This window comes from Cornus florida, unplaced genomic scaffold (assembly GCF_030987335.1).
Source record: "Cornus florida cultivar Cherokee Brave unplaced genomic scaffold, ASM3098733v1 CherokeeBrave_3.0.0_Hap2_Chr06, whole genome shotgun sequence".
In the NCBI taxonomy this organism is placed as follows: domain Eukaryota; kingdom Viridiplantae; phylum Streptophyta; class Magnoliopsida; order Cornales; family Cornaceae; genus Cornus; species Cornus florida.
The window spans coordinates 104,432,669-104,504,371 of NW_026775576.1; the positions used below are offsets into that span (position 1 = coordinate 104,432,669).

The 71,703-nt window shown below is 35.4% G+C and overlaps 5 protein-coding genes and 1 pseudogene across 8 annotated transcripts; 4 read left to right on the forward strand and 2 right to left on the reverse strand.

Moving 5' to 3' along the window:
- Positions 1-6,626: 6,626 nt before the first annotated feature.
- Positions 6,627-9,622, forward strand: LOC132315095 (xylan glycosyltransferase MUCI21-like). Its single transcript, XM_059813852.1, has 3 exons — positions 6,627-7,333; positions 7,423-7,500; positions 8,142-9,622. Exons 1-3 carry the CDS (start codon positions 7,111-7,113, stop codon positions 9,461-9,463), a joined length of 1,623 nt encoding a protein of 540 aa, XP_059669835.1. The 5' UTR covers positions 6,627-7,110; the 3' UTR covers positions 9,464-9,622.
- A 5,216-nt stretch (positions 9,623-14,838) lies between these two features.
- On the forward strand, positions 14,839-17,816 carry LOC132314748 (agamous-like MADS-box protein AGL18). The gene is made up of 9 exons (XM_059813571.1): positions 14,839-15,260; positions 15,998-16,070; positions 16,202-16,277; positions 16,436-16,500; positions 16,849-16,948; positions 17,031-17,072; positions 17,248-17,289; positions 17,398-17,546; positions 17,671-17,816. Exons 1-9 carry the CDS (start codon positions 14,918-14,920, stop codon positions 17,756-17,758), a joined length of 978 nt encoding a protein of 325 aa, XP_059669554.1. The 5' UTR covers positions 14,839-14,917; the 3' UTR covers positions 17,759-17,816.
- Positions 17,817-23,282: 5,466 nt separating this feature from the next.
- Positions 23,283-31,008, forward strand: LOC132313582 (short integuments 2, mitochondrial). Of its 2 annotated transcripts, none has more exons than XM_059812415.1 (8): positions 23,283-23,480; positions 23,561-23,665; positions 23,849-23,926; positions 25,251-25,392; positions 25,515-25,585; positions 26,822-26,918; positions 29,472-29,689; positions 30,641-31,008. In XM_059812415.1, the coding sequence occupies exons 1-8, from the start codon at positions 23,316-23,318 to the stop codon at positions 30,893-30,895; spliced, it is 1,131 nt and encodes a 376-aa protein (XP_059668398.1). In that variant the 5' UTR covers positions 23,283-23,315; the 3' UTR covers positions 30,896-31,008. The 2 variants fall into 2 exon arrangements, with proteins under 2 accessions (XP_059668398.1, XP_059668399.1); XM_059812416.1 differs by having other exon boundaries at positions 29,472-29,667; positions 30,641-30,877.
- A 1,540-nt stretch (positions 31,009-32,548) lies between these two features.
- Positions 32,549-49,054, reverse strand: LOC132313584 (disease resistance protein RUN1-like). 3 transcript variants are annotated; one of them, XM_059812419.1, is made up of 7 exons: positions 48,992-49,054; positions 48,527-48,793; positions 36,427-36,663; positions 35,034-36,138; positions 34,660-34,935; positions 33,633-34,553; positions 32,549-33,566 (listed from the first exon to the last, which is right to left on the reverse strand). In XM_059812419.1, the coding sequence occupies exons 2-7, from the start codon at positions 48,766-48,768 to the stop codon at positions 32,889-32,891; spliced, it is 3,459 nt and encodes a 1,152-aa protein (XP_059668402.1). In that variant the 5' UTR covers positions 48,769-48,793; positions 48,992-49,054; the 3' UTR covers positions 32,549-32,888. The 3 variants fall into 3 exon arrangements, with proteins under 3 accessions (XP_059668402.1, XP_059668401.1, XP_059668403.1); XM_059812418.1 differs by lacking the exon at positions 48,992-49,054 and having other exon boundaries at positions 48,527-48,985; XM_059812420.1 differs by lacking the exons at positions 48,527-48,793; positions 48,992-49,054 and having other exon boundaries at positions 36,404-36,494.
- A 1,307-nt stretch (positions 49,055-50,361) lies between these two features.
- On the forward strand, positions 50,362-58,869 carry LOC132313585 (pentatricopeptide repeat-containing protein At2g41720-like; annotated as a pseudogene).
- A 1,204-nt stretch (positions 58,870-60,073) lies between these two features.
- Positions 60,074-65,158, reverse strand: LOC132313583 (disease resistance protein RUN1-like). Its single transcript, XM_059812417.1, has 6 exons — positions 64,603-65,158; positions 63,970-64,206; positions 62,553-63,657; positions 62,181-62,456; positions 61,154-62,074; positions 60,074-61,079 (listed from the first exon to the last, which is right to left on the reverse strand). The coding sequence occupies exons 1-6, from the start codon at positions 64,884-64,886 to the stop codon at positions 60,396-60,398; spliced, it is 3,507 nt and encodes a 1,168-aa protein (XP_059668400.1). The 5' UTR covers positions 64,887-65,158; the 3' UTR covers positions 60,074-60,395.
- Positions 65,159-71,703: the final 6,545 nt, after the last annotated feature.

Below are 71,703 nucleotides of genomic sequence, written 5' to 3' on the forward strand. Positions count from 1 at the left end.
CACTGTCCGTCCACATGAGGTTGAGGATTTTAATATTCCCCACAAATGCATTACTGTTTTGTATATTTATTTATTTATTTATTATAAATAAATAAAAGCTGAAATTTCATCTAATTCAAATCTGGTTGCACCACGATTTCATCGAATTTATTATATTGTTCTAGCAGTTATTATAAACCAAATGAGTTTGAAAAGGTTCATCGGACAAACTTGAAACTCGTACCGTTTATGAATATATTAGTCATTTTTAATTACTATTAACCTCTTTGGATTCGTAGATAAGGTTTTGTACCCAAAATATATATATATATATATAGTCAAAAAGGGTTTATTAATGTTAATCACTGTAAGGCAAGGAAGTATTTTATTTTATTTTTTTTAATGCAATTTGCACTTATATATTTATCTGTGAACAATTTTAGAGTAATAATTGTATGTCATGTTATATACATTATTGACAAGGTAGTATAAAATGATACTTGAAAAATGAAAAGTTATAGATACGTGTAAAATGTATGAAATGCGTATTGACAAATATCCAAAGCGTATGTACGAAGACCTCAATTCACAGGGAGATTTTGACGTTCTTCCTTGTAACGGTCAAATTTTGAAGCTGATGGGAGGTTTGGCAGTACGCAGGTCGTTCATGGATAAAAGTAAATGATATTCCATTCACATTAATCACATATATGTCAGAACTAACTTGAAAACAGCATCTGCATTGGCAGCTTTTATGCCAGTAACTGCGCTGCTGCATCATTCACCATGAAATTGACAACTCAACCTATCTGTTTGAGCATTCTTTTATATTACCTCTTATCTAAAAAAAAAAAAAAAATGTCATGCTTGAAAAATTTTAAAAATTGCGTTTCTCAAACAGAACATTTAATCTGGAATGGGGATGATACTGTCCAATAAGATATCTTTTTTGAGATGAGAGTGTGTGTGTATATATAAATATTACTAACTCTAATTCAATTTGATTGTCATCTTCTGTTTTTTTTTTTTTTTTGAGATATTTCAATATATTTATTCACTTATTAAATTTAAATAAATACTCTTACAATTTTAAGAATTTTAAAAGAACATCTAATATGGGTCGGATATGTCTTTAACGTTTATGTAAACATAAATTCACAGTTTCATTTTTATTTTTCTGAAAAAAGAAATGATACCATGTGAATGTCTATTGATTGTATTTAGCAAATTTCCAAAGGAGCATCCCAAGTATATATTCCCAACCATGCATGCATGCATGATTTGTAAGGTCAATTCTCAAAGATAAAGTCAGTGCCTTTCTTTCATTTTCCCTTTCTCTCAGTGTTGGACCTTTTTAGTGTATCTGCACACATTTTGGTTGGTTTAGCTCTGCCACTGCCATCCCCCAGCTCTCTATATCTCTGATACTGCCAGCAAAACGTAGAAAACCTCGCTTTTACATGTGCTTGCCTTTACAATAAGCACGTGACTGGCATGTGCTTGGATTCTTTTTTTTTTTTTTCTTTTTTTCCATGTGCTTGGATCCAAAGCTTATTCTTCTTTTATTTATTACTCTTATTATTTTTACATTAAGCCTCATGTTTTCAAGATGGACAATTATTTTAAAATAAAGGGGTAATATAAGGTTTAATACAAAAATAATAAGTGTGAGTCACAATTCTCAAAATGGATAATTATTTTAGAACGGAAATAGTAATTCATATAATTTATGATGTAAGATTCTCAAAATGGACAACACTAGCCTACTCACTGACCGCCAATGTGTCCTAATCACAAATATACAAATAAACTGTAATTGCAAAATTAAAAAAGTTATAAATAAAAACAATAATTTTGTTTGGAATAAAATTCAATCACATTCCCTTATTTTTTTATTTATCAATTTATTAATTTTATAATTATAAAATATGTGTATATTTGTAATTAGATTATATCAACGATTAGTAACAATAACCCTGCTTATCAATAAGTAAAAGTATTATTCTTTATGACGTTAGATTCTAGTATGCCCAATGAAAGGTAGAGATTCTCTCTTTTACATAGGACGCATGTGGTTTGATGTGGTCCATTTTAACTTTAGGAAAAAATCTAAACAACCAATTAACGGTCAAATATGTTGGCGACTCAGCGAGGCTAGATTTTTTTATCAGTCTATAAATTTCACACCCTTTGTCACTTCAAATAAAGGATTTAAATTTTAATATGTACTACAGTTTGATAATGATAAGCATACGTGTCACCATGAAATCTAAATACTTTGACCATTATACCTCAATTATTTTATTAACTAGGACTTTTATTTCAACAGTGATGATCGTTACTAATACTAATACTAACAGAGGTGAGTGCCTAAGATATGACGAGTCTCAATGAAAATAGGTATTAATGTTGGAGCATTCATATTCCTCTTCAACAATAAATTGTGGTGTTAATGATATACATTTTCAAAACTGGGTGCTTAATTTCTTGATTTTATATTTGACTACGATATTATCAAATTAAGAGATTCAAAGGATGCATTATCAATCTAATGACTAAACGAGGCCAGTTGATATGCAGAATAATGTCATTGATGGACTTTTATTTCTTATTATTTTTGTTTTTAAATTAATTATTATATATATATATATATACACACATACAAGCAAACTGATATTGAGAATATTAAAACTTACTTAGTTTATAATTCTGATATTGACATGTCTTTATCTTTGTCCGAAATAATTTTTGAATAGCGATAGTTGAATCAAATTCATTGGGATGTGTTCTCATACCCAATACTACGTAATTGATTTTAAGAGAGAAAAATTAGAGGCACGCTAAAGAATCAAGCAACTTGTGATATTGATTTTAATTTATATCCTCAGTTGTTGCGTCTTGGATAGTCTTCTAATGAAATCACTATTAAAAGAAACTTCCCCTCCTGGGTTGTTGCCTGTTGGAGTAGTCTTCTTCTGAAATCACCATAAAAAATAATAATTATTGTTAAAAAAATTAATATTTCTAAAGTATTGATTAGTTCATTAAGGTTATCTTTGTTTTTATGAAGTGTTTAGCATTTTCTTAACAAAATTTAAGTTGTAGCAGTGTAACGGGTACATTATGAGGCCGCCGCCAGCGTTGGCTCGATGCCTTGATTAGCACGCTATTACTTACTTCTCATTATTTTAACAAATTATTGCTTTCCAACAGACATTGTTTACTAAGAGATATGCCAAGTGTGGAACAATATCTATTTTGATTTGAAATGGAATTTTTTTATGCGGTATAACTTCGGTGGAATAATCAAAATTCAATATAAATTTAAGCTGGTATTTTAAGAATAAGACTATTTGTCCTAAAAATTTCAACCTTAACATTAAAATCGTGCTAAGGTACTAGATTATCCGAGTCAAACTAAACCCAACTTGAATTTAGTAACTTGCATTTAAACTCGAATACTAAATCGACCTTATATGCGTGCCTATATTTTAAAAACTTTGTAATTATTTGCTCTTTAGCTAGTCATGCTAAATGTTTAATTATTCAATATATATATTTTTATTGTGAATACTTTTTTGTATGAAGGTTAGGTATTAATCATGATCTTGAACCTAACAAAAATACAACTAAAGCCAAACATCATCTTGAGTTGGTATCAATATGTTTACATAGGATCAAACCGAGTAAAGCACCTGGCATCCATGGAGCATTAGACAGCATATATTGGTTTCATGTGTTTTTAATGGGTATTAGTGTTATTGGATTGAGCTAAATCCACTTTTTTAATTTCCACTTTCTCTTTCCTGTTGATCCACTTGCTTGAAAAACTCGTCTCTAGACGACGTAACTTAGACTAAAACCAAAATTTTATTAATATATTATTTACTCGTACAATTTTTTTTTTTCGACTTTCTAGAGTTTTGGCCTGTTCTGTCGTTCAAGTCTTATTAGAAACCTCAATGCTGACAACCTCATCTCTCGCGTCATCTCACGCACTACTTCAAGTGCGCGTGGGTCTAGCATCTTTTTCAACCTTTGCAAAACAAACTCAATTAGAGAAAATTAGGATAAACTTGCCTTGTCATTCGCTATTTATTTATTATTTATCATTATTTTTATTTGTTTTTTTTAACAAAGAATCAATTCATCCACTAATTATTTTGGATCCTTGAATGATTTGTAAATGCAGGTGCCTAGTCGTTATGACTTTTCAAAATCTTAGACTATCATGTATTGCTCAACTGCATCTACTAATCTCACAAATTATGTACATGTAAGTTCAAATATTTCTGCATTTCCTAAAAATTGAACTTATGGGGTTTGTTTGTTTGTTTTTTTTTTTTCTAAGAAGAATAAAAAAAACCTAAAATGACAATATATATATTTTTTCTTGACCATTGTGTCGGCTTTCTTAGAACGCCACATAATTCACCACTGATCATATATAGCCTTTGATTGCATAATTATTGATAAAATTTCTTTAGTTAACCTCAATGAGAATTGAGACTCTTGATCTCAACATTGTGAGACAAGAGTGTGTGTTTTTTGGTTTTTTGCCATTAAACTATTTCCATGGAGTTCTTTTATAACCAAGACTCTTTCTAGCTGAAGTAAAAACATAAAGAAGGAGAATCAAGACTAGTTCCAATATTCTCCATCCCCCAACTACGATTGGATTTAGGAAATGGTTCTTTTGACTTCAACAGGATTGATGACAAAAAAATTCTGCTATACATTATTACTCGGTTGAAAATGACGTACTATATAATTTTTAATGCCTTGTTTCCTTGCTCATAAGTAGCTTTTGCAATTGGATTACCCACATGACCACAAATGAATTGTACAGTGTTCATGAAAAGTATGGGCTTCATTTTATTCATTTGTCAAATAAATGAGTTCATGATTTGAACTTGTTCGGCAACCAAGTCAAATTTGAACAAACACCCATAAATCAAATGGTTTGATTCATAAAAATGACCAAGTATTTGTAAACGTCTATTGTAAAAATCGGCTTGAATACTCTTAATTGGACTCAATTTTAGCTCAAAACTCTGACTTAGCATAAGGGTAAATTTGTCATTTTGATTTATTTATTTTTAATTACTCCTTCCCTCTCATTTTAACTTTTAAGTCTCCCTTTTTTAAACCTAATTTTTTTAAGATTGGACTTTTAATATACTATATTTTATTGCATTAATAGTGAATGAATAACTAAATCTACCAATGGTACGTCTATAGTGATGTGATGATGTTTTATATTTAATCATTTTATTATGAGTTTAATGCAAGAAGGGAAAATCCGACTATAAAATTTAGTAAATTGACTTATGAATTGAGACAATTATTTTGGGACAGCTAATTATGAGAATGTGAATATTTATTTTGGGATGTAAAGAGTATATTTATTAGTCATTTCAATCTTCAACTACCACTAAATTAAAGAATTGTCCTCAATTGCGAAAATTAAAACAAGCAAGCGGTTTTATGCACAATAAGAGAATATTTGCAAATTCTATATATAGTGATTGATTTTTTTATTTTTATTTTTATAATTAACTCTTTTATTATTATTTTTTATCATGACAAAAAATTCACACACTCACGTTATTCATAATTACGAGAATTTAAAACCAATAACATTTTAATTAGTATTTTAATTCATCCTGTTAAGTTTGAATGGTCAAATGCTCCACTCTATTCCAAAGCATAGTTTTTTCTTTTCTTCAATGGGCAATCAATGTGTTGAATTTCTTATAATATACCTTATTTCATATAATAAAAGCAAATGTTTTTTTTTTAAATGAAAAACAGCTAGAAAGACGAATCAGAAATAAGAAATCCAATAAATTAGATAAGCTTAAGATGGTATTATGTGGTAACAATATGGATGCATCTAAGTAGCATCACTTATAGTGGCTCCTTCCATTTCAATTTAAGTATCGTTTACGGGGAGTAATAATTTTTAAGGGAACATGTGGAACATGCATTATTTGTCTGAAAAATTACTAACTTGTCCTTTTAAATTTTGAACAAATGACATATATTGTTTGAGAAAGAAAAGTGAACTATTATTTTTGGACAACAAAAAAAGAAAGCATGACACTTATTTTGGGACAGAAGGAGTAAAATGGATAAGGAGAATTTGATGCAACTTCTATTATTTTGATAAAACTATTCCTTTATGTTTGCAATTTTTTTATTATTTTAAATCATGTATATCTGTCCCATATCACATACACCATTCAAGTAAGAAGTGCAATTAGAAAGCTAGACCTCAAGACTTATTTATCCGATCTCTGCCAATACCACTGTGTCTATGAAGACCTTTATGCTCGCATATAATTGGTTGTTGGAATTAAAAAATTTCATGCACCTTCAAGTTTGGAACTTTGAATTCAAGTTATTCAACCAAATACAAAATGAAAGAAAATATAAAAATAAGAAGACATTTACAAAGACAAAATGCAATTTATCCAAGATATATACGTAGTGTGCGTGTGTGTGTGTATATATATAGTACAGTAATACTTAAAATAAAAGAAGGTCTATACGGAATTCGAAGGAGCGTGAGACACACCCAATCAAGCCAGAAGGAAGCCAGATATAGCCAGCCAACACAGTAGTGTACTACCAGGTATGTTCTCTCTGTGTAGCTCTGTTGCTACACGCATTTGACTGTCAAAATTAAAACCCCTCCTCTCCTCTGTAAGCCTCCGATTTGGTCTTCATTGTCACCTCCATTCCTCTCTCTCTCTCAAGAACCACAATATAACACCCCAGAAGCGCCTTCCCTCTAAGAACCGTATATACCCACCTGTCCAATACTTCTCTGTTTCATATAAATCTCTCTCTCTCCCCGTCTCTGTTCATCCATATATCTCTCTTCATATAGATTTTGGCCTCCTTTCACACCACCCGACCTCTCTCTCTCTCTCTCTGAAACAAATCTCACATACCCACTTGTCCAACTCTTCTGTTTCATATAAATCCCTCTCTCTCTCTCTCTCTCAAGAAAAAAAACAGAGCAAAAACAGAGCAACCCCTTATACCCACTTGTCCAACTTTTCTGTTTCATATAGATCTGTCTCTCTCTCTCTCTCTCTCTCTCTCTAGCTTGTTGCAGAAGAGATGGTGCGCTATCAGAGATACCATCAGCTGAGAAAAGGTGAAGTGGCTGTTTTCGAAGAAGATGAGGAGTCACAAGCCTTAGTTTTTGTCTTTGGAAACTCTGCTTACAACAACAAGAGAGCAAGGCCTAAACTTATCTCTCTCCTCTTTCTCTCTCTTCTCTCCTGCAGCTTGATTCTAGCCCCTCAACTCTTCAACTTTCCCCCTAACTTTTCCCTCTTGTGTAAGTCTTTACTTTTTATGGTCTCCCTCTATTTTCATTCATTTCTTCTCATTTCCGTCTCTTGATTATTTTCTCTTCTGGGTTTGCAGATTCATTTGGACTTGAAGATCAAAACCTTGTCAATGGGATGGATGTCAATGCTTCCCTATGCTCTTCAATTTCTAGTGGTAAGTGCTTACTACTTTTATTTTTCTGTTTACATTTTCCTTTTTCTAAATATTTTCGGGTATTATTTATGATATACACAACCTTGTTGAGATGGATGTCGAATATTTACTTTCCTCATCAGTCTCTTTTAAATTGTTTTAAAAATAAAAAATAACATTTTGTTCTTTGATGAATTCTTTTGGCTTAATCTTTGATCATAGAGGGATGAATAAGCCCTCTGTTATTCAATCTCTAGAGATATATTATAAATATCATATTTGTTTGTGTGTGTATAGTGTTTAATCTAGGTTAGACGCATAAAATATTTCCATTTTGTTCCCTCAATCTCTGATGATATATGTATATATTTGTGATTTCCTTTTTCATCATGGTGATATAGATGTAATACCCTTTGTTCCTAAGTCATTTTTTGTCTTTATTGTTTAATCATGCAGAATGAATTTATAAATACTGCCTTTTCTTTTTTCATTTTATACCAATATTTTCTCATCTCCCCTCTCCCTCTCTCTCTCTACCTAGGAATTTTAAAACTGTATGGTCTATTGAATTCCTCTGTGTGTGTGTGTGTTTTTTAGCTTCTTTTTTAGAATTTTGTTTAGTTGTTTTCAGTCTAATGAGAAGATATTTGGTTTAAATACAGGAACCATATGTTGTGATAGAAGCAGCATTCGCTCAGATATATGTATGATGAAGGGGGATGTGAGAACACACTCTGTTTCCTCTTCAATCTACCTTTACAGCTCAAAAAACACAAGTGACTTCACTGATCATTTATCCGGTATGGCCAAAATTGGCAAAGATGAGCAAGAAGTGGAGCTCCAACATGAAAAGGTCAAGCCATATACCAGAAAATGGGAGACAAGTGTTATGGGCACCATTGACGAATTAGACCTTATCTCAAAGAAACAAAAATTGGGTGCTCAACATGTGTGTGATGTCCGGCATGATGTGCCTGCAGTGTTCTTCTCGACAGGGGGCTATACCGGTAACGTTTATCATGAATTCAATGATGGAATTTTGCCTCTTTACATTACTTCTCAGCAATTCAACAAGAAAGTTGTGTTTGTTATTCTCGAGTATCATAATTGGTGGATTACCAAGTATGGAGAAATTCTTTCACTTCTCTCAGATTATCCCCCAATAGATTTTAGTGGTGATAAGAGAATCCATTGCTTCCCAGAAGCCATTGTTGGTCTAAGAATCCATGATGAGTTGACTGTGGATTCTTCATTGATGGAAGGGAGAAAGACAATCAGAGATTTTCGAGACCTTCTAAACCGAGCTTATGAGCCCCGAGTTAGAGGTCTAATTCAAGAGAATGAACAGAGAGCCCAGTTGAATTCGAATGAGAAACTTCCTGGTGTGCCTTCATCAAAGAAATCATTAGAAATGGTACAGGAAAAGCGAGAATTGAAAAAACCAAAACTGGTCATATTATCTAGAAATGGATCAAGAGCGATAACTAATGAAGATTCATTGGTGAAAATGGCTGAAAATATTGGGTTTCAAGTGAAAGTTTTAAGGCCTAATCCGACCACAGAATTGGCAAAGATGTATAGGGCACTTAATTCAAGCGATGTTATGGTTGGTGTCCATGGTGCTGCCATGACCCATTTTCTCTTTTTAAGGCCTGGCTCCGTGTTTATCCAATTGGTGCCCCTCGGAACAGAATGGGCTGCAGAGACTTATTATGGGGAACCTGCAAGGAAGCTCGGTTTGAAGTATATTGGGTACAAAATCGTGCCCAGAGAGAGCTCATTGTACGACGATTATGACAAGAGCGATCCTGTTCTGATGGACCCTAACAGTGTGGCCCAAAAGGGATGGGAATTCACTAAGAAGATCTATCTTGATCACCAAAATGTGAGGTTGAATCTTGGAAGATTCAGGAAGAGGTTGGTTCGCGCCTATGATCACTCCTTTGCTAAGATGAACAAGCATGCACACCTTCAACCACAGTAATTTTTCAAATTTCACTCATTTTTTTGTTTGAATATCTTTTAACATTTGTATATTAGTTAGCACCAGAAGAAGATTAGGAAGATGTTTTTGTAAAGATTAGTGATCATTTCAAAAAAGTTGTAAAAGTTTACTCTTGGTATATATTGTTACAAAGATTCTATATATTCTTTAATCTTTCATGTAAAAGTTTGCTCATTTCAAAAAAGTTGAATATGGTTTTAACAAGAAGAATCTACACAGCTTATATGAAATACTACCAAACTGTATTTTTTATCATGTTGGTCTTAATTTCAAGAGTTCTACGTCTTGATGATTTATTGAGTTGAATCTCAATTCTACTATGATTTTATGGGGTGTTTTCTCAATTGGCTTAATGAAATGTCGTGCTAAATTCCAGTCTATTGATGTTATGATGTATTGGGGATGAATTTGTTGACACTGCTCTTCATTATCTTCAGTGTTTGCCTGTTTTAGTTGTGTATTAGTGGTATAGGCGCTAGAAATGATTTGGAAAAGCATAAATATATACATCAAGATTATGGAACGTGGAAGATCAGAATGTTCATGTAGTCGGAGCTTAATGACTTTGTTCTCAACTGCTAACCATAGACCACAGCTGCTCAACTTCAAGCAGACCTCTTACTGGTATTGTTGATTTAATGGTTGTAGTTAATACAACTCAGCTTAATTATATTTCATTGACTTGTGTCATTACATAATCTTTTTTACACTATTATCTTATGAAACATAGATGGACCAAATCTCATCTGTTTTGGTTCAACATTTCATGAAATATTTAGTGGTTTGAACATTTCAGTGCCAACATTTTGTGGACCAATTTGCTCTGAAAATGGGATGAAATTAGATATTGATGTGATTAGGTCTCACACTAAAATCCGTGTTGAACTAATTCTAGTGTTCAAGAGTTGCTGTTTGTTATCAGCATTTGTCAAAACACACAAAAATTACAGTTATCAGGCACACCTAACAACATCAAATTCAGAAACTTTGTGAATTTCTCTATGTTGTATGGAGAGTTAACCCCAGCCCCAAAACACACACACACACAAACCAAATCCCTCTCTCCAGCCATTTTACTTTTAGAGGTCTTCTGTAACTCATGGTAATAATTGGTTTTGGATCATTGTATATGCATAATTACTGAATCTTTGCCAAATATTTTTAGCTATATGGAACTTGTGAAATATTGCCATCACCTCTCAACCTTTGTTTCCTTTTCTTCTCTTTTGCCTGATTATTTGACTTTCTTTTCCTTCAAAAATTTGTCTTTGAAAATGTTGGACTGTAAAAAGGACTAAGACCAGAAGTAAAAACAGCACCAAACATTGTACTAGTATATAAAACTACCTGCTTGGCTTGTTCGTCCCAATTTTCTCAATGAGGGTAATCAGGTTGCCTTTTTATGGAAACTCAACATCATGTGACATACAAAACATAGATTATTAACGATTATTGGAACAAATCATGTTTGGTACGTGTTCAGTCATTGATTTTCATTAGTGCATTGAGTGTACAGTATTGTGTCAAGTCAGTGATAAAAAGTAAAGACGGTTGTGCAAGAGATCACCACCGTGTGTGTATGTGTGTGTGTGTGTGCGTGTGTGTGTGTATTGTGAATTTGTTGTATTCAAACAACATACCCAAAAAGTAGTAGCCTAATGTCTGATTATGAAAAGGAAACCCATTGTCTGTAAACTCGTTTAGGAAGTTGGTATCAAACTTTTAAGAAAGTTTAGGGGAAACCCTTGATATGTATGTATATTGTATGGTTGGTATATGGAGGGCCTTAAAATGAAATAAGCAGCCAAACGCAACCCATAAAATAGATGTTGCTTGACTCATGGACCAACCATCACTACTTGGTCCACTACAACTGCAATCTCATCCCAAACTCTTTCTTAGATGCCTTTGGACATTCAATAACCCACATCACTGCCTCCATTCTAAGACAACATTACAACGCTAAGAATGTTTTTATAATAAAATAGATTTATAAATAAATCTCATGTCTGCATATGCATAATTAATGTGTACAACTTTTTTTATAAATAAATTGAAGTTAAAAAATCAAGCAAAATATATATATATATATATATAATGTAGCGGGAAAAAAATATAAAACAGAATAAAATATAATGAAAGCAAAATAAAATGAGAAAATTAAAATGTGTCATATATATTTGTCCTATTTGCTTACGCTTAATGATCTGTATATACAGCCACTGCTTCATCACCATCAATGAAGCATTAACCAAGGTCCAAAGGAGGTGTTCAGAATTCCATGTTTGGTAGAGAAAATTAGTATATGGAGTTTGGAGTGACCAAATAAAACCAAACTTGAAATGTACTTATTTCAACACCGGCCAAACCCCTCCTTTTCCTTTTCGTTTGCTTTCATTATCACAAAAATCATTAATATGATATTTACTATATATTTTTTGTTCACTTAAATCCTATAGCTTTTAACTTTGAAAGGAAAGGATATGAGATACAATAAACTATACAATTGAAGAACATTAAAAGTTGTTTTCATTATGTTGGGCTGGGCTCAATAATATAATTACTAGGTTGGGCCTGACATCATAATGTAGAGCTTGAGATTAGGTAATGGGTCTGAATCATTTTTTGGTCCTTGCCATACTTTCTAGCTGTGTATTTTTTTTTTTATCGATGTGACACAAACCAAAACACCTTTGTAGAACTATCACATACTTTTACAAGTGTACCAATATTGTTTTTGGTTGGTGTGGAATTTGGATGGGAATTTTTTTTTATGAATTTGGACAACGTATCACAGACCATGAAATTGAGAGTGGTGTTAATTTTTAGAGTCCGAATTTATTTTAAGTTGGTTAAATATTTTACTAATCCAGCAATCCAAATAACTCTATATACAAGAAAAAGTTTATAATTCTTACTGCAATACACTGTTTATAATTCTTAACTTTGACGGACTGATTTACAAATTTAAAGTAAAATTTTTGTAATAATTAGATTTTAATTTTAAAAAATATTATTAGATTTTAATTTTAAAAAATAAATAATATAAGATATTGAGTTATTTTCAAATTATAATAAGAAATAATATTATTTTTAAGTTCCACAAATTTTAATCACCCACCAAGGGAGGCCTTATGGACTATTGGTATATTTTTTACCTCTGGATGGTGAAAGTTTGAGTTTTAAAGAAGTAAAGTAAGTGTTTGAATAGTATGTATATGCATTCTTGCCAATGAAATAATGATTACGTATACCCTAATTTTGATGTTTATACACAACGTCATTTGAATTTGCATATATTAATAATTGAGAATTTTACCTATTAATATATTTTATTTTATTGTTCATGAAGATAACCCCGTTTAGGAAACGATTGCCTAATCTGGTTAACATTATAAACACCAAAAGTTAGAAATAGTAAGAGCTAATTTATCAATTACCAAATGTGTGAAAAAAATCCTATGAAATAATCAAAGAAATACATTAATTGCATCTATTACCTTATTAAGAAGTTTTCCTATTGATATTTTTCTGGTCCACTAAGTTAACCCGATTTAGAAAACGATTGCCTAATCTGGCCAACATTTTAAATACCAAAAGTTAGAAATAATAAGAGCTAATTTATCAAGTACCAAAAATGGGGAAAAAATCCTATAAAAAAAATCAATGAAATAGTGCTAATTAATTCGGGATACTAATAACAAGATATGGTTAATGTTGACTCTTGGTGTTTGGTTTTGCTGTTAGAATAAAAAAAAAAATTGCTTTTATTAGCAAAGTGGTATTAAAAAACATGCTAGCTGTTTGGTAATCCCTCTCTTATAAAGCACTTTTTCATCATTAAAGTATTTCTTAATTTGTTTGATATTGTTTATAGAACCTAGATTACTAATTTTACAATTATTTTCTTTAATATGGTGGTACTATATTTGATAATAGCACGAGTTTATAAAAAAGAAACAAAGAAATGATATTAGCTTCATAAAAAATATAAAGGGATAAAATTATCTAATGAAAAATAATTACATAAAATATCTACTCAAAAAACAATTTTAAAAGTTAGAAATTTTAGCTTTATTCAAAAATTATACTGAGCTGAAGTTGATAATTATTAAAACTACTTTTAGTGATTACCAAGCACATTTAAATACAATTTTTTTTAAAAAAATATACTTTTAGGTGTTGAAAAGCAATCCCAAACAGACTTGTAGTATTAGCACTATTTGACATTATGATTAGATAAAATTTCAAACACATACAAAGCTCCATAGACAGAACATTTTTAATTTTTAATTTTTATTATTTATTTATTACTATTATTTTTTTGTTTTAGGCATGCAAATACAATATTAAACTTCACATCGTCAAAAACCAAAAGGAAAATTACAACCTAGCTAGTACTATACTCCTACGTTTGCACCTTAAAAAATCTTACTTTTTTTGTTTTTTTTGCTATTTAAGTTAGTAAAAAAAAGTTGTATAATTATTCTATTAATAAAATCAATAAAATATATTTATTTATTTTTATTCAAAATTTATGTTGACTTTTGTAAGGTTTTATATTTAATATAGCAAGACTAATTTAGTAATGTTATAAATGGAAGATTTAGTGGATTTAGGAGTTATATAAATAAATAAATCTCAAAAGTAGAACTTATTAGTCCTAAAGAAAACGTTTAGGACTTATTTGTCTTTCAATGAGAAAAGTAGTACTACATGGTAATTTTACCAAACCAAAAACCTTCTCTCTACATTGAGATATTTTCTAATTTAGTTAGAAAGCGTCTTAAAAATTTACTATATGTAGGTGAATTATACTATTTTCATTTATTTATGACGAATTTGGAAACTAGGAATCTACCAACAAGAAAAAGATAGGGAAATTTTTGAAAATTATGATATATTTATAAACAAAGAAGACTTACAAAAATATAGTAAAACCTACATTAAGAATTTGCAAGGGCCATTTTATCTTTACTTGGAGTCTTAGGTGGATCTTAAAGGTAAAATTACTAATTATATCATATTTTAGTATTCAAATCCCACTACATAAGTAAAATGATAAACCTTTTTCTATAATTGAGTCATTCTCATTAACGTATCCACACATAAAATAATTATATACAATATTATATATATGGGGGCAGTAACTCCAATTAATTAATTTAATGGTTGTTTATTCAAACATGGCCTTAGTGAAAAACGTTCAAAACCACCAAGAAAGAAAAATGGTATTACCATAGTTGGATGTTTGCTAGATATAGTAAACTCACTGTTTCCTTTCTATTTTCTCTTCCAAATATAGTCGCACTTTCCTTCATTAGACCCTAGAAATTCAACCAAACCAAGAAAGATACATATAGATGTTGTAATCTATAGATATAAAGATTGTTGTAATATCATTTTTGTTGTTGTGGAGAGTATTTTGGATGCATGAGAGAGGAAGAAGAGGGTGTTGAGATAGAGAAAATAATAGGAAGAAGAAGAAGAAGAACAATGGGTAGAGGAAAGATTGAGATCAAGAAGATTGAGAATGTCAATAGCCGGCAAGTCACCTTCTCCAAACGCCGTGCCGGATTGCTCAAGAAGGCCAAGGAGTTGTCCATTTTATGCGACGCTGAGGTCGGAGTTGTTATCTTCTCCAGCACCGGCAAGCTCTATGAATTCGCCAGTTCCCGGTACATCTACATGTTCTTGATTTTGGATTGTTTGTTGATTAAGTTTTTTATTCAATCATTTTTATTTTATTTTATTTTTTTTGGTTCAATCTTGAGAAGTTGAACATAATGTTATCCATGTGATTTTAATTTATGGGTTTAATGATTTATATTTAAATTTCAAGCACTTGTTTATGTTTATGTTTATGTATGTAAGATTAGATTGTGCCTATTTTTGGTTGCTAGTCCATTTTCTTGATTTTGGGTTGACTCCATTACTTTTTGGTCAACTCATGTTTATCCATGAGTCGGTTCACCTAAAGTGTGGAATATCCTACTTGTTAACTTTTTCAACTCAATTGTTGGTAAAATGGTGCTGGGTTTTTCAAGTCTAGGTGAGACTTAGATGACTCAGCTATGAGTGGACTCATTGGGTTTTTTTTTTTTTAATATTACCATCAACTTAATTGCTTGTTTTTATTATAATTATTTCTTCTTCTTCTTTTTTTTTTGTAAATAAATGTCTTCACCAATTCCTTTTTATCATACTTGTATGAATTCCTATGCTTGTTATATTTTTATACAAACTTTCTTGGATTTAAAATTTTGAAAATGTTCAAATCCCTACTTACGTTTCTAACCAAACAAAGTCATATAATGTGACATCTCTAATTAAGCCCAACCACTTTACCAAATAAGTTTGTTCTGGAAACGAAGGACAACAGGGACAAATTAGGACCCAAATTCACCATACCCAAAGTCAGTCCCAGAATTTTGTTCTTTCAACCAAGTTATTTGGGCCCAATTCACATAGCCCAAAGCAGAAAAATTACCAATTTTTTATTAAATGTCATAGGTCATTTTTGGTTGGATATTGAGCATCATTGCTCAATTTTCATGGTTTCTGAAACAATGAGCAGCATCATTTGGCATGGATTAGCAGTTATAGCATACTTATACACACACATACAAATTACAATGTGTCTCTAGGTATGCAGATATTACATACATTATTTTTAGTTAGATTCTGTTGTATATTTCTCATTTTTTGTTTTTGAAGCATGGACCAAATTCTTGGGAGATACAATAAGGGCCCCGAGCCTTTAGAGCTTCCTTCAGTTGAGCATGTGGCAGAGGTAATTTATATTTTTAAGCAACAAAATGTTTCATAGCGTATATCAAAAGACACACAACGTCACATCACTTACTTATCAAAACGATGTCAGTGCTGTTTCATTTTTTTTTTTTGTGTTTGAAGTATTTCTTATTTTTGTTGTTCTTTGCGGTCTTGAAGCATGAATCCCAGCCTGAGGTTGATGCTTTAAAAGCTGAGGTTGCAAGGTTGCAAAGGGTGCACCGGTAAAGTCTATGCATTATATGTCAATACTTCTGTTCATCCTCTCTCCACATTGTGTAGGCAAAACATATAATGGATACTGCATGAAATGTTTTTGTATATTAGTGTATGTATATTATTTAGGATACAAAATCCAGTATTTCAAAATGTGAAAACCCTTAATTCTGTGAAAGTTAATTCACTTCTTCAAATTAAGCACTTGAAAAGTAAACTAAAACTCGGGGAAATAATTAGTAAAATAAAATTGAAACACCTACTTTTTTTTTTCTTTTTTTTTTTTGTTGATCTCTACCCAATACTACTACCTTTTCTCAACTCTTGTTTTGCTATTATGTATGTGACTTTTGAAGGCGGATGATGGGTAAGGAACTGGAGGGATTGAGCTTGAAGGAGTTGCAGCACTTGGAGAATGAACTGAATGAAGGGATGTTATCTGTTAAAGATAAGAAGGTGATATATACAATTTAGTAACTTATAAAGCTAAGACAATCAGAGCAGAGTTTCATTGACTAGAGTTTTTTTACTGTTTCAGGAGCAAGTACTGTTGGAACAGCTTGAAAAATCAAGATTGCAGGTAAATCTCCTATTATTTAAGAATTTCTCGAGTTTCATACGCCAAACAACATTATATATATTCAAATGAACTCTCAACCATAATAATAATTTTGTATCATTCTCTAATATACAATGGCCAAGTCTAATTACCCAGATTCATATGTCAATATTCTAATTACGAATTGTTTTTGTAGGAACAAAAGGTTGTGTTGGAAAATGAAGCATTGCGTGAACAGGTAAAGAACAAACCTGACCTTGTGAAATCATTTTTATTGTTGTGTATCACAATTTACAAATACATATATATATGTCTGAGATATAAATTTGTTATCAAACGCTTGCAGATTGAGGAGCTTCAACGAAGCTCAGTTGCACATCAAGAACACCGATCTATTGGAAGGAAGCATTCACTGACGAGTTCAAACACAGTTTGTAACTGCACTTCAGAAAGACAAGAAAAAGATGGAGATTCAGACATTTCATTGCGCTTGGGGTAATGTTCATTGCTAGAAACAAATTGTGATCAACTTTTTTTGTGTTTGTGTTTTGAACTTTTGTTGCATTTTAATTACACTAGTTTATCATATTAATTTCGTTACATGGTTTTTGATTTTTAGGTTGTGCAGTGACGTTTATCACAAGAGGAAAGTACCAAAGATCGAATCTGTTTCCAACGATTCTGGGAGTCAACTGGTGTCACAATAAATTTTTCTTGGAGAAATATGGCTGCTGGAACAACATTTGATCTCCATATTTGAAATACTTTGAGAACCTTCATCTTTTATATGTATTGATTGATTATGACAATTTTCGATTTCCATAAATGTTGATGCCAAGTCTATGGGGATGCGTTAAAGCGGCTACATTTTTAAAAATCAAGATAATCATATTACATTTAGTTGTAGATAATTTCATCTTTTTCACATTTGATGGTTTTCATGTTCAAACTGAAAAAATAGCACTTACGTCACAAGACCAAAAACGAAAAAAATTTCTTTGATACTCCCATCAATGATAGGAAAAAAATTAAATTTGAATTTAAATTCTAAGTATAACGTTTTAATAGATAGATAAAAAAGAAAATTTTGAGTAATACTGTTTATGTTACTTTGCCGATAATAAACGTACTATGTCTGCATTTGAGATGCACTGGCTTTCACATGGGAAACAGTAGCTGTTTTAGACTATTTGACTGAAACTTTGTAATACCATTTTTAATCTGAGTTGTAATAATATAATTTAATCATATCTCAAAAGAATAATTCATGTAAGAACCAAATAATTGTTTGAGGGTTACATCAATATTGTTAAATGCTACTGCATTTGTTAGACAAACATAAAAACTGATTACTTAAAGCTATTTTAAAATATATTTTTTCTTTTTAATACGCTAATTGAAAATGTAGTTTCATTCATGTAAGCCAAATAAAAACAATACAAAAAAACAAAAATTATGCAAAACAAGTCCTAAAATAAAATAAATTATCCATATATTTAATTTAGGACTAATATCACAAGAGAATTATAAAATAAATTTGTGTTTCACTGGTCCAGTTCTTAAATGTCACAAAATATGTAATTTCTTTTATATTGTTTGATAAAACTGAAAATTAAGTCTTGAAAATTTTGAGAGTTAAATTTTAAGTGCTGAATTGTAATTAAAAAATAAATATTTTAAAAATATTTTTGAATTATTAGCATTCAGCATTCCGTGATAATTGATGTATATCACTTAAAATTTTATTTCATTTTAAGCATTGAAATGGTAATTAAAAAATAAATATTTTTTGAAATATTTTTGAATTTTTAACGTTAAGCATCTTTCATTTAAAATTTTATTCAATTTTAAGTGGTGCTTATTATTTTTAGCGATATTCAAAGCCTATAATCAAATATACTTAATTAAATAAACGCCAAGTACATTCAGAATCAAAACTGAATTGAATAATCAAACATCGCCTAATTTCAGCTTTAACCCAACTTACTCTGACAAAGAGCAGGAGCAACATCCCGTTCAATAAAGAAACATGTACTAAGATGAGGTGAACCTTACAAGAGTGTGGACTAGTCTAAAATATTAGAGAACATGGTATTCATTTAAATATTTAAAACTGTATTCACTAATAAATACGGGAAGTAAAATACTCAAGTGATGTGACAATGAATGTGGAGTAGTCTAAAATATTAAAGAATATTGTATTGATTTATATATTTAAGATATTCTAGTGAAGAATTAGAGAGTCGACGCTGGTCTATAAATAGTTGGTGAATAATTACAAAGAGTCCATCTATGGGTTGTTGCACCTTCATATTCACTTCCAATCTCACCTCTATCGACTGCGGCCCAGTAAGATCAAATAAATACGAAAATTAGATTATCAAAAGTAGTAAATGATACTCTCTTAAAAAAATTTATTTGAAGGTGCGATATTCATAGCCTTAAATTTCTTATTATTGTCAATTCAATGCTTAATCTTTAATCAAAGTAATGAAACACGCATATATATATACCCTTGTGGAACACTATAATTTTGAAGAATCATAAAATTTTATTGATGTTTGTAGACATTTATAAATTTTTTGTTTTGTTTTGAGATTTTAAAAAAAATTTAGTATCTTTTTATTATTATTATTATTATTATTATTATTATTATTATTTTAAAAGTTTGTAAATCACCACATTCACTAGATATTGTATAATATAAAGATATTTTCGCAAATATCACACCATATACTTATGCATTTATTATAAATATATAGGCTATCAAGGAAATTTTTTTTTAGGATGCATTTTGGGATCATGTCAAAACTCTAACAATAATGGAGGTATTTTAATTGTCAAATCACATTTATATGAGATAAAAGGTAGAGATATTGAAATTTGTTCAAAAGTACCTTAAGAGGTTCAAGCAGCTGCATTTTATTTTTAATTTAGGCAACATAGTTGATTAATTGAATTAGAATGTCTTTTTATTAATTTTGTGATGAATTGATCTTGTTATGGACCTATTGTTATTGATTAATTATATTTAAATAGTTTATTTCTGTTATGATTATTGTGATAGTGTTAATTATAATATATTTATTTTATTATTTGTTATCTATTATTCATTGTCCTTACAAATAGATGATATATAAGAAAATAATAAGATATATATAGTCGAATTTTTTGTTTCAAATTTTTAGTGCATATAACGTATTATATACGTACGCATCTGTATTCATATTTTTATATTTATTTTTTTTTAAACAAATTTTTAAAAAAATATAGAATTATACTCCTATGTTTTTGTACTCGTATTTTTTTCATACTATATTTTACTATCTATGATCCAGACCACTTGTATAGAAAACCCTTGTTCTCTTCTGAGAAGTGAATAAATAATTTTTTAAAATTATTCTTTTATTATATTAGTAATGAATGAATTACTAACCAACGCAAGCCAAAACATAAAAACAAATTATCAACAAAAATTTATTAAAATAAACTAAAACACTTTATCATTAATTTAATTGCTATTTTATTATAGAGTTAATTTTGGGTTTGGCCAAAACATAATATTGAAATAACTTTCAAAAAATTATTATAACTCACATTACAAACTTTCATCCATTTTTTATTCACATTTCAAAAGTTACTTTTGAGACGTATCAAATCACTTTTTACTCGTAAAAATACATTTTTACCACTTTTAACTCTATGTTGACTTAAAAATAATAATTGAAATGACTTGAATACTCTTTTATTTTGATTGTGTGAATTTATAATTATTCTATATATATATCTATTTTGGCCACATGTGTGGAAGCAATTATTGTTACAAAGAAAAAATAAGTAGTAATTAGTAACAAAGAAAAAAATAATTAATTTATTATGTTACAATCCAACTCTACCAAGCCAAACTTCAACTTAGTACCAAAGTTTTTGGTTTTTGAATTAAGGTTTGGGACCACTACTGTTTCGTTACCATGAAATTAATTTTGGGTTAAGTGCAAAAAAAAATCCCTCTATTATTAATATAATGCAAAAAGATCATGTTATTATCAATTTAGTGCAAATAAGTTCCTGTGTGGTATAAAATGAAGATAATACCCTCACTTTAATTGAATAAATCAATAACTATAAATACAGTAAAATAATCTTTTTATTCAATTTGTGTAAAAAAAAAAAAATTAAGTAGCATATCTCAATTTTTTTTTGGACGGACAAGCATATATATATATATATATATATATATATTTCAGCCACTCACTCCAGCTTCAATCAACCAATCCACTCATCTTCCTTTATAATCTAACAATTGGAACCCAATTCATTCAAATCCATCGCTTAAATCAAGAGTTCCCAAACCCAAAGTTTCTAGGGTTCATATTATATATATACGTATCTACACATATATATATTGTCATTCTATATAATTACTTGAACTTAAGCCAAGCTTTATTACGGCGTACATCAACCAGTACATCCATCCATCAATTCTCAGCATAATCTCAACACAAATTTGCTAGTTGAATAGAAAGAGAAAAACATTCTCAGATCTGCTGGATAGATTTCATCATCGAAGACTTGTTATTCGCCTCGTCTTTCGTCTCCGCCGGAGCATCCCATTGTTGGTCATCACTTTCGCCGTCTGTCATATTATCCTTCTCTTCTCAAAGCATCGGCAACTTGTTTGTTGGGCACAGAGAGTTTTTCAGGTTTACAAGAGAGGGAAGATTTATAGTTTCACGGGTTAACCCGCTAAAAAGGGGTTTTAATTATTTTTATTTTTATTATTACTGTATTACATAATTTTTTGGGAAAATTACATATAAATGGAGTCAAAGTTCCATATTTACTTAGAAACTGAGTCAAAGTTCCATATTTCTCTAAAATGGATTGCTGAGGTGGCACATGATTTTTTACTGTTTATAAATTGTGGTACCTAAAATACCCTTCCGCGAAGGTACTCTTTTTCTTCGAAGGTACTACTTTTTTGAACTGGAGGTACTACTTTTTGGCGTCCAGATACCATATTTTTTAAACACCCGCGAAGGTACTACTTTTTCTCCGAAGGTACTATTTTTTTGAACTGAAGGTACTACTTTTTTGTTAGGAAAGGGCATTTTAGGCACCACAATTTTCTAAACAGTAAAAAACTATGTGCCACCTCAGCAATCCATTTTAGAGAAATATGGAACTTTGACTCAGTCTCTAAGTAAATATGGAATTTTGACTCCATTTATATGTAATTTTCCCTAATTTTTTTAGGACACCTGTCATATTTTTACTGGCATTGTCAACTAGAAGGACAATGTTTGAGTCCTCGAGTATTGTCCCACGGCAAAATGAAAATCTAAAGAATAAAATAAAATTTTTATATTTAGTTTTTGTCAAAAAGTGATTAAGGGATTTATCTTATCTTTTTTAAATTTTATGGACTAACTTGTACATTATAAAAAAGTAAGAATTAATTTTGCACCAACTCTATCCATAAAGGTTTTTTTTTGCACTTTAACCCTCAATTTTTATAAGATTGTGATTTACGTAACATCTTACAACAAATTGAGATTGTGATTTAAGAAACATCTTACAATAAATTGGTGGTGTGTTAAACAGGCGGTGTTTTGAGTATTTATAGAGAAGAGAAAAAATGTACTCTCTCTGTTCCACAAGTATTGTCATATTTGAGAAATTAGTTTGTGAGTCTCGATTTTTTAAACACTGACATTTTTTTTATGAGACAGGCGGTATAAAGAGAGTGGTTGATGGTGGGTGGCAGTTTCGTTTATGAGTCTGCGTGTAGGTATATGTTTGTGTGCATGATAGCACAAAAGAAAGAGATGATGATAAATTAGAAAGACGAAAAAAAAAAAAACACTAATATGGGTCCATTGAGGGACAGGAGTGTGGTCGGTGAGAGTAATGAATGAAGGGGGTAAAATAGTTATTTTAGTTGGATGATATTTTGAAATAAATGATATTAAAAAATTAAAAATAAATTGTGCTATTGCCGAAAAAGTAAATTTATACTTAAATAATAAATGGATAGCAAATCAAAATTCATTAAAATAAACTAAACTAAAAATAACACCGCCATATATATATTAGCTTTGATAAAAAAAAATTATAACACTAATTTCACCATTAATTAGATTTATGATACAATCATAAATTTAATAAAAAATAATTTTGTTTTTTATTTTTTCTTGTAAGATGATTTAACTGTTAACAGTCGCGCATAGGGTTTAGAAAGTTTCAGAGTAAGAGGAGAGAGATATGGGAGGAGTGAGTAGGATAGTGAAGAAGAGTTTGGGAGAGATGGGATTCAGCATGGATGGTGGAACCATCAACTGGTTCCCGGGCCACATGGCTTCTGCCACTCGGGCCATTCGCCACCGGCTCAAGCTCGCCGACCTCGTCATCGAAGTCCGCGACGCTCGCGTTCGTTCTCTCTTTCAAAACTCTATATATATCTCCTCTCTCTCTCAAATTTCATTTTTTATATTTTATTGCATAAACAGATACCATTATCCTCTGCAAACGAAGACCTCCAGGCTATGCTCTCCTGCAAAAGACGTGTTATCGCTCTCAACAAGAAAGATTTGGCCAATCCCAATATAATGCATGTACTGCTTTCTTTATCAATTACCCATATATACCCATCATAATTTTTGTGTAAATTTTAGTTACTGCTTTTGGGTTTGTATTTTGTGCTTCTAGATTTAGTTTCAGATAAAATATTATGTGAATTATTATCTTACTGTCCATAATTGTGTTGAACACAATGATGATTGGTTTTAACTTGACAGAAATGGACTAGTTATTTTGATTCGCGCAAGCAAGACTGCCTATCGATAAATGCACACAGCAAAAGCTCTGTTAGGAAGGTTAGCTGCTTAGCACTTGCAATTTGAAACACATTGTTAATTTTATGCGAAATATCCCCAAAGTTTATGATTTTAAGACCATTATGATTTATTATAGTACTTGCCTGGTGAACATTATTATATTAGGATTTATTATAGTAATTCCCTGGGTGAATATTATTATCTCATGATATAGCACAGATACACTTTGCATTTTCTTTGGTTCATTTTTTTTGGGGGAAATATAATGTAATGATTTTAGAATCTGCTAGCAATCATGTGAAAAAAATTTCTTTTTCTTCCCATTCTGAACATTTGCCCTATCTTTACTCATAAAATAATAATTATAACAATGAAAACCTATTTTTTGTCAAAGCTACTGCACTTTGGCCAACATTGTATGCTTTAATTAGAGAAGAAGACATATCCTTTTGGAATCCAAAAATTAGAGCTTTTGACACTTGACAATCAAGAAGTCATTTCTGTCCAATAAAATTTGTGCTAGTTTTAGGCCATTTAGTTATTTAAAATTTGAGTCACATCTTCCAGTGATTGAGACAACTCCTAAAAAAACCCTAATTTTCTTCTCAAATCCATTTTTCAGCAATTGACTTGTGATCAAGGCAGATTTTGCTGTCTTCTTATATCCTTTGTTGTTTTCTTTGCATTCTTTGTGCAAACTGCTGGTTATTCTTATTTGGATTGCTTAAATTCCTAAGCATTGCTTTGGATTTCTTTTTCCCGGTAGGTAAATTTACTCACACATGCCCCCACTTAGGCTTGAACCTGAGGGGAGGTCGAGGACATACCATTGGAATTTCCTCTAAACTTCTTTATATATTTTTTTCTTTTTCTTTTTGTAAGAAAAGAAATGCTTGTTATAGAAATAACAACAAACAGAAGCCTAATGCTAGTACAATCACTTCTTTTAAATTATGAACTGTTCAACATTAAACCATCTAATTTGTCTGCTTTATTTAATATGTGCAGATTTCTTTTATTTTTCCTTCTGTTATTCGATTTTTTTTTGGTTGTTTATATAGTTGGGATAAAGTCGTAAGAGTTGAGTTGCTTTCTGGTCAAGAAAGCATCAGCAACTTGTAAGGCGAGTAATGGTCCTTTACACCATGTGCAGTAGTTAGATATCCTTCAGTGACTGCACATGCAGCTTTTGATCTATGTCCAGAACGAAGAATATCATTTATCATGCAATGAATGTCTTAGCTACGGAGTATATGAGATATCTTCAATACATATTCTATGCTTTGAACTTGCTTTAACTTTCATTTTGGTACTCATTCTATGTTTATGAAATTGTATTCTGATTTGTGGTTCTTGTTCAAAGTTGCTGGATCTGGTGGAATTGAAACTGAAGGAAGTAATTTCAAGGGAACCTACTCTCCTGGTTATGGTAGTTGGTGTACCCAATGTTGGCAAGTCGGCTTTAATTAATTCTATCCATCATATCGCGTCAACTCGCTTTCCTGGTAAAGGGTTTCTTTGTTTTTGTGTAATCATTTTGTTCTCCATGGTAGGGGAAATTTGATCTCTAGTGTTTCTGTTCTAAAGCTATTTACATCAATCAATGAGAACTTCTAGTCTTTCTTAGTGCAGCAGAGAACGAAGCGTGCTACAGTGGGACCATTGCCTGGTGTTACTCAAGATATTGCAGGATTCAAGGTCACTTTTTCTAAGTAATTTGTGTTGTTTTGATTTATGGGCATTGATATTTGAGATCCACAAAAGTACTTTTACACCCCAGTTATTCTCTTGTAGAAAAGGAAACGAGCACAACTATTTTTCAAAAGTATTTTCATCCTCCACTGTTGTCCCAAAATATACTGTTGCAGCCCACTTTTAAGGGGTCATTTTTATTTTTGTTATTAAAAAGGTCAAGTCAAGTGTGAGGGTCCTTTAGGGGATTGCAACCACCACTTCCATTTTATATTTATGACACATTCAATCCAAATGAATTCTTAGCTTTTTTCAAGGGAGGGTTTTGATATGAATTTTGTTTAATATTTTTTTCCTATGTGATTTTTGAACAATATGTATTTTAATCTATACTCCTTTAGACCTTTTAATACATCATAAACTTTTTGAAATGAAATAAGCAAACACGTGGAAATCAGTTTTTAAATTTTTCTTTCTTCATTCTTCTTCTACTTTTTTTTTTTTAATTTATGAAAGGGAAATTATCTAGTACTGGCTCGGCCTATATGGAAAACAATAGTCATTTTTATTTTTACTTTTCACTAAGTGGTTGCTCACAGAGTAAAATTTGTTAATAAATAAAAATGATTAATTGACTAACAAGCCAGTGGCTTTGCGGTACCAAGCCCCTACTTCTCAAAGAGAGGCCAGGGGTTTGAGCCTCAGTGGAGGCATGTGTGTGTGACTAACTTGGAAAAAAAAATTTAATTGACCTTTAACCAGTAGCATAAGCCAAATGCTTACTTACCTAAGCATATGATTTTTTAAATCATCATATTTTCTATGTGTCTTCAGTTGCTGAATCTGTTTCAAATGATAAACCTAAAATCCCCAAAGAAATTCTCTGAAGATTGTAGCTTCTCAATAATTATTGATTCCTGCATCTTTCTCTTCTTGGAGAAAGAAGACAAGTTCTGGATCTGATGTCTGGTGTTAACAATAGTAGTTACAGCAGCCAAATTGGCTGAAGAATCTTCTTTTCTTAGACCATTTCTGAATTTTGAACTAAAAGTATTGATTCTCTTTATTTTGTGGGCCATTTTGTAAGTGTTCATGTTTCTGGCATTATGCTGATAAAAGTCCTTCAATTTCACGATCCATCTTGATCATGATACTTCTGTTGTTCTGTTATTCCTTAATCACTTGTTGAATAATATGATGTTTCAATGTTGCATGCTAAATTTGATTTATTTATGCACACAGATCGCCCACAAGCCTAGCATATATGTTTTGGATACACCAGGGATATTGGTCCCCAGTATTCCAGATATAGAAACAGGGTTGAAGCTAGCTCTAGCAGGTATAAATTTTTCTTGGAGTCTGTATTCCCCATCATTTATTTCGAATTTCTTTGACTATTAGATGTGTTTTAACCTAAGTCACATAGAGCGGGAGGGGAAGCGCGAGAGCGGCAAATCCCTAAAAATCTTAGAGCGGGAGCACCGCATTATAAACTTATAAAATATTCATTTATAATAGTAAATATATGTTTTAAATAAATTTCATGCAAATAAAAAGACAGAATAGTGAATCAAATATGATTACATTACAATCAATATAACCTGCTTTATAAAAATGCATAAATTAATCAAACAAGTTGCTTTATAAATAAATAAATAAATAAACATAACAATGAATAGGGCATAACAGAAAAAAAATAATAATAATAAAATAAATAAAAATTATTATTACTTCCAAGCATAAGTGCATAACAACAAAATAATAATAATAATAATAATAATAATAATAATGAATTTCATTCATTTTTATACATTTAACTTGCTTTAAGCTCTCAAGATGACAATCATTGGCTTTGAAATAACAATGTTCAAAAGCAAAAGAAAAAGACAACAATACTTCAGTTTGCAAATTCTACTACTAAACTTTAAAACAGACATGAAGTATCCAAACTTCCAAACCCAAAAGCAAAATGAGACTACTAAAACTAAATGTTAGAGACTATTTTGCTGCAATCTAGTTGATCCGTGGCCTCTTGCCTCGGGAAATTTCCTCTCTACGACTTGTTTGAGACATGTTAACCCCTTGAGTGGATGGCAAAAAAGTACTAAATGTTGCATTATCTAGAGAAGAACTTGAAGCCTCAATCTCATCAGCATAAAGTGTAGCCTGCTCCCTTTTATTGATACTTTCTAAATCATTATCCAAATCATCTTCATAAGCAAATTAACCTTATTTGGTCTGTTTTAGTTGGGGGCAAAACTGAAATTTCTCAAGATTCACATTAAATCCGTGAATTTATTTTCCAAAGTCGTCGAATTCTTGAACAGAATACGCGCTTTTTCCTTACACAATTCGTCGAATTGAATATTAAAAACCGGCGAATTCTTAAATTGAATTTCTGAATTCATAATTTTGAATTTGCGAATTCAAAAACATGAGAGCGTGAATTTTTGGTGAATTCGCTCTCAAAACGCCAATTCGCGCTCGGAGCGATGGAGCGCCAGTGGTTTGAGCGAGACACGAGTACAACATGATACGGACACGGTGATACGGCAAATTTTTAAAAAATAGGTCACGGACACGGCAAGGATACGTCAATATAATAATAATATTTTTTTTTTCCTCAATTTTTAATTTATATGCCTAAACACAACCTATTTAAATTAGTTCCACCAAGTAGCACATATTGTTTTTGAAAAACAGAACGGTTAATATGCCCAAATTCCATTAAAATATATGAGTAAATACTTATATATATATATGTATGTATGTATGTATGTCCAAAATGCGCAATTTTTTTATCCCTCTAACCAAACATGTTGTAAATTACTCTATTATTTATTATGTATATGTCCAACAAAAGGCACATGTTTTTATCCCTCTAACCATGCATGTTTTTTTTTTTTTGATAAGTAAAATTGTATAAAAGCGCTCAGAAGGGGAGCGGAACCCAAGAGAAAAACACAAGACCACAAGGGGCCTCTAAGCCTTCAGAGAGGCCAAAAAATCGACAATCTCCTCTAAAGATCTATGATCTCTTCCTGAAACTCAACAAAAAAGAGTGGAAAGAATAGAGAACTTAAGCATAGAAATTAGCATCTCCTTCCCATCAAAATATCTCCTATTCCTCTCAGGCCATAAACACAACCACACAGAGAGGCGTAGCCCTCTAAGCCTTAACCATACATGTTGAAAGACACGATAAGATTGAAAGCTTCTGATCTTATCCCCTCATTCTCCTTCTTTTACGGTACTGTAACTCTCCATCTCCTTATCTCTCTTCCTCACTCTCTCCTTCATTAATGGTATCAGGGCTCTGATCAGACCTTTTATCTCTCTTCTAGCCATTCCTATCTTATCTTCTCTATCTCTTAATATATTATATATTTATTTTTATCTCAACTTTATGCATCTGGGTTGAACAGATACACATATATACACATCAGCCCGTCGACGTATCAGCAGCGTGTCGACTGCGTATCTGAATTTTTTTTATAAACAAGGACACTTCTATTGCGTATCGGACATGTGTCCCAAGCTTGGACAAGCATGCCCGTATCCGACACTGATACGGCATACCCCCTTGCCGTATCGGTGCTTCATAGCTATTGAGATATGTTCGATTATCAGAGCTTGTTCAACTTGACGTTTATGTAAGATAGTAGTGAGGGTAGGGACGAGACCCAGGGATTTTTCTAACTACTCAGTATCAGCTACATAAGTTCAATTTTTTCATTCTGCTCTAAGTTCAATTTTTCTAACTACTTAGTCTATCCCTTCCTCTAACATTTACTTCAACATGATCGTGTGCATGTGAAGGGATTATTTTTGCTCTTGATGTTATTTGAATCATGCAGCATTTATTTATTTATATTTTATAATGCACATGCAGGGTCCGTGAAAGATTCAGTAGTTGGTGAAGAGCGTATTGCTCAGTACTTATTAGCAGTTTTGAACACTCGGAGCACTCCCCTCCACTGGAAGCGCATAAATGATAGAAGATTTGAGGGGCTTCAACATGAATCTGATGGCAAACATGAGTATAATCTTAAAGATCTTCTGTCAAAAAGGAGGAAGCCATTGGACAGGTCTGATGTACATTACATAGAGGTACTAATGATCTTCCTATTTATGTGAGCTAAAAGGCCAAAGGAATTTCAAATAACTGATAGCCAAGAAGTGTGAACTGAATGTTTCCTGATTACTTTAATCTACCCTTTATTACTTTTAACTGAAAGCATCATACTTAATTATCTTGTTTGTATCATAATAGTTCAGCTTTCTCGATATTTTAATACTCCAATCACTATTTTTTAATGTTTTTTACCACAAGAATACAAGTAAACTCATTGGTGATGAGTGTTGCTTGTGCATCAATCTTTGCAGGTTTGTGTTGCCTTCAGCTGTGATTGAGATTGCGAGTCATAGAGAACTTTTCGGAAATTAGTTATTGGTGTTCACCTTCGACATGTTTTTACTTTTTATCATCCTATATGGTCACTTCTCAGCTGAAAAATTCTACACTACCACATAAAAGGCAACTTGCATCATCACCTGAAGCTTTTGTGGATGAGTGGCGCTGGTTTTTACTAATTTTTTGCTGATCTGTATCCAATTTTATTTACCAGCAAAAACTGGTTTGCATAATTTTTAATTTCCCAGCCAAAAATGATTTTGACATTATTTTGCTGACTAGTTGACATTTGTATCTGGTATCCTCTTGTGTGGATGGATTTGTAGCCTGAAATATATTAAATTAATCAATTCTGTCGTTTATCTTGTTCCATTAGTATATTTTATTTTGTGTTCCCAAGCAAAAATGTTCATCTTTTTCCCATCACTTTAGTTCATGTGTCTGTAATTAAATTCACTGAAATGTGTAAAATTATTCCATTAATACATTCATGGCTGTGGGGGACTTCTAATTCTACTTCATCCGCATGGAACTCCGTCCACTATTTGAAGTTATTATTAGTATGCATTTGAAAATTTTCAGCTGACTTGGTAAATTTCTTCCTCAGTTTCCCGCTTTTGAAATCTCTCTTTTTTTCTTCCTTACAGGATGTTGTTACTGAAGTCCAATGTGCACTTTATGCGTCGCTCTCAGAATTCAGTGGTAATCTGGAAGACGAAGGTGAACTGGAGAGTCTTATAGAACAGCAGTTTGAAGCACTTCAGAAGGCACTGAAAATACCTCAGAAGGCATCAGAAGTTCGCACTGTGGTGTCAAAAAAGTTCCTTACTTTATTTAGGACAGGTAAACTCGGTCCTTTCATCCTAGATGATGTACCTGATACCTCTAATTCTGTATCTTGAAATCCCTTGTCAGGCATATTGTAATTTTCCCCCTTGAATATTTACCGCACTGCCCGCATGTAATCACAACATTGTCTGCCTGAAAAAATGAATATTTTTCTCTAACAGTAAAAGTATTATATCCCATTTTATACTATTATACTGTCATTTTTATTTCATTGCCTTTATATCGAACTAAATCAAATAATAGCACGTCATGGTTATTGTTTGTACTGTAATGAGATTAGGGAACGCAGGAGTGTTTTTCTTTTTCTTTCCTTTTTTAATTTTTATAATAATATTGGGAGTTGAAGGCGTGTTAGGACAGCATAAAATTCTAGTTAATTTTTGGGTAAGCAAAGAACAGAAATTTCTGCAAAATGAATATTGTCTTTGAATAAAGGTGGTGTCATATGGTTGTTTTCTTGTTCCATGATTTGCTTCTTAAGAGTTTGAAGTCATCAATAAACATGCTTATGCGCCTATTGTTACTCTCTCTCGCGTGTGTGTTGAATGAATATAAGGAGTTGTTTCAACGAATGAAGCAAATAAGAAATACGGCTGTGTCTGATTGAATGAAAATGTTAATGTTCACATTGTTAATAGATTAAGAATTTCTTTTTCTAATTACTTATCAAAAAAAAAAAAAAAAAAGAATTTATTTTTCTAAAAAGTCAGGTCTGCAATAATTGTTGACCGAATATAATTCTGGAAATCGAACTCATCAAAACCTACCTCTGAGATGGAACAGTAGTTATGAGTAGAAGCACAAAATAAAATGACTTTTCCATGTAATGAAAAAATAAAAACCTCGATGAGTATAACCCCGGAAGTTTGAAAATCGTTTCCATTACTTATACCCAGGCGAAGTTGTCCATGATATTTCGATCATTTCTATTATTTCGGAGGGTGTGTTCGACTGTATGAAATTGGAATCTTAGAATTAGAATCGGTGGAATTTGAGAAATTTTTTATTCCATTTTTTAATTTTTTTTTCTTAAATTTCACAAATTTCAATTTCAAGCTCGAATTCTATGTAGTCGAACACACCCTTTGAGCGCTTTTTGCACCACAGCTGTAATTTGGGTTTACTGAAATCTCAAATGGAAAAAAACCAAAACTGTCTTTGATTTGTGAGGTGTGTCAAGGAGAGAAATTAACTAGATCAAAAGTTGCATTTTGCCGCCAAGAATTTGGTGAAGATGGAAAGTCATCATCACCAACTTCGTCCTCTTCAATCGTACCTCTGGGTACAGTAGCATCACGGATGAGAATAAACTGCTCAAGAAGGAAAATGGGATATTAAACTCCGAGCTTTCAAGCACCAAAGAGAAGTGTAAAGAGCTAGCTACTCGATTTGGTGCCCATGCGTGGGGACTCAGAGAAAAGAGGAGTTTGAGATCAGAGAGGTTGTGTGTGTGGTGTGTGTGTGTGTGTGTGTGTGAGAGAGAGAGGAGAGATTAGTGACAGGCATGTACAAAAACTTAAAACCAAGTACTAAGTAGCCGACACACATATATATACATAAATATACAGATATACATACATATATGTGCGTGCGCAGGCTCAAGGCTTCACGTTCAAGCTTAACTTGGTACTTCTTTCTTATGTACTCTCTTTCCGATCAGTGATACTCAGACCAGGGGACAAGCGATGAAAAATACATGGGCATGAGAATTAAGTGACAAACAACTGGGGCAATACTTAATTTCATATTTCTATGAACATACATAATTTATAATTTAACAAATTGAAAAGTTCAGAATTTAATCTTACAACAAGAATAACAACTTAACTCAAACAAAAGAGAGAAAATTCATAATCGATTTTAACAATAATGCCTTCGAAATGGAGTAGGTGTATAATTCCTCGGTTCAGAGCAGGCCATGTATGTTGGAACAACTTTTGATGATGATGAAGCACAACAGGGACTTGATTTGCTTCATTGAAAGCATATGTGACCAATTGAGGTGTCTGTAACACTCTGAAACATACTCAAACAGTAGTTTGTACCTTACTCATTCTCGTCGATCAAGCTCATTCTCAGCCTTTTTGGGTTCGGATAATCATCGCATTCCTCAACAGACAAGGCATCCACAGGCTCCCCTTCTTCATTGTTATTGCCTTTCTCGATTTCAGTACGCACCGGCTGCTTTCTGGATGATGATGATGATTCATCACCATTTCCTTGTCTATCTTCTTCAACAGCAACACTATGACTATGAGAAGCAGGCAAGCTATATTGGTTCATCAATCCTTTTGAATCTTGTTGTTCATACACTATTCGAATCCCGCACTTCCTCACCTTTGTTGAATCATCATCAGTGGTGAACAAAACCTCCACCTGATCCCCACCCTGAAGCTCATATCCAATATCAGAATGTGGTACATGGGCCAACCACATGTGATCTTGGCGGGTTATTAGGATGCTTGAAGGTGTTTTCCGCATCCATTCAATGCTCCTTGTTTTGTTATTAATCACAACATCAAGAAAAGTAAATGTCGTAGTGTCGTTATTGATCGTATCTACTTCTGCAGAGTATATGACGCACAATGCCAAGCCTTGGATCACCTGATCAGAAAGCCGAGGCACCACAAAAGAAATTGAAGCTCCCACAGTTTGATAGTTGTACCAGTTTGGAATCTCACTTCCAGGAAGATAAAATGCATTTTTACAATATTTGGATAGTTCCTGTCAATAAAAATAAGACGTTAGACACAGAGCGCGCACAGAGAGAGAGAGTGAGAGAGAGAGAACCATGATGAAGGGGCTATTTCTAAAAGAATTTGCCAAATTGCTACACCATTCCATGTGAATGTTGTCTATGGATTCCAACTTGTCCAATCCAGTAATCTCAACTAGTTTGCTGCAACCACTAAGAAACATGGATAGATTTGCCGGCGCATTTGATACATTTGATATCCTCTCCAAAGATGAGCAATTTGGTGCAACTAAGAATGCCAAACTTGCTGGAAGATCTGGAATTGACCTAAGCTTGGTGCAATCATCCAATAGAAGCCTCTCAAGCTTGGAAAGGCGACTGATGCTTGTCGGTAGGCTACAAAAATTGTTGTTTCTTAGATCCAACTGTTGCAATGATGGTAAGGTCCCCAGGTCATTAGGAAGTGAATCGTCTATCAAATTGCAATTTGGAAGGAATAGTCTTCTTAAGGAGCACAAACCAGATAAAGAAGTCGGTAATAAACTTATTGAATCTGGATTTTTTTTGGGTGAAAAAAAGGACCAGAAGAGTGAAGGGAAAGATACAGTGGACACTGTTTGATTATTTTGACTAAATGATAATTCCCTTAGGTTCCTCAAACGATTGATGGAAAGGGGTAGTTGCTTTATAGCTGTGTTATATGCAAGAAGCACCCCCAATTGTTCCATTTTGCCAATGTCTTCTGGTAACTTATCAAGTTTCAAGCACCCTGACAGATCAAGATTTTCAAGAGACTTTAACTCGCACATAGTTGCTGGAAGAACCCTAAGATTTTTGCAATCTCTCAAATTCAAGAATACAAGTTTGTCAAGATTTCCTATTGATTGATGAATTTCTACCAAACTTGTGCACTCTAGGAGTAACAATCTCTCTAGGCTAGGGAGTCCTTTGAAGTCTGGGGTTTTGGTTAGGTTATGGGAATGGCTGAGATTAAGGACCTTCAACTTTTTGAGCATCTGTGTTTAGAGTAAGAATCAAAAAACAAATGGTTAATTTTCATAATAAAATGAAGAATGTAATTTCATATTTTCACAAAATAAACTGAAGACAATAATTTCATACCTTACTCTCCTTCCAAACTTGTTTCAGGCCACTGCAAGACATGTCAATTTCAACTACATTCTGCAGACTAAAATTAGTTGGTATTTGCTTCAATGGGAATCCATGCCAACATAACCATCTTAATTCTTTCGAGAAATGTTCATAGCTTCCCGTCAAATTTGCATAATTGAGTTGGAGTAACCGTAGTTTTTGCATCTTTGCAAATGCTTCAGTTCTCAAGGGCACCACATTTTGACTGCAGAAGTTTAGAATGAGGCCTTCAACTACTTCTGTTCCCTGAGAAAATCATTAGGTAAGTAAAAAATCTATAACGCTATCGTTTAGAGAAACACACAGAGAAGAAAGGCACACAACTAATTTATTTAGCGTCTTACCGTATGCTTTGTCAGTACATCCAAGACATCCTCATGGCGCCACAATCTACTACGTTTCCCAAGTTCCTTGGGGGACTTCTCACGGATGATCTCTCTTCCCATGTCTCGCAACAAATCATGCATTCTAAGTTTGTTATCTTCATTGATTGTCACGAGACACCTATCAGCAAGAATGCGAATTGCGATCTTTGAGGAGAAGCCACAACCATCCAGTATCCGTTTCACGTCTCCTTCATCCATTCCAATAAAGAAGCATGCAATGTCAAGAAATATATCCCTTTGTTCATCATCTTCGAGTGCATCAAAACTTAGTTTTAGTTTTTTCTGAATTTGATTATCAGGAATCTTTTTCAACTTTTCCAATGCACTTTCCCATTCAGGAATGCTTCTTTTGTCAAAAAGAAAGGAGCCAAAAACTTGAAGAGCTAATGGGAGCCCCCCAAGGTAGCCTGTTATAGCTTTTGACAGCTCTAAATAATCTTTCCAAGGATCGCCTTTTCCAAAGGCATGCCAACTAAAGAGTTGAAGAGATTCAACACAATCTAATTTCTTAGCCATATATATCTTGTCAACTCCGATAACATTTAGCAAATGAACATCTCTAGTTGTGACAATTATTCTACTTCCACAACCAAACCAATAGCGTTCTCTAACTAAAGCACGCAATTGGTCTAAATGATCCACATCATCAAGAACTACAAGTACCCTTCTATTATGTAGTCTATCTTTGATGACATTAGTTCCTCTATCAACATTGCTGATCTTCAGCTTTTTTTTCATCAGGATATCGAAAAGAAGCTGCTCTTGTAAACAAACCAAACCATTAGGTCGTTCTGAAATTTCCCTTACGCTGGTAAGAAAGCTATTTCCTTCAAATGTGTGAAACTTTTGGTTGTAGAGCGCTTTTGCAATGGTTGTTTTACCTATTCCACCCATTCCACATATCCCAACTATGCGAACGGTGTCTGTCCCAATGCTTAGCAAATCATTCAGGTATTGTACTCGAGAATCTATTCCAACCGGGTGGATAGCAACACTCAAGTACCTATGATTTAGTTTGTTTGAGATTTCTTCAACTATTTTCCGAATGAACTTCCATTCATGCCTGTAAAGTGTCATTAAAATAGAAAATATCGTAATGTACATTGACTTTTAATGATTCAAAATGGCCAGAAATATCTCATTTTGACAAAGAAACATACGAAGTTCAATTATATTTCCTCCGTGCAGTATAAAATTAATTCAATTTAAATTGACACGTATACCAAGCATCTACATTGACAAATAACCAAGAGTTTTTCAATGTATTGTTTATCCTCAAAGAAAAGAAAAAAAGAAGAAAAAGTTACAGTAGTATTTTGTAAATAAACCTGAAATGTGGTTCCATAATTACCCATTGGTGACAGCGTTTAGGTCCCAGCCAGACAAATTTGCAACCTCAGTAAGCGCATCCCTCCATTTTGTTACTCTTATACAATCAAATCGTTGTTGGTGTTGCGCAAATGCTTCTGCAAAAGCTCCGCTCTGATGCCGAACCTGTGACGGATCAACATCGTAGAAAACAGGCAGAACAATCTGCCCCAAAAACCCCTTGCACTCCACGATCTTCACCAGCTCGTCTAGGCACCACCTGGAGGAGTTAACAAGCATATATTATATATGTATATACTAAGGGTGCACAAAAACAGGCTGAACCGGAATCGGACCAAACCCGATCAGTAGGTTTGATTTAATTTTTTCACGGTTGGATTCGATTTAGGTTTTAAAAATATGATTATAAACTTAGGATTTAAAGTTGTACAGAATCAATTTATAAATTGTATATATATTTATATATTTTATATTATATAAATAACAAAATTAACCTTTTAACCATTCAACTATATATCTTCACATATATATATATAATAAAAAAATTATAGGGTAAAGTACAGCCACACCCTATGAGGTTTGACAAAAAGACATCCAGAGGAAACTTATCAATTTTTTGGACAAAGACACCCCTTTACATGAAAAATTACCCTTTAACCGTTTAGAAGACTTTTTTAACTTTACAATTTAATAAATTTGACCAATCTACCCTCATAAATAATTTATGCATAAAAAAAAAAAGTTAAAAAAGCTTTTGAGGAGGCCCCGGATGACATGGGCCAGATCCGATTCGCAAACACAACATTCAGTCCGTACGGCTGGGCCAGCCCATAGAAGGACACTGCCATATGGGCCGAACGAGAATAAGCCCATCAAAGGTGACCAAGGCTTACGGAGGAATAGGCCCAGATCCAGCAATCAGTAAATATCTTGTAAATATCTTGTAAATATCTGGAAAAGATCTATAAATAGGAGATGGAATGAAATGGAAGGGGATCTTTTTTGGGTTGAGGTGTAAGAATTCTAGAGAGAGAAAGAGGAGAAGGAATTTCTTGCATCTTCAATTGGCGCCGTCTGTGGGAAACGCATGGAAGTTTGGTTGATCAATGAGGAATATCGAATGGATTCAAACCAATTCGGTTGATTGAGACTCGATCTTTGGGATTTGAATCCAGAGCTGGGCGATTGTGACCTACTCTGGAGGAATTACAATTCTTGAAGCTTTGGACTGACTTCAGATCTACGAGTTGTTCGATTGTGGCAGGATCTGACGGATTTAGAGTTCAGACAATTCAGATCTCGTAAACAGTGAGCATAATTCGGAGAATTAGAAGCCAGATCTAAAAATTCCTACTCACGAAGCTCAGATCTACTCGCGAACTTGAGATTAATGCCTTTACTCCGTTCGGGAATAATGATAGGTGAAAGCTCCAATCCGATGGAGGCTGTCCAGCAAACAAAGCTTGAAGAGTTGATGAACTTGATTGAAGCTCTCAGAAAAGAAAATGCAGAATTGAAAGCTGGACTGCAGCATCGGCAAATACCTGCGGTTTCGCATCCACCTCCGGTCGGAGAAGGAGGTGTTCAATCTAATATCGCGCATCAAGGCGATCAGAACGAGAACAATCAGTCAGCTCACCACCGTGATGAAAGGATGATGGACAATTTGCCGCCAAATGTTCGTCGAGTTGAAGATCACGAAGGATCGACTCACGTTGATCCGCAGCGGGAAAGGTTTGACCGAGAGGAAGTGATGGAGGTTGATCGCCGTCGAGTAGCGTCGCCTTGGCAAAGAGAGTTCATAGAGGAACGGTCGTTTGATCCGTCTTACCGGCCCTCCATGGTTACTATCACTCATCACGGTTCGGAGGGCAGAACCGTAACTCACAGAGCTACCGCTGGACTCCAGAGAGAGAATGAAGCTCTCCGATCCGCAGCTCGGACGGTGGATTCACCATTCACCGACGAGATCTTGAATGCGCCGCATCCAAGGAAGTTTGCTATGCCAGTCTTTATTCTGTTTGACGGAACGACCGATCCGATCGATCATGTGTATCATATCCAGTTGAAAATGGCCCTGAATACGGAAAACGACTCTTTAATGTGCAAATGTTTCCCTACAAGCCTGGCCGGACCGGCGCTCAGCTGGTTCAAAAACTTGCCTAGGAGCTCCATTGGCAGTTTCAGGGACCTGTGCGATCGGTTCATAAGCCAGTACTATGGGAACAAACGCCCGCCGAAGGACATCTCGAGCCTATTCACGATGCGGCAGCACAAGGATGAACGTCTCCAGGCCTTTCTTACCAGGTTTAATCTCACTAAGAGTATGGTGATCGAATGCCACCCTTCTACGGCAGTTCAAGCCTTCAAGTTAGCCATGACACGCGGAACTCCATTTCACACCAGTCTGGTAGTGAACACGCCGGCTACCATGGATGAACTCAATGAGAGAGCCGATGGCTTTGTGCGCCTAGAAGAAGAGGAGGCAGCTAATGCTCGGACAACGTCGCTTGTGTCGACCGAGGAAAAGTCCAAGGAAAAGATCAGGCAGAAGCAGGCTCAGCCGCAACGTCAGACCACTTGGAAGGCCGAAAAAAGGTCCAGGGAGGAAGAGTTGATTACTCCGCTGAAGGTCACTCTGGCGAGGCTGTATCAGGAGAACAAAGACAAGTTTCATCCACCACTGCCAATTAGACAACCCCTCGAACAGAGGGATCAAACTAAACATTGTGCTTTTCATTCTGATTTCGGACATCAGACTAACGAATGCAGGAACCTGAGGAGGCAAGTGGAGATGTTGATAGCTAGAGGGGAGTTTGCGAGTTATGTTCAAGGTTCGGCGATGGAGCAGAATCGACCGGTGGAACAAATAAAAAGGAGTCATAAACAAAGCTCCCACAATTCGCAACCAGTTCGTATAATCAATGCTATCCATGGTCGACCCGAGCCTAGTGAAGAGTCAGATGAGCTGCTCCGGGTGCGCCTGCGGCAGGCGCAGATGAAGAAAAGGGTCGGCAATGTGACCACTCTACACCAGCAGAGCCCGTCAATGCAGATAAAGTTCGACTGGACAGACCTGCAGCGTGTTCAACTGCCTCATGACGACCCGTTGGTAGTCAGTTTGACAGTGGCAGATTGCTTGGTGCGCAGAGTTCTGATCGATCCTGGGAGCAGTGCGAATGTTATGCCGAGGGACACATTTGACAGGCTCGACATTAAACCAGAGAGGCTCAAGCCCACCGGAAATCCCTTGTTAGGGTTCGATGGGAAGAGGGTGGAACCCGTCGGGATGGTGGAAGTGGAAGTTCAAGCTGCAGAACGAGCTCTTATGGAAACTTTTGTGGTTGTGGAAATTCACCCCTCGTATAATCTCCTGATGGGAAGAGGATGGATTCACAGAGTCCGAGGTGTACCCTCAACTCTGCATCAGGTCATGAGGTGCCTCGGGCCCGATGGAGATAAAGTAATAGACATTCGGGGGGATCAGGTCGCAGCCAAAGAGTGTTATTCCGTCACACTAAAGCATGCTGGGAAAGGAAAGGCGCCCGTCCGTTCGACAAGCCCCAGATAGCAATTACAGAAACCTCCGCTCGAGCAGAATAGGGTGGAGGAGTCAGTCGACTTAACCGAGGAGCCCCTTCTGGATGTGCAGATCGATCAGTCCAGGCCAGAACGAACTACCAGAGTAGGTATAAGACTGACCAGAGAAGAGCAGCAAGAGCTAGTGGATTTCTTGTCCCACAATGTCGACGTATTTGCATGGAGTCACCTAGACATGCCTGGAATTAGTCCTTCCGTATCCTGTCATTCCCTGAATGTCAATCCCAATTTCAAACCAGTGAAACAAAAGCAGCGAAGATTTGCTCCAGAACGTAATCAGATCATAGCGGAAGAAGTCGATAGGCTGCTTGATGCGGGATTTATCAGAGAAGTGCACTACCCTGAGTGGTTGTCCAACGTCGTTGTGGTGCAGAAGAAAAATGGGAAATGGCGAGTATGCATTGATTTCACCAATTTGAACAAAGCCTGTCCGAAGGACAGCTTCCCGTTGCCTAAGATTGATCAAATGGTGGATGCCACCACTGGGTATGAGCGTTTAACCTTTCTGGACGCATATTCAAGTTATAATCAGATTCCTATGGACCCCGCAGATGAAGAAAAAACTTCTTTTGTCACCGAGCGAGGAACATACTGCTACAAAGTTATGCCTTTCGGGCTAAAGAATGCGGGAGCAACTTATCAACGACTTGTTAGCAAAGTTTTTAAGAATCAAATGGGTAAGATTGTCGAAGCCTATATTGATGATATGGTGGTAAAGAGTAGGAAAAAGGATGATCATCTGAAGCATCTGCAAGATGTATTCGATGTACTAAAGCGATATGGGATGAGGCTCAATCCGACCAAGTGCTCGTTCGGTGTGAGTTCCGGACAGTTTCTGGGACACGTGGTCAACCGCAGGGGCATCGAAGTTAGCCCCGCTCAAGCAGAAGCTTTGATTAAGAATGCCGAGCCAAAGACGATCAGAGAGGTGCAAGCCCTAACAGGACGAATAGCTGCATTAAGTCGATTTATTTCAAAATTGTCAGATCACTGCAAACCATTCTTTGACACGATTCGGAGCCATGGAAGGCAGGTCTGAGGGGATGAGCAACGACAAGCATTGACTCATTTGAAGCAATATATGCAGAACCCACCAGTCCTGTCTGCCCCAGAACCGGAAGAAAAGTTATTTCTATATCTTGGAGTATCTGGTGTCGCGACGAGTGCCGTTCTGATTCGTTGCAAGGAAGGGGTGCAATACCCGGTATTTTATGTAAGCAAAACGCTGATGGAGGCAGAAAAAAGATACTCAAAGGCCGAACGGGTGGTACTTGCACTTGTAAATGCGAAAAGAAAGTTGAGGCATTATTTCGAATCCCACCCCATAGCTGTTCTAACAACTTTCCCAATCAGAACGCTTATGCACAAGCCAGAGCTCTCAGGCAGAATGACAAAGTGGGCCATAGAGTTGAGTTCATTTGACATAACGTATGAGCCGAGAACAGCTGTTAAAGGGCAAGCGGTAGCCGATTTCCTACTAGAATGTGACGCCGAAGATACGGAAGAGGACCTTAGAAGCGGCTCTTGGAAACTTTTTGTGGATGGCTCCTCTAACCAGATGGGGGCTGGGATTGGGATCAAACTGCAAACCCCAGAGGGTACTTCCTTGAGCCAAGCACTCAGACTTGAGTTCCGAGCCACCAATAATGAAGCGGAATACGAGGCGTTGCTAAATGGATTAAAGTTGGCCAGAGAGCTACAGATTAAAAGTTTGACAGTGTATAATGACTCGCAGCTGATTGTTCGGCAGGTAAATGGTGAGTAAGCGACCAAGGATGACACGATGGGGGCATATCGTTCTGCCGTTCTGCATAGAGCCAAGGACTTTGCAAAGATTGAATTCATACAGCTGCCGAGGGAACAAAATGCAGATGCAGACCGTTTAGCATGCAGTGCTTCGAGTTGCGGTGAAACATTGGCGAGGGTGATTCCAGTAGGGATAGTGACCCAGCCATCTATTTTCGAAGAACCGTTGGACTCTGACCCTTGGCAAGTCAACGTCATACCGTATGAACCGAGTTGGATTGACCCAATCATTGCCTATATTCGAGATGGCGTTTTGCCTATGCAAAGGGATGAAGCTAGGAGACTCAAAAAGAATGCTGCCAAGTACGCCATCGTGCGGAACCAGCTGTATAGAAGGTCCTATTCTGGCCCATACTTGAAATGTGTCACCCCCGCGGAGTCGCAACAGGTATTGCAAGCTATTCATGAGGGTGTGTGTGGCAATCACTCTGGCGGGCGATCGTTAGCGCATAAAGCAATGACACAAGGGTATTTCTGGCCAAACATGTCAAGAGATGCGGAGGAGTTCTCTCGAAGGTGCGATAAATGCCAACGATATGGACCATTGATCCACCAACCAACTGAGGAATTGCACGTAATGGCCTCGCCGTGGCCTTTCGCGCAATGGGGGATGGATGTGGTCGGTCCTCTGCCAACTGCAAGAGCTCAGAACAAGTATGTGTTACTGGCCACGGATTACTTCACTAAATGGGTGGAGGCAGAACCGTATCCTAGCGTGACTCAGACTCAGGTGAGACGATTTATTTGGAACAACATTATCTGCCGTTTCGGTGTTCCCAGATCGATAGTCATGGACAATGGCACAAACCTCGACAGCAGGCAAGTAAGAAAGCTGCTGGAGGAGTATGGAATCAACCAGAAGTTGGCTGCAGTAAGTCATCCTCAGGCCAACGGACAAGCAGAAATCACAAACAGAACCATTTTCGCCTGCATTAAGAAGAAGCTGGAAGATCATAAGGGGAAGTGGTTGGATGAACTCCCGAACGTTCTATGGGCTTACAGAACCACCCCAAGGCGGCCGACTGGGGAGAGCCCGTTCGCAATGGCGTATGGTACCGAAGCAGTTATACCGGTTGAGCATTTAGTCCCCACTATCAGAAGCTTAGCATGGAGTCGAGATCAGAACGACAAGATGTTAAGATTGAACCTCGACATGATAGACGAAAGGAGGGACGCAGCGGCTATAAGGCTAGCATCGTATCAGCAAGTGCTGGCGAATAGTCACAACAAGAGAGTAAAACACAGGGATTTTGCCCCTGGCGATCTGGTTCTGAAAAGAAAGGTGGGGATGGTCAAAAAAATGATGCCACCCTGGGAAGGCCCATACAGAATTGCAGAAGTCATTGGCAAGGGGGCATATACGTTGGAAACCATGGCGGGAAGGTTGGTCAGCAAGCCCTGGAACGCCACGTCTCTGAAGAGGTACTACCAATAAAAGCTAAGTTCTGGCTTTAATTGGATGTTGTTTGTTGTCAATCAAATACGTATGAATGAGCAAGTTACTGGAATTTACAAAAAAGAATTTTCTTTTCCAACGGTCTACTATAAAAACTTAAAGCCAAGTGGCAAGTGGCATTCTAGCCGAGCGCCAGGCACTTAAGCAAGATAAGTGGCAGCTGGCACTATAAGCCGAACGCCAGACACTTGCTAAAAATTTAAAGCCAAGTGGCAAGTGGCATTCTAGCCGAGCGCCAGGCACTTAAGCAAGATAAGTGGCAGCTGGCACTATAAGCCGAACGCCAGACACTTGCTAAAAATTTAAAGCCAAGTGGCAAGTGGCATTCTAGCCGAGCGCCAGGCACTTAAGCAAGATAAGTGGCAGCTGGCACTATAAGCCGAACGCCAGACACTTGCTAAAAATTTAAAGCCAAGTGGCAAGTGGCATTCTAGCCGAGCGCCAGGCACTTAAGCAAGATAAGTGGCAACTGGCACTATAAGCCGAACGCCAGACACTTGCTAAAAATTTAAAGCCAAGTGGCAAGTGGCATTCTAGCCGAGCGCCAGGCACTTAAGCAAGATAAGTGGCAGCTGGCACTATAAGCCGAACGCCAGACACTTGCTAAAAATTTAAAGCCAAGTGGCAAGTGGCATTCTAGCCGAGCACCAGGCACTTGAGCAAGATAAGTGGCAGCTGGCACTATAAGCCGAACGCCAGACACTTGCTAAAAATTTAAAGCCAAGTGGCAAGTGGCATTCTAGCCGAGCGCCAGGCACTTGAGCAAGATAAGTGGCAGCTGGCACTATAAGCCGAACGCCAGACACTTGCTAAAAACTTAAAGCCAAGTGGCAAGTGGCATTCTAGCCGAGCGCCAGGCACTTGAGCAAGATAAGTGGCAGCTGGCACTATAAGCCGAACGCCAGACACTTGCTAAAAACTTAAAGCCAAGTGGCAAGTGGCATCCTAGCCGAGCGCCAGGCACTTGCCTTAAACAAACACACGGCAAAGCTAATATAAAAGAAAAAGAGAGAAAAGATATGTATGTACTGAAGATGAGTTGAATAGAGCACAACACATAGGGAAAAAGAGTTCTGTCATTTCATTAATATTGAACATTGAGTTTACAAAAGAGAGATCTCCATCATTACAAGAAGATATGAAATAAAAGAATTCGAAGGAGCCCTAGCTAGACGCCTCAGTACCAACAGCATCCTGGTCGTGCCGACTCGCCTCCTCGGCCCCATCAGCCGCCTCACCTTCATGAGGTGGGGAATCAAGGTGAATGACTGAATCGTTCGGCTGGGGTTCAGCGTCAGCAGTGGCTATAGAAGGAACCACGGTTGACGATTGGGGAGCGGTCAGTGGCAGAGCGGTAGGAGGAGCTGTGATGATCCTTGAGGATGCGATGTCCTGGCACTCATCAAATATACGCTCCGCTTCGGTGGGTTCTGGGTCGACATAGACCCCCAGAGGTTCGATCCCCAGATCCTTGTCTACCTCATCCGGAGTGGAGCTGGTCTGTCCCTCATCCGGAACCCGGTCGGCGAAACCTTCCCGGAATCCTTGAGCATACCTAAGAGCACCGACCCTTGAGAACCGGGCGTGAAGGGCCAGCATCCCACCACCCACTCTGCTGATCGCGTCGATCAGAGCGGTACGCTCGTCCAGAGCTCTTCTTTCAAAGGCCATCCGAGCAGATTGTTCATCAGCTAGAAGGCGCTGGAGTTCTGCCTTCTCTTCTCTAATAGATTCCCGCTCGGTCTGCCAGACGCTCTTCTCAAGCTGGAGGGCGTCCTTCTCATCCTGAAGGGAATCATTCTCCTTCTTCAGGACATCTCTCTCCTGCTCGGTTTTGTCAAGCCGAGCCAGTACCTCGGTATTCTTCATGGCGAGGAGGTCGTTTTCCTTATTAGCCACCTCCAGGCTGTCAGAAAACTTACGGGCCCTGGCGTTCCCCATCTCCACCTGCTTCTGCATGGCCATCATGCCGAACAATGTCTGCATAGGTGCACATTAAAAACGGTTAAGCCAATAGTCAGGACGGGCGAAGGCAAGACCAAATAATATGAGAAAATGCATGAGCTAGAAAATAAAAGTCACCTCCATAGCAGATTGAGGAAAGCGGCTGAACACATCCTTCTGCGAAAGACCTTTTGCCGCCTCAAGGTCCTTCGGAGTCCACATGCTCCTGTAGTAGGCCATAGCGGTCTGGCCATCCCTCAGCATGGTCTCGTTCGGTTTCACGAACGTCCCATCCGTTCGGGTGTACCGAGGGGCCCATGGCGGTAAGGTGGGGATAGAAGAGGGGCCTGAAGCAGAAGCAGAGCCACCAGCTGCAGCAGGCCCAGAGGGAGCAGGAGCTCTGACCGCTCGGTGCAAGAGAGCACCCGGCCCGGAGATCCGGGTCCTTCTAATGAGAGGCTCCTCCTCAGGATCGACTTCACTATCAGGATGAGGCCTTTTGCCTCGCTCTTTGTCCCGACCGCCCCCCGCAGCAGCAGGAGCTATGGTAGCTGGGGGGGACGCGTTCTGGTTGGCAGCAGGGGCGCTGACAACAGGGTTAATAGCCACTGCGCTCGGGACAGTGTCCGATATGGTGGCCGAGGAGGAAGCTGATGCCGGAGAGGAGGTCGCCCCAGCAGCAGGGGTGGCTGGGGGAGTATTCTTCCTCCTGCCAAAAGAAGGAATCTGAAGTCTGCTCATGTTGTAGCCGAGTGATGAGAGCGCAAAGAGGTTGTCTGAAGTGAGGAGATCTGAGCAGGAAGGAATATCGTTCAGAACGTATTTCTTCAAGTAGTTACTCCTATCCCTGCAAACACTATAGCTCAAGTCATCACAAGGTATTCCCAAGGAACGGCATAAGAAAGTGCAAAAACGAGGAACGCATGTTTCGCAGGGGCAGTCATGTTTATGGGATTTGAATTTTTTATAGGAGGAGACAGAGCAGACACCAAAGGCGCTCGGGATTGGGTAATCCTCTGCAGCCGGCGAAGACCAAGCCCCACTAATGCCCACTATGCTATCCCTCCAACCCTTTTCAGATTTTATTGTGTCAGTACATATGGACATCTTCTCGAACGGGTAGAGGTGGTAGAAGGGCTCGTTGGTACGGATCTTACTCACCTTATAGCACAGAAGGAGGTCTATGAGGTCGAGATCCAGATTTCTGTCACGCATCAACAAGAGCATAACAGATATGATTCTAAAGAAGTTGGGGTTGACCTGCAGAGGGGATATCCCCAATCTATTGAAGACATAACTAAAGAAAGGGTGCAGAGGGAACCTAACAACATTCAATTGAAGGTTCGTGAATAAGACTTCGCCGGGCAGGAGGCCGGCGCCGGTCGTAATGTTAACGTCTTGGGGGCAAACCCTAACTTCGATATTATCAGGAAGTCTAAGTTTCATACGAAGAACATCCAGATCTACAACCATGGTGGAAGTGCTAGAAGAATCTACAAGAGGGTAAATGGAAGCCTGCCGAAAGTAAAAAGAACGAAACTAACCTCGGAGGACTGCAAGATCGCTGGAAGAATGACTCTTGAAGGATTTCACCAGAGAAAGCTTAGCACTGTTCTAGAAAAGAGAGAGACTTGGCTGATGATGGAGACGGTAAAGGGAAGTGAAGTGGAATTCTAGAGTATTATAAAGGCGAGGGGGCCCCAGGGCCGAAGCGTCGGGAAGGCGAGAAATCCCTCGAGCCCCGGAACATTGATTCTGGATCTGACCGTCCGCTCCCCCACGTGGTTATCTCGAGCCGTCAACATCATGATGAGACGCCATCAATAATTGCCTATCTCGAGCCGTCAACATCATGATGAGACGCCATCAATAATTACCCCTTATTAAATAAGGGGCAATTATGGGGGCAGTTGAGGAGGCCCCGGATGACATGGGCCAGATCCGATTCGCAAACACAACATTCAGTCCGTACGGCTGGGCCAGCCCATAGAAGGACACTGCCATATGGGCCGAACGAGAATAAGCCCATCAAAGGTGACCAAGGCTTACGGAGGAATAGGCCCAGATCCAGCAATCAGTAAATATCTTGTAAATATCTTGTAAATATCTGGAAAAGATCTATAAATAGGAGATGGAATGAAATGGAAGGGGATCTTTTTTGGGTTGAGGTGTAAGAATTCTAGAGAGAGAAAGAGGAAAAGGAATTTCTTGCATCTTCAATTGCATCTTCAGCTTTATATTGTTTAATTTTATTATTATTATTTTTTTTCAAATGTCCTAACTTTTTAAAAATGTAGACGTCTAAAATGATTCTTTGATTCAATACATATATTTCAAATAAATTATGTTTTGTTATTACTTCTTTTCTTTTTTAAAAAAAAAAAAAAATTTAAATTAAGATGCTTAATTTTTTTATCTAAAAAAATTAAACCAATTTCTTTTTATTAAAAATAAAAAAAATATGATATCCGTATAACTCCATGCATCTTAAATTATATATCAAATATTATGCATTTTTCAACATAAATGAAATTAGATACTAATATAACTTTATGCGTGCCTTTGTTTTTTTTTTTTTTTTTTTCCTTTTGTTTTATTATTATTTTTTTTCCCTTTTATGTTGAGATATACATAATATTTGATAGATAATTTAAGATGCATAAAGTTATACTGGTACCATATTTTTTATTTTTAAGGAAAATAGATTGATTTAATTTTTTTAGATGAAAGAATTAAGCATCTTAATTTAAAAATAAAAAAGAAAAAGAAAAAATAATAACAAAATATAATTTATTTGGAATATGTGTATTGGATCAAAAAATCATTTTAGACGTCTACATTTTATAGAAGTTAGGACATTTTTTTTTTTTTTTATGCATAAATTATTGATGAGGGTAAATTGGTCTAATTTATTAAATTATAAAGTTAAAAAAAGTCTCCCAAAAAATAGGTAAGTTTTATCTAAGTATCCTTTTGCCAAACTTCAGTGTGTGGTTGTGCTTTTCCCAAAATTATATTATGATTTTACGGTTAAATTTGATTTCAATTTTTATGAAACTCTTAGAACAATTTAGTTCCAAAATATTCCTAAATTGTCCGATCTGAACCTATGCACTCCTTATATACATACAGTATTTGTTAGAGAAATTAATTAAGACGAATACAAAGAATAATTACCTATATAGTTCAAAAATCTATCTTGATAATTGTACTGGGTTTCAAAAAAATAATAAAAATGTTTTGCAATTAACTTTCTTATGAAATCAATTTTGAGGATCGGAGTTAAAGTGAAGACACACTGCCACGACGTACGTACCTTGAGTGAGCGTAGTTGTTGGAGAAGACGACGACGGAGATCTTGGAGAGCTGGATGGCTGTGAGGAGATCGGAAGCGATGTCCTGGCCTTTTCGGAGCTCTTCGTCATCCCGGAAGGTGTGGATTCCGGCATGGACGAGTGCCCGGTAGAGGCTATCCGTGAAGTTGTCGCGGGTGTCTTGGCCTCTGAAGCTCAGGAAGACATGGTAGCTCCATGAAGATGATTGTATTTGTGGATCCATATTATTACTAGTATTAGTCTCTGATCTGCAGGAAACGTCCATGAAAAAAAACAAAAAAAATCTATAATGTTAGCACAGTAAAAGTTATGGAGTAAGGAATTCAGTAATGGAACAAAGGAAGCAGACTTCAGCGGAGGAGATGGAGAGACTTCATTGTGTGTGTCAGTGTGTGGAGTGGAGGAGTAGTGGAGAATAAAGGTCAAAGCAAGGCTTCTGTACACACCATTCACTTTACACGAACCATTAATACAGGCGTAGATCGTACGTGACGAAAAAATGGAGGTTCCATAATTTGGGACAATACTTGCATCCAACCCAAGTTGGACGAAGTTTGTCCGACTTGGACACGTGGCACAATCGGAAAATGGCAAATGTCCATCACACTGATCAACTTAAGTTGGGTACCACCCAACTTAAATGGGTTTGACCCGACAGAATTGTTTTTTGGGAAAATTACATATAAATGGAGTTAAAGTTCCATATTTACTTAGAGGCTGAGTCAAAGTTCCATATTTCTCTAAAATGGATTGCTGAGGTGGCACATGGTTTTTTACTGTTTAGAAATTGTGGTGCCTAAAATACCCTTCCACGAAGGTACTACTTTTTCTTCAAAGGTACTACTTTTTTGAACTGAAGGTACTACTTTTTGGCGTCCAGGTACCATGTTTTTTAAACACCCGCGAAGGTACTACTTTTTCTCCGAAGGTACTACTTTTTTGAACTGAAGGTACTATTTTTTTGCACTGAAGGTACTACTTTTTTGTTAGGGAAGGGCATTTTAGGCACCACAATTTTCTAAACAGTAAAAAACCATGTGCCACCTCAGCAATCCATTTTAGAGAAATATGGAACTTTGACTCAGTCTCTAAGTAAATATGAAACTTTGACTCCATGTATATGTAATTTTCCCTTGTTTTTTTTGCTTTGCTTTTAGAAGATCGCTCCCCACTCCCCGTCTCGTATCTTTCCGTCGCCGCCGCCACCACCACCACCAGTCTTGACCACCTTTCTCTTTCTTTTATCTCTCACCCAGCCAACAAACCCATGAGTCTCTACACCCCACCAACGACACTGCTACCCTCTCCCTCTTCCAATCCCAAACTGATGCCCACGACATCCTCCTCTCCAAACTGGACTCTCCCCGCCACCGGCTGCAAAAAGATTGTTGGCATGGTGGTGGTGGTTCGTTCTCCATAACAGCATTCGTCATGCCAAGATCGAGGCCGCCTTTGTCGAACCGTTCTCTCAGCCGCCGCCGAACACTAGAACTTTAGCAATGAAGATTTATTTGGTTATGAAATTCATTGGTGGGCAGAAACATAGTGGTGGTGGTTGGGGTGAGGATGATGGTGGCGGGGGATTACGGGAAATGTTTGTCTATTTATTCAAAAAAAAAAAAATTAACTTATTTTTATTAATCAATTGTATGCCTATTAATATATTTTTTTTTATTTTAGTGAGAAATTAGTCAACGGTGATGCCATGTTACTACTACAATACGATAGTCCCAAATTAAGTTTTTGTGGTATATAACCCCATGGAATAGAAGAAGTCGGGGGTTTGTCCTCTCTCTATGGCGGCCTAACAGCACCCACGGTCCTTCAAACTCAATCATCCAAACGACCCATTTAAACCCAAATTATACTCACCCACATCTTCAAAGAACAGCAAGCATAATCCCAGAAAAACCCAGTTAGTAGTGTGCAAGAAGGCAACGAACGAAGAGCCTTGGAAGGAGAAGAAGTTAGGATTTATAGACTACGACAAAGGGAAGCACCAACTCTCTGTTCACGTGAGTCGCCTCAGAAAGAATGACATACCCAAGGACTACCGACTGCGAGTCGAATCAGACCGGTTGCAGAAGGATTGGACCATATCTGAGGTGGTTCAGAGGATTTTGAAGCTCAATCATTGGAATGACATTGAAGGCTTGCTCAATCACTGGGTTGGAAGATTTTCCAGAACGAATTTTCCTATTCTTATAAGGGTAATTCAATTCAGATAACCAATCTCTCTCTCTAACCTCTTATGTCAAGCTTTTCCTTGTATCATAAAACATTTGCAAATTTAGCTTTTCTTTTAATTGGCATATTTTATGATTTTATTTTTCTTATGTCCTAGCAAAGAATTATGTTGACAGGAGCAACTAATATTAACTTTTTATTTGAAATCTTCAAAACCTCTCATTGTTATTTAATTGGTGTAGGAAATAACTCAAACCGGTTCACTTGAACATAGCGTTCACATTTTCCGTTGGATGAAGCTCCAGAAGAACTATAGTGCTCGAATTGATATCTACAATATGATGATCAGGCTACATGCCAGGCATAATCAAACAGACCAGGCACGTGGTTTGTTTTTTGAGATGAAAGAGTGGAGGGTATGCTTATAATTATTATTGTTATTTTTTATTTATTTATTTTTCCCTAGTTGATACTCAACCCCCTCCCGTCAAAGAATTACCCACTTGAGCCAACCCCAAGGGGTTTATTTTATTTTATTTTATTTTATTTTTTGTTACAAAGATACTGAAAATTTCTCGTAAGGAGGGTTCAAAGGACATTTTTTTGGTAGATAATGTTAATGTGACCTGGAAAATTTTATGCATTGCAACTTCTAGTGTTGGTTTTGTATTCCAAGATGAAGTTTTATTTTACTGAATATATACCTTCTCCGTTTAATATCATAACTTTCTATGAATGTTTAATGTTGTTTTTGCGACGAACAGAAAGAGATGCAAAAATGAAATATAATTTATAAATACCCATAAATTCAATTTTGGGTACCATAGTTTCTAGCAAATAATTGTGAAGATAACTCACTTTGCTCAATTAATTTTTTTCTTTTAAACTTCCTGTTTTTTCCTTTTTCCTTTACTCTGTAGACATTACTTTCAACACTTGTATTTCTGCTAGGTGCAAGCCTAATGCTGAAACTTACAATGCGCTCATCAATGCACATGGTCGAGCTGGTCAATGGCGTTGGGCGATGAATATTATGGAAGACATGCTTCGTGCAGCTGTGTGTATTTTTATTCTTCTTCCATAATGAAACTTCGTGGTTTTGATGTGAGCTTCCTTCTTTTTCTTTTCATGTTCAAATTGTATATTCATGTTCAAATTGTATATAATGGAGAAAATTTGTTCACTGTTAAGTACCACCTCTGCAATTTTGAGTTCGTTTCTATAACTATCACTAATATCATGATTAACATTATTCTACTTACCACCTTTATGATCTTTATTCGTGGGGTAAGCATGGATTGCCCAAAATCATTTTAGATTTTCACATGGAGTTTGGAGGAATTGACTCATCATTTAGCATGTTCTAATTTGAACTGACAAGGTTGTTGAATGAATTCTATTTACTTTAGAGTTTTGAGGAACAAGAGAGATAAAAAAAATATGGTAAGTAATTTGGAATATTGCCTCTTTATTTAAAATTGACCACTGAAAATAACTTGTGTGTGTGTGTTTAGTTTTCTTGGGATAAGTTGAAGGACCTTTGTAATTCTGATAAAGTTGTTTTTATATTCCTAAGGTCACTGTCCTGGAAACAGAAACCAGAGATGTTTGGATTTATCTCTTATAGTATAAATCAGCTTGAAGGAATCATGACATTTGTCTTTTAATAATCAGTACTTCAACATTTGAGATGTTCTAATTTTTTAAAAAAATTTCTTTTTCTTTTTCTGAGGCAATGACTGCAAATCTTTGTCCTCTAAGAAATCTACTAAGAAATTAAGGTAAATCTAGATTTTTTCATATTTAAAGGTAAAATACCGAACTCTTCCCTTGGCACCGCCTTGCCTTTGGATGTCCAATACCCTTGGTTTAACTAATCGCCTTAAGGACCGAACTTAATATGCAAGACTACTTTCTAGCAATTTTCTTCTTCACTATAATTGTAGGTTCATGATTTTCAAGAGTATCTAACACCAAATCTACCTTCTATATAACCCAATGGAGTATTAGAAGGTCTTGCGGAAGGTCAAAAAAAGAACTTATTCATCCTATTGTCTCATCCAAATCCTTCATAGCACCTTATCTATTACTTGACCATGTCACTTAGAACTTGAATCTCATGACATCAAATTGAACTTTTTCATTGTGGTATTTTATATTAATAATCCTAGTTTTCATACTAGCTTGAACTTTTATTTTTATGCAACTTATTTAATTATTGTGCTCTATAGATAGTAGTTGTGGTTGTTAATTGTTCAAGTTATTAGGGAATATGCCATTTTTATATTATTGCTCTATCATCATGTTGAATATGTGACTATTATGAACAGCTTTATTTTGTTTCTTTTAATATATGATTATTTTTTTAGTATTTTCTCATTTTGTTTCCTGTCATTAGCTAAAATCTAGCTGTATAACTCTGACATCATTCTATGAGATACATTTGTGACCCTAATATATGTTGCAGATTCCTCCAAGTCGGTCAACGTATAACAACCTGATTAATGCATGTGGATCCAGTGGAAATTGGAGAGAGGCTCTGAAAGTACGTAAGAAAATGACAGAAAATGGAGTTGGGCCTGATCTGGTGACTCACAATATTGTTCTATCTGCTTACAAAAGTGGAGCTCAGTATTCAAAAGCCTTGTCCTATTTCGAACTAATGAAAGGGACAAAAATCCGTCCCGATACCATCACCCTTAATATTGTGATATATTGCCTGGTAAAGCTTGGACAATATGGGAAAGCCATTGATATTTTCAATTCAATGAGGGAGAAAAGAGCAGAATGTCGTCCCGATATTGTGACATTTACTAGCCTCATTCATTTATATTCTGTTTGTGGGCAGATAGAAGACTGCAAAGCTGTCTTTAACACCATGCTTGCAGAAGGTCTAAGACCTAATATTGTTTCATATAATGCTTTAATAGGCGCATATGCTTCACATGGGATGAGTGGAAAGGCCCTGTCAGTTTTTAATGACATAAAATTAAATGGTTTTCGCCCGGATGTTGTATCTTATACATCTTTACTTAATGCTTATGGAAGAGCTCAGAATCCTGAAAAGGCCAGGGAAATATTTAACCTGATGAAACAAAACAATTGGAAACCAAATGTTGTTAGCTATAATGCACTTATTGATGCCTATGGATCTAATGGCTTGCTTGGGGAAGCCGTTGAAGTGTTGCGCGAAATGGAACAAAATGGGGTGCAGCCAAACATTGTCTCAATTTGTATCCTCTTGGCTGCCTCTGGGCGCTGCAGTCAAAAGGTGAAAATTGATTCCATACTTTCAGCAGCTAAGTTGCGGGGTATTGAATTGAACACAGTTGCTTGTAACTCCGCTATTGGTAGTTATATGAATGTGGGAGGATATGAGAAAGCCTTAGCATTATACAGATCTATGAGGTAAAAGAAAGTTGCACCTGATTCTGTAACTTATAATGTGTTAATAAGTGGTTGTTGTAAGATGTCGAAGTTCAATGAGGCTATTGAATTTATTGTTGAAATGGAGTTAAAAGTTCCTTTGTCCAAGGAGGTGTACTCATCTGTGATCTGTTCCTACAGTAAACAGGCGAGTGTTTTGGCAAGCTTTATCTTTGAATAATCACTTCATGACTTGAAGGATTCTTATCTCTCTCTCTCTCTCTACAATTTTCAGGGTCGGCTCACAGAAGCAGAATCTATGTTCACCGCTATGAAAATGGCTGGCTGTTGTTCCGACCATATTACGTACACTACCATGATACATGCTTATAGTGCTGCGGGTAAGATTGCATTTTTTTTTTTTTTTAAACTGCTGATTGAATAAAGTCTGACTAGAAAGGAATTCTTATTGAGCTATTACTTTTGGAGGAATTTCCATATTGCAGATAATTGGGAAAAAGCATCTGCACTATTTCAAGAAATGGAGATGAACAATGTCCAGCCAGATATTATGGCTTGTTCAGCTCTAATGAGAGCTTTCAATAAAGGATGCCAGCCAGCAAAAGTTCTAACACTGGCAGAGTTTATGAGAGACAAGAAGATCCCCTATAGTGATGCTATTTTCTTTGAAATGGTATCAGCATGTAGCATGTGAGTTTGGTTTGCTCTGAATTTTTTGCGTAAGGAATTAATATTTCATTACTACATTTGTATCTCTCTCTCTCACAATCACACTCAGGATAAGTCTGACTCAAAATCTTGGGTTTCTGTTCTTTTTGTCCTATTTCTTAATGTGTATTTCTGGGCATAACTCTGTGAAACAATGCTGATGAACTGCTTGGGTAGTTCTCTGTGTTGTAATCTGAGTTTCAATCGAGCTAAATACAACTGTTGTTTTCTAATGTAATGCCTAAAAGATGGAAGAATATAAATGTTGCTGGTACAAGATCTGTTAATTCCCAGATATGTCCACATATCTTTGGCAGATTTCCTGGACACAGAGGACACTCTCGTTAACTCTCTCTCTGTTGCTTGCTTATATATATGTATGTGTGAATGTATACATTTAAGCATTAAAAAGTGAGGAGACACAGTAATAAACCCAATTCTCCAAACAAGCAGACTTTCGCTGTACTGTGTGTAGAGGATAATCAGAAGATTTCCTTTTATTTTTTGGGATTGAGATTAACATTATTCTTTTTTTATTATTGTTTTTTATGTGTGGTTTTCTTATAATATTTCAACAAGCAAATCTCATTTTCTTGTGGTTATTTCTATTAACAACCATCTACTCCAAAAGCTTTCCCTATTAGAGAGGGTGTAACTTAAATATATAAATCCTTCAACACGCCCCCTCACATTTGGTCTTCTTTTGGTCCAACACGTGTTTTTCAATTTTTAATTGGCCTTCTTTTGGTCCAACATGTGTTTTTCAATTTTTTAATTAGGATGACGGTGAGGTTTGAACTCGAGACCTTTGGCTCTGATACTATGTTAACAACCATCTACTCCAAAAGCTTAAGCTGTTAGAGAGGGTGTAACTTAAATATATAAATCCTTCAACAATTTCAAATGCTGATTTTTGAAGCAATACAAAAATTGTTTGTTACAACTGCTAAATCATTTTTGTCCCTTCTTTTCTATTTATGTGCGTCATCTTATTATCCTTGGATAATAGAGATAAGTCTCATTTTTCTTAATGAGATCTGTTATATTTTGGTTTTCTTGTTTAATATATTTCCTGTCATAAGGTCTATGTATTGTCATTTGCCAAAACTAAAATTCTTGAATGTTGGTTGAAGACTACGAGACTGGAGGACAACAGTCAATCTGATCAAAATGATCGAACCTTCACTGCATGTTATTTCAGTTGGACTTCTGAATCAGCTTCTGCATTCTATTGGAAAATCTGGGAAGATTGATACTATGATGAAGGTACTTATTATTTATTTAGTGGGGTTGGGGTGGGGGCACAGTGAAATAGCTTAATTCTTTTCTTCTTCTTTTTCCTGGGAAATAAACATTCAGCAGATAAGATATCTTCACGTGTAAAGTAATGCATTTTTCTACTTTATTACTATTATTTTCCCTCTTTCATTCATTTTTGTTCTATCTATAAGATACATAAACAACAATTACGTGTGTGGTAATTTCATTAATGCTATGTTCAGTTGCATGGAATTGGTTCCTTGGAATTGGAATTGAAGAAAATTTAGTTTAAACTTTGAACTAAATTTTCTCCAATTCCAATTCCAATTCCATGCAACCGAGCAGAGCATAAGTTCATTGGCTATTTTTTATTGTATGGCTTAGGATCACTAAATTTCAAGATGATATTTTAATTGTTCTGATATATTAATTCACCTTTTACCACCCATGCAGTTGTTCTATAAGATAATGGCAACTGGTGCGGAAATCAGTTTCTCTACTTATTCAATTTTGTTGAAGAATCTTTTGGTGGCTGGAAATTGGAGGAAATGTATTGAGGTAATTGCATCTAACTTCAGTGGCATACGTATTATATTTCGTAGCTTGGGAATTAATGCATTACCTGTTTCTTAATTTTATAATTACCTGTTTCGTAGCTTGGGAATTATTGTATTTTGAACGCTTTCAATGCATTTCTTACTTATCAACAAAAATAAATAAATAATTCCACTGCTGATATAGTGGCCAAATGCTTTATGTCTGTGTGCACAAGGGAAGCTTTAAAAGTTACAAATGGTCTTTTTAAGCTCTGTACGTGGTGTTCCATTGGAAGAAAACCAACACAACAACAACCGCCACCACGAAGTCTTTTCCCAATTACTTGGGAAAACCTGGAAGAAAACCATGAATTCAATTGGAAGGAAACCATGCCTTAATCTGGTAGAAAGACAAGGATCATAGTCTTTTGTTATGAGGTAACAAGGCTGCTTGTTTGATGTAGAGGGACAAGCTCTGTTTTCAAGCATTAATTACACCAGATTGTTTTTCTTTTTAAATGGAAATAACAGAACATGAGAAACATTAGAGGACTAACACAATCTGTCCCACTCCCCTCTCCACTCATGCATGGAGAGAGAGTTCCGGGAATAAATTTGTTATACGGTTGCCTATTGTTGTTTTCTTGGTTTGGTGACTGATCTATAATTATTGAATGTGAAAAAGTTAATTTCATGCCTAGCACATGCATTCAATCCTTTGTACATGAAATAATTGATGAAATGTGTCATCATGCTGGTAGTCCAGTGGATGGAGGATGCAGGAATTCAACCTTCAATTGGAATGTACCGCAGTATATTTTCCTTCGCTAAAAAAAGTAGTGGGGCTAAATACGCTGCTGTCATACAAGAAAGAATAGGTAAGCAGATCATTCTTCTCATCACGAAATTTCACTCATTTAAAATGAAAGTTTGGTTAATATCTGATATAATTGTCAAAGTAGCCGTAAAATATAGCTGATTTGAATTTTTAAAAGTTACTTATCAAGCATGTTTTTGTTATGGAGGAGAGTTGTTGGGAAACCTGTGCGTTTGGATAATATTTAAAATTTTCATTTTTATTGGTTCTGATTTAGGCATTCTTAAATTTAAATACATTTCATCAAAGGAGTTTGTAAATTGAGCCTTCATATATAATCTATAGAATAACCATCCTAATAGTGATGGACCATGGAGTTAGAATTCAGCTGCAAATAGATTCAATACTGAGGCTTCATACCCCGGAACAGCCCCTTTTACAGAACCCCTGTGATTGCTTTGGCAATTTTATAATATTAGTAAAAGGAGCAAATGGAAAACGACTTGCAAAACAATTACGTTGCAGGCCATTTTCCAATTATATTTAAGGGTAGTGGTATCCTATATTACATGTAAATTGCCTGCAGCAGTGGCAATTTCAGAGCAATTGGACAGACAATAAAGCAATGCTACTGTTATTTCAAACTCTTTGGATTTTTTTGTTCTTTTCTAATTTCATAGTTGCACCTGTACTGTTCCAAGCCTTGAGAGACAATTCAAAATTGTATTTTACATAGTAGTTCTCGTTCAGATGATACCTCTATCAGAAGCTTGCTTTGTCAAGATTTCTGAAACTTCTAGTCATGGATTTTGATAATTTGACAGAATCCTTTAAAAGAAAATCCAGTTATCAGATTTCAACAAGTATGAAGCTGCAGCTGTAACAACCACCAACTCCAGAATGTTTTGGGATATCTCCATTTCAGAAATGTGAACAGTAGTCCGGTGCGCCAAAAAGTTTTTATCAAGAGGTCAGGTATTATTTGTATATCTTCTTCCTGCAGATATTGATTTGTGTAAAATGCTAACAAACCATATTGATTTTTATTTACTCCACTCCACTCTTTCGTGAATAATTCCTTCAGTAACAAACAACAGCCCAAAGATTCATCTTCCAAAGTTTCTGAGACGGTTCTTCGTTGTTTAATATTGCACTTAATGAAGAATTTTAATGTTCATAAATTTGATCACTCTTGAAGCTTGACATTAAGTGTATTGGTTCAAATGTTGCTGTCCCCAAAAATCTCTCAGCACTACTGGCAAGAATTTACAAGAATGCTATTTCATAAATCTGAATATTGTTTACGGCGGAAGAATAGATTCATTCAGTTATAAGACAGTACTTCTGATTTGCCCTCACTGTCCTTTTAACATGCATACTTAGCAGCCCTGTGTCTCACATTTAATTTAGTTAAGATTGGGGGGACATTTGAAAATGTAATGGTAAAAAACCGAAGTAATCACAGGTACAAATTCTCATAATATTTATTTTCGAACACCTTGTGTAAGCAGGACACGCATCAACGAATTCAAATTATTGAGGAACATGAACCTCAAAGCAATAGAGGCCTTCTATGTATTGCATTAACAGTTTAATCTTTAATTTGATTACCATATACTATTTAATTAAGCGTGACATACACTCGCTAATGCAATTATTGATGAACATGGACTCTAATAATCAACTTGGGTCCTACTCTCTCAATTCACAACCAGTTGATGAGATGTTCATTGATTGAATTAGGGTTACTGCTACCTAGTAGACATTCATTAAAGTGGGAGGACGATACATCTTCAACCTCACTGTTCCAACAACCAAATTAATTTTAATTAGTGGGGATATTTTCATTATTTTGTGGTATAAGAGTGAGGAATTTTCCCTGTTTCAGAGTTTTTTGGTGGATTTGTGGCACAGACCATAAGGGACAAGATGTAGTACTACAACTGCATCCCTTCCAACCAGACATTGTCTTAAAATTGTTCTTTTAAATTTTTTTCTTTAAATTTTCTGGTATATTTTTGGGGGTTGTGTGAGAGAGGATATTTTGTGTGGGCTCCAATTGGGCCCAAAATCTAGTACTCAAAAGTCTTAAATTAAGTTAATCACTTGAAGGCCCAATGTCGTATATACAAGTAGAAAACCCAGTAGTCAGTTACCTTATCTAATACGTGTGTTCTCTCTCTCTCGTCCCTATTCATCCTGTCTTATCACTTGGGTTATAAAGGTCTTCTACAGAGGGGACCTGTGCAGTAACTACTACTACGTTGTTTTGGTGCACAACACTGTGTATAGATTCTCTATTTGGTGGTCATGCGAGGTTGTGTGTGTGTGTGTGTGTGTGTGAGAGAGAGAGAGAGAGAGAGAGGGAGAGAGAGAGCAGAGATTAGTGACAGGGAAAGTGTTTTAGTATCTGAGTCATGCATAAATAGGCATGTACAAAAACTTAAAACCAAGTACTAAGTAGCCGTCACACACACACACATATATACAGATATACATACACGTGTGTGCGCATATAGTTCAAGGCTTCACTTTCAAGCTTAACTTGTACTTCTTTCTCATGTACTCTTTCTGAAAGGTGATACTCAGACCAGGGGACAAGCGATGAAAAATACATGGGCATGAGAATTAAGTGACAAACAACTGGGACTATACTTAATTTCATATTTCTATGAACATATATAATTTATAATTTAACAAATTGAAAAGTTCAGAATTTAATCTAACAACAAGAATAACAACTTAACTCAAATAAAAGAGATAAAATTCATAATCGAATTTAACAAGAATGCCTTCGAAATGGAGTAGCTGTATAATTCCTAGGTTTAATACACACAAGCTCGTACACAGACCCTTCAGAGCTGGCCATGTATGTTGGAACAACTTTTCATGATGATGAAGCACAATTGAGGTGTCTGTTACACTCTGAAACGTACTCAAACAGTAGTCTGTATCTTACTCATTCTCGTCGATCAAGCTCATTCTCAGCCTTTTTGGGTTCGGATAATTATCACAATCCTCAACAGACAAGGCATCCACAGGCTCCCCTTCTTCATTGTTATTGCCTTCCTCGATTTCAGTACGCACCAGCTGCTTTCTGGATGATGATGATGATTCATCGCCATTTCCTTGCTTATCTTCTTCAACTTCAACAGCAACACTATGACTATGAGAAGCAGGCAAGCGATATTGGTTCATCAATCCTTTTGAATCTTGTTGTTCATACACTAGTCGAATCCCGCACTTCCTCACCTTTGTTGAATCATCATCAGTGGTGAACAAAACCTCCACCTGATCCCCACCCTGGAGCTCATATCCAATATCAGAATGCGGTACATGGGCCAACCACATGTGATCTTGGCGGGTTATTAGGATGCTCGAAGTTGTTTTCCGCATCCATTCAATGCGCTTGGTTTTGTTATTAATCACAACATCAAGAAAAGTAAATGTCGTAGTATCGTTATTAATCGTATCTACTTCTGCAGAGTATATGATGCATAATGCAAACCCTTGGATCACCTGATCAGAAAGCCGAGGCACCTCAAAAGAAATTGAAGCTCCCACAGTTTGATAGTTGTACCAGTTTGGAATCTCACTTCCAGGAAGATAAAATGCATTTTTACAATATCTGGATAGTTCCTGTCAATAAAAATAAGATGTTAGACACACAGCGCGCGCGCAGAGAGACAGAGAGAGTGAGAGAGAGAGAGAACCATGATGAAGGGGCTATTTCTAAAAGAATTTGCCAAATTGCTACACCATTCCATGTGAATGTTGTCTATGGATTCCAACTTGTCCAATCCAGTAATCTCAGCTAGTTTGCTGCACCCACTAAGAAACATGGATAGATTTGCGGGCGCATTTGATACATTTGATATCCTCTCCAAAGATGAGCAATTTGGTGCAACTAAGAAGGCCAAACTTGCTGGAAGATCTGGAATTGACCTAAGCTTGGTGCAATCATCCAATAGAAGGCTCTCAAGCTTGGAAAGGCGACTGATGCTTGTCGGTAGGCTACAAAAATTGTTGTTTCTTAGATCCAACTGTTGCAATGATGGTAAGGTCCCCAGGTCATTAGGAAGTGAATCATCTATCAAATTGCAATTTGGAAGGAATAGTCTTCTTAAGGAGCACAAACCAGATACAGAAGTTGGTAATAAACTCATTGAATCTGGAATTTTTTTGGGTGAAAACAAGGACCAGAAGAGCGAAGGGAAAGATACAGTGGACACTGTTTGATCATTTTGACTAAATGATAATTCCCTTAAGTTCCTCAAAAGATTGATGGAAAGGGGTAGTTGCTTTATAGCTGTGTTATATGCAAGAAACACCCTCAATTGTTCCATTTTGCCAATGTCTTCTGGTAACTTATCAAGTTTCAAGCACCCTGACAGATCAAGATTTTCAAGAGACTTTAACTCGCACATAGTTACTGGAAGAATCCTAAGATTTTTGCAATCTCTCAAATTCAAGTATACAAGTTTGTCAAGATTTCCTATTGATTGATGAATTTCTACCAAACTTGTGCACTCTAGGAGTAACAATCTCTCGATGCTAGGGAGTCCTTTGAAGTCTGGGGTTTTGGTTAGGTTATGGGAATGGCTGAGATTAAGGACCTTCAACTTTTTGAGCATCTGTGTTTAGAGTAAGAAACAAAAAACAGATGGTTAATTTTCACAATAAAATGAAGAATGTAATTTCATACTTCCACAAAATAAACTGAAGACAATAATTTCATACCTTAGTCTCCTTCCAAACTTGTTTCAGGCCACTGCAAGACATGTCAATTTCAACTACATTCTGCAGACTAAAATTGGTTGGTATTTGCTTCAATGGGAATCCGTGCCAACATAACCATCTTAATTCTTTCGAGAAATGTTCATAGCTTCCCATCAAATTTGCATAATTGAGTTGGAGTAACCGTAGTGTTTGCATCTTTGCAAATGCTTCAGTTCTCAAGGGCACCACATTTTGACTGCAGAAGTTTAGAATGAGGCCTTCAACTACTTCTGTTCCCTGAGAAAATCATTAGGTAAGTAAAAAATCTATAACGCTATCGTTTAGAAACGCACACAGCAGAAAGGAACGCAACTAATTTATTTAGCGTCTTACCGTATGCTTTGTCAATACATCCAAGACATCCTCATGGCGCCACAATCTACTACGTTTCCCAAGTTCCTTGGGGGACTTCTCACGGATGATCTGTCTTCCCATATCTCGCAACAAATCATGCATTCCAAGTTTGTTTTTATCATTGATTGTCACGAGACACCTATCCACAAGAATGCGAATTGCAATCTTTGAGGAGAAGCCACAACCATCCAGTATCCGTATCACGTCTCCTTCATCCATTCCAATAAAGAAGCATGCAATATCAAGAAATATATCCCTTTGTTCATCATCTTCAAGTGCATCAAAACTCACTTTTAGTTTTTCCTGAATTTGATTATCAGGAATCTTTTTCAACTTCTCCAATGCACTTTCCCATTCAGGCATGCTTCTTTTGTCAAAAAGAAAGGAGCCAAAAACTTGAAGAGCTAATGGGAGCCCTCCAAGGTAGCCTGTTATAGCTTTTGACAGCTCTAAATAATCTTTCCAAGGATCGCCTTTCCCAAAGGCATGCCAACTAAAGAGTTGAAGAGATTCAACACGACCTAATTTCTTAGCCATATATATCCTGTCAACTCCGATAACTTTTAGCAAATGAACATCTCTAGTTGTGACAATTATTCTACTTCCAGAACCAAACCAATAACGTTCTCTAACTAAAGCACGCAATTGGTCTAAATGATCCACATCATCAAGAACTACAAGTACCCTTCTATTATGTAGTCTATCTTTGATGACATTAATTCCTCTATCAACATTCCTGATCTTCAGCTTTTTTTTCATCAGGATATCGAAAAGAAGCTGCTCTTGTAAACACACCAAACCATTAGGTCGCTCTGAAATTTCCCTTACGCTGGTAAGAAAACTACTTCCTTCAAATGTGTGAAATTGTTGGTTGTAGAGCGCTTTTGCAATGGTTGTTTTACCTATTCCACCCATTCCACATATCCCAACTATGCGAACTGTGTCTGTCCCAATGCTTAGCAAATCATTCAGGTGTTGTACTCGAGAATCTATTCCGACGGGGTGGATAGCAACACTCAAGTACCTATGATTTAGTTTGTTTGAGATTTCTTCAACTATTTTCCGAATGAACTTCCATTCATGCCTGCCAATTGTCATTAAAATAGAAAATATCATAATGTAGCATGACTTTTTATGATTCAAAATGGCCAGAAATGTCTCATTTTGACAAAGAAACATATGAAGTTCAATTATATTTCTTCCATGCAGTATAAAATTAATTAAATTTAAATTGACACATATATCAAGCATCTAAATTGACAAATAACCAAGAGTTTTTCAATTTCTTGTTTATAGCCCTCAAAAAATAAAAATATAAAATAAAAAAAGGAGGAAGAAGAAGAGGAAGTTACAGTAGTATTTTGTAAATAAACCTAAAATGTGGTTCCATAATTACCCATTGGTGACAGCGTTTAGGTCCCAGCCAGACAAATTTGCAACCTCAGTAAGCGCATCCCTCCATTTTGTTACTCTTATACAATCAAACCGTTGTTGGTGTTGCGCAAATGCTTCTGCAAAAGCTCCGCTCTGATGCCGAACCTGTGACGGATCAACATCGTAGAAAACAGGCAGAACAATCTGCCCCAAAAACCTCTTGCACTCCACGATCTTCACCAGCTCGTCCAGGCACCACCTGAAGGAGTTCGCAAGCATATATTATGTATATATTAAGGGTGCACAAAAACAGGTTGAACCGGAATTGGACCAAACCGGATCAGTAGGTTTGATTCAATATTTGTTACAGAAATTAATTAAGACGAATACAAAGAATAATTACCTGTATACAACTTTTTGGGAATATATTCTTTGTTTTGTGAGAATAATTTTTTATTCAGGGTCAAAGAAATAAAAAATAAAAAAATCTATTACTCGATTAAGATTTGTTTGTCTAAAATCTACATTGATGTATCTTTGATATTTGTACTGGGTTTAAAAAAATAATAATAATGTTTTGCAATTAATTAACTTTCTGATGAAATCAATTTTGAGGATGGGAGTTAAAGTGAAGACACAGCCACGACATACGTACCTTGAGTGAGCGTAGTTGTTGGAGAAGACGACGACGGAGATCTTGGAGAGCTGGATGGCTGTGAGGAGATCGGAAGCGATGTCCTGGCCTTTTCGGAGCTCTTTGTCATCCCGGAAGGTGTGGATGCCGGCATGGACGAGTGCCCGGTAGAGGCTATCCGTGAAGTTGTTGCGGGTGTCTTGGCCTCTGAAGCTCAGGAAGACATGGTAGCTCCATGAAGATAATTGTACTTGTGGATCTGTATTACTACTAGTATTAGTCTCGGATCTGCAGGAACCATCCATGCATGAAGGATAAAAAAAACAAAAAAACAAAAAAAAAAAAAAACAATGTACTATAATGTTAGCACAGTAAAAGTAATGGAGTGAGGAGTTGAGTAATGGAACAAAGGAAGAAGACTTTAGTGGAGGAGATGGAGATACTTCATTGCGTGCGTCAGTGCGTGGAGTGGAGGAGAATAAAGGTCAAAGCAAGGCGTACAGACCATTCATTTTACACGAACCATTAATACCGGCGGTGAGAGAAAAAATAAAAATTAAAAAAAAATAATAATACAGGGGGAGAGTGTAAGTGACAAAAAAACATGGAGGTTCCATAATTTATCTAGGTAGTGGGTCATATAGAGTCCGGTAAAATATTTTTTTTATTTTTGTAGTATTTAATTGTCATAATTTATGGGAAAAAAATATTAAAATTTAACAAAAATAATTTGTCCATTAATTTTTCGTATTTTTCAAAGAGAACATTTTAAGTCGAAACAAACTCTTTTAAATTTACTTATTCGTGTTTTAAATCTCACATCGATGTATAACATGACTTAGGGTGAATTACATTGACAACCCTTCAAGTTTGGTCCAATCTCATATCGATGAACATTTTGGTTTTTACTTGCACTTACGTATTTCATCACACTCCAAATGTCACTTTTAAGTGATTTTGGAACCCTTTTTGCCTGTGAAATGACGAGATTACCTTTCTAACTTTGTGTTGTTTGATGTATAACGTGACTTAACTAATATGTGTATGCGTGTGCAAGAAAAAAAAAATTAATTAATTAAATTTTTGAAAAAAACATTCTAATTGACCTACGGATACTGCTACCAACGACTCTCCTAGTGGTGTCTCCTTTATCTTCCAAAGTGAATGGTGAGAGTTCAAATCTCCAAAGGAACAAAGTGGGTATGTGAGTTTCTTATCAATAACAAAAATAATAATAATAATAATAATAATAATAATAAATTACCGAAGTTTATATATATATATATATATATTATAAATCAAAATGACCAAATCGGCAAAAAATAAATAAATAATTTACCAAAGTTTGTATATATATAAAAATATATATATTATTATAAATCAAAATAATCGAGTCGGGCCGCAGTGAACCAAGTGCTGCACCACATCGCCACGGTTCCTAATCTCAAGTTCTTTATCTCTCTACACTCGTTTGCTCTCTCTACACCCACCAATGACACTACTACCCTTTCCCTCTTCCAATCCCGAACTGATGCCCACGACATCTTCCGCTCTAACTAGACTCTCCCCGCCACCAGCTGTACGTAACCAAGGGCAGAGCCAATTAAGGCCCAGAGGGGGCTCGTGCCCCCGCCCTTGCTCCAACTTACTATGCATAAGTATACATTTTGCTATTATACATATACTTATATAGTAATTTTAAATAGTACCGCCTAAAATTTTTAAATTTTTCTAATTTCCTTTTGAAAAAAGAAAAAAAATACATATATCCCCCTTCTTCAAGGACACTGTATATTTTTCATTTTCTAATTTTTGTTTCATTTTTCAAAAAAAATCTTTTTTCACTTATGTATAATTTATGTACTGTACCATTTTTTCCTCTTCGTTCTTTTTATTGATGGTATTTGTGATTGTATTTAATTACAATATTATTAATCAATATTTTAATTCTTATATTTGTCAAAGTATATTTTTTTTACAGTACTTGTTTAGCATATTATTTTACAACTTTTTTTTTTCTTGTTTGTCTTTTGATTTTAAAAAATATATTTGTCGTACTTGTTGATTTTTTTTTTCAATAAGAAAAAAATAATTAAAAAAAAAAATCAGAGGAGACACCACTAGGAACTCTCACTTCAAAATCCTCTGAACCACCTCAGATATGGTCCAATCCTTTTGTTTTTATTTGTTATTTTTTATTAATTTTTTTTTCTTTCAATAAGTGCATTATCAATGGATCAGTGACCTAGCGGTATCAGCCTCTTACTTCCCAAAAGAAAGTGTAATACCCCTAATTTTAAAAGGATAGTCTCGAAATTTATTTATTTCTTTTATTTTCATTTTTTATTTATTTAATTGATTAATTGATGATTTGTTTATGTGTTTAATTTAATTAAGTGATTAAATGTAATTTGTTGGCTTATTTGAATTTAAATATTTTAATTGAATTATTTGTATCTGCTTATGTGTATCATGTGTCGCTTAATTTTTAGGATTTAAGTGTTCTATTTTTTATTTATTTAAAGGAGTTGGGCTGTAAATAGTAATAATGGACCACACTAATGGGTCGCATGGACTACTTGAATAGGATTTTTAAATGGGTACGGATATGGACCCATGGAGGGATATATATATATAATAGTGATATATATATATATAGGAATTTATTTATTAATGTGTAATTATTATTATACTAGGAGGGTAAGATGCATATGTATAAGTATAAATTATATTTTATAAATATATATATATATATATGTAGTCATGTACAGTAAATTATATATTTGTATTAGGTATTATTTTCCTTTTTATTTTATTTTATTTTATTTTCATTCTCTCGTTGTTAGACTTGGAGAATGAATAGGATTAATGTTATTCTTATTTGCCTATATATATATCATTATATGTCTACCAAGGATTAAAAACCCTATTCACGTACACATAGAGATTAAGAGATACAGAAAGTTACAGAGAAACTGAGAGGGGGAGAATTAGGGTTTGACTAAGAACAAGGGCTGAACCAATGAGGGGTTATTGAAGCTTTCTCGTGGGTTGAACCAGGAGCAACAGAGAGTCTGTGAAGGCAACCAAGGTCGCCGGAATAATCAGAGTAGAAGGTTTAAGGTTTCAAACTGAAACTAAAGGCAAGTTCTTTTTCTAACTCTCTCCCTTAGGCTTCGTGTTCTGTACATGCCTAAAACAATTCCAAAAGTAATTTAGACCTTAAATTGATCATGTATGCATGTTGAATCGGATTAAAATAGAATGTATGTTAATGAAATTATAATTACTTGATCTTGAATTTTCTTGCATGAATACTTGTTTTAATTGGTGTTAATAATGTATAATGGATTTAGGTAATTTTCTGAGATAATCTGAGACTTAGCTCAGACCGTTAGGGACCTTAACAGAGATGAACGAAATGATCGGAAGTCGCCGGAGATGAAGAAGATGTTGCGTAGCAGGGAGAGAGCCAGCTCCCTCTTTAAGGGTGGCGGCTCCCTTAATAGGGAGCCGGCTCTGTTTGGCTTAGGGAGGCAGCTCCCTTAGGAGGGAGCCCGCCCCATGATGGAAGGAGGCAGTTCCCTCTACGAGGGAGGCTGGTTTCCTTCCTGAATGTTATTTTTTATTTTTTTACGGGTTTTTGGCCACTGTGTTTAGGTTTTGAGGTTCTAGACTTAATTAGGAACTTTCACGGGGAATTTAAATGAATTCTAAGGTCAAGTTAAAATCCCATAGTACATAATAAACCTTATAATGCTAAGAATTTGAATAATATGAAATTTTAAACAAATTCGCATGTTGTTATTGGATATGGATGATTTAAATTGTTTACTTTTACTCTAGCAATTTTCTATGCATGATTGTACAATTTTTAATCATGTATCAGTGGTATAATATGATCGTGTTATTTTACAGATTTTTATTATGCTTAGTCTGGATTAATTAATGTTTTAATTTATTATTTATTTCATCAATTATTAGATTATATGGATATGATGCACCATTATGGGATGGTGGCATCTTAGGGATGGATTAGCTAATAAAAGTTAAGTCCTACCTACTTGGATTTATAAGGGAATGGATTAACCAAAGAAGTTAAGTCCTCATTATTTATGTCAGGCCACTGTATCAAATGGATGACATTTTTATCTTATGCTTATACGGACTTTATATATATATAATTATGGTGCCATGATATGAATTTGAGTCTCAGGATCATGGTTAGGGTACGTATATTGCCTGAGATGGATAATTGGATATAGTAAATATCTGGGTGTCCTGGTAGGTCTAGGTACACATGCCCACTTTATGTGTGATTTGCACGTTGTCGTTTATTCAAGTTGAGACAGACCTATAGTCCAGTAAGCGTCCTATAGTGTGTGTATATATATATTTGTGGACTACTTAGTTATTGTTGAGTTATCTAAAAAATATACGTGTATCGAGTCTCTATTTGGACTGTAGTAGAGTAGAACTTGTTCGTGGGTCTGACCCATTATTATTTTTCAAGTGTTCAACAGTTCCAATCTTAGAGCTTGTTCGTGCCGAGCAGAGACAGTTACTCACTCTTCCCACTACGTAGGACCATTCTTCATGTTTTAGTTTTGGTTTTTCTTTCAGTTTAGTTATTTATTTCCAGATGGGATATTATTAGGGGTCCACTAGATGAATTCCCGAGTTGTAATAATATTGAAGGTTTTGGAAATATTTGATTATTTAATTAAATTTTAAGGATTATTATTTAGATTTCTTTCAGCTTATTTATTCTTTATTTTTTTGTAATCAATGCTTGTTTATATACTTGATTGTTTGGTATCCCTCGGATCTGTGCTTGAACTCGATCACACGTGGCTCTAAAATCGAGGGGTATCACAGGAGGTGTGATACCCATCGATTATAGAGCCACGGGTGATCGATTCCGAGCACAAAATACAAGGGATATCAACAATTAATATTTAAACAAGCATTTGATTACAAAAGAAATAACTAAGAATAATTAAAATAGCAGGAAAAAAAACTAAATAATAAATCCTCCAAATGAAATATCCAAAAATCTTTAATATCATTACAACTCGGAAATTCATCTAATGGACCCCTAATGATAAACCAAACTGAACCAACTGAAAAGAAATATAATCCCAACACTAAAGCATAAAGAGAATCCTACGTAGAATCGGAAGAATGATGTGGACCGTCTCTGCTCAGCACGAACAAGCCCTATGTCTGAAACTGATGAACACCTGAAAAATAATAATAATGGGTTAGGCCCACGAACAAGTTCTTTCTACGACAACCCAAACAAAGACCGGAGAAACTACATATCTATACCTAACCCATTCAATAACTATATAGTCCATAATACATATATATACTAAAGGAACCTACTAGACTATAGGGTTGCCTCAACCTGAATAGTATTCAACATGCAAAACACACATATAGTGGACATGAGTACCTAGACTTACCAGGGCACACAACACACTAAATCTAGCTACACATCCCTAGCAATATATGCACCATATCCACTGATCCTGAAACTCAAGCTCATATCATAGCATATATCTATATATATAAATCTAATCTAAATTAATCCACTATATATCATCCAACTTGTTCAGTTGATTTGACACAAATATAAGTAGGACTTAACATTTTAATTAATCTATTCCCTTGTAAAATAAGTATGACTTAACTGATAAGTTAATCCATCCGTAAAGTGTCACCATCCCATACCGGTGCACTACATCCACACAGTCCAATAGTTGATGTAACAATTAAAGAAAGTTCATCAAATAATCCAGAATAAACATAATAATATGATATCATGTTACAACATAATAGGAATAGCTTATAAAATTATTTAAGCTTCCTACATCACACATCCTCCACAAACTGAATCTTAAGCATGCTGATATTTTACTATTCAGTCAAGTAAGCATTCTCCACATACAATTATGCTACACATTTAATCTTAATTAATAGAACAAAATAAAGATTAAATCCATTCATTCCTCAAAGAATTCAAATAGCATGAATTGATATATTTAAGTTTGTTTAAAATTTATTTAAACTCATTCATAATCCTTATTTTATGTTTAGGACTCTTCAAATTAAATTAAAAGTAATTAACGTTGTTTACGAAACTTTTCCAAGTAAGGCTCGAGCTTTTGTCCCAATTACTCAAGCATTTTGTTTCAGGTTTGAGCATCCTGCTTCAGGCTCGAGCTTTTCACCTAATTGCTCGAGCTTTTCCTTTCAGGCTCGAACTTTACATCCAATTGCTCGAGCTTTTCCTTTCAGGCTCGAGCTTTTCCTTTCAGGCTCGAGCTTTTCATTCAAGTCTCGAGCATTTTATCGACGACTCAAATCCTGTTTACGCAATTAAACCCAGAATTCTACTGTGAACCTAAATATTTATCATTTAAGGATTCTAAGGCATGTTTATAGGTTCCATCAATATACAGATATGAAAAATACATCATGTAAAATATGTAACAATTCATAAAGTAATTAAATCACATCCCTGAATTTATTAATTCATACAACAAGAACAACCATGGAATTAAAACATATGTTCTAGATCAATTAAATTATAAATTTCAATTTTTATTGTTCTTTACATAACCCTAAGATTATACTATAAATATAAATTTCACAGATCAAAGGAGAAGTGTAGAACAAAGAACTTGCCTTTAGGGATTTGATAAAAACCCTAACCTTCTTATTATTCTTCTTCTTCCTTTTTCCTCTTTCTTTCTTTCTCTCTCTCAAATATTATACGTGATATGTTTCTAGTCCTGTTTTTTTCAACCCTATAGTTACATATTTATAGGCTAAATACATAACCCTACTCATTTTCCCAATCCACCTCCAATTAATAAAGAAAATAATAAAAATAAAAATATTAAAAAGATAAATAAAAATATATGTTACGTATACTTTATATATATTATTTTTATCTAAGTAAAATAAATACATCAGATTATTCCCAAAGGACTTTCCTTAAATATATATGTATATTTAATTATATAGATATACATATACACTATCCATTATCTATCGGCAATTATCCATACTCATTAAACCCCTTATCCAAGTAGTTCATGAAACCCAATTGGT

Coding starts and splice junctions, on each gene's coding strand:
- LOC132314748 (XM_059813571.1), top strand. CDS start 14,918: ATGAGAGAGGAAGAAGAGGGTGTTGAGATAGAGAAAATAATAGGAAGA. Junction 15,261..15,997: donor TTTTGGTTCAATCTTGAGAA/GTTGAACATAAT, acceptor TAAATGTCATAG/GTCATTTTTGGTTGGATATT. Junction 16,949..17,030: donor TATCTGTTAAAGATAAGAAG/GTGATATATACA, acceptor TTACTGTTTCAG/GAGCAAGTACTGTTGGAACA.
- LOC132315095 (XM_059813852.1), top strand. CDS start 7,111: ATGGTGCGCTATCAGAGATACCATCAGCTGAGAAAAGGTGAAGTGGCT. Junction 7,334..7,422: donor CCCTAACTTTTCCCTCTTGT/GTAAGTCTTTAC, acceptor CTGGGTTTGCAG/ATTCATTTGGACTTGAAGAT. Junction 7,501..8,141: donor ATGCTCTTCAATTTCTAGTG/GTAAGTGCTTAC, acceptor GTTTAAATACAG/GAACCATATGTTGTGATAGA.
- LOC132313583 (XM_059812417.1), bottom strand. CDS start 64,886: ATGGATGGTTCCTGCAGATCCGAGACTAATACTAGTAGTAATACAGAT. Junction 64,207..64,602: donor AACAACTACGCTCACTCAAG/GTACGTATGTCG, acceptor GAACTCCTTCAG/GTGGTGCCTGGACGAGCTGG. Junction 63,658..63,969: donor CTAAACGCTGTCACCAATGG/GTAATTATGGAA, acceptor GACAATTGGCAG/GCATGAATGGAAGTTCATTC.
- LOC132313582 (XM_059812415.1), top strand. CDS start 23,316: ATGGGAGGAGTGAGTAGGATAGTGAAGAAGAGTTTGGGAGAGATGGGA. Junction 23,481..23,560: donor TCGAAGTCCGCGACGCTCGC/GTTCGTTCTCTC, acceptor TTGCATAAACAG/ATACCATTATCCTCTGCAAA. Junction 26,919..29,471: donor GTTGAAGCTAGCTCTAGCAG/GTATAAATTTTT, acceptor ATGCACATGCAG/GGTCCGTGAAAGATTCAGTA.
- LOC132313584 (XM_059812418.1), bottom strand. CDS start 48,810: ATGGACGTTTCCTGCAGATCAGAGACTAATACTAGTAATAATATGGAT. Junction 34,936..35,033: donor ATGTACTGACAAAGCATACG/GTAAGACGCTAA, acceptor TGATTTTCTCAG/GGAACAGAAGTAGTTGAAGG. Junction 33,567..33,632: donor GAAATAGCCCCTTCATCATG/GTTCTCTCTCTC, acceptor TTTTATTGACAG/GAACTATCCAAATATTGTAA.